This window comes from Arachis hypogaea, chromosome 17, assembly GCF_003086295.3.
Source record: "Arachis hypogaea cultivar Tifrunner chromosome 17, arahy.Tifrunner.gnm2.J5K5, whole genome shotgun sequence".
Lineage (NCBI taxonomy): Eukaryota > Viridiplantae > Streptophyta > Magnoliopsida > Fabales > Fabaceae > Arachis > Arachis hypogaea.
The window spans coordinates 25,112,286-25,182,214 of NC_092052.1; the positions used below are offsets into that span (position 1 = coordinate 25,112,286).

Consider the following 69,929-nt stretch of genomic DNA (forward strand, 5'->3'; position numbering starts at 1 on the left):
AAATATTCAAAATTTGATCACAATAAAAACTCCTTTAATCATAGTAAAAAAAGAATACATCACTTTCGATATTTTTGATACTTAAATTTCGTATGTTTAAATTTTAGAGGTTTCGAAAATTTTTCTAAAAATATATAATAAAAATAAATGAAAGTAAACAATACCTCTAGATTTTATATTTTAATTTTTTGAAGTTTCGAAAGTTGTTTTTCTATAATTTTAATTTTTTCTTTTAATTTTTGCATTTTTTTCCGTACAACGTTTTATTATAAAGTTGGCTAGTTTTGTTAAAATGTTAGTTGGAGAAGTGTTAGTTATCTAGACTTCTTCTTAATCATATTATATCGATAAATAAATTTCGATGAAGCAACTAAAAATTAATTAGCTGATTCAGTAGTTTGATTAATTTTTTTAATATTTAATTTTAGTTTTAACATTCTTTTGGGGTGGGAGGAAACTAAATATAAATTCAATTTACGTTGAGACTATGGTTGAAGATGGCCAAATGCCCAAATTTAAAATGCACCTTGGTTATTTTAAATTTAATTTGATAAAATTTTTATATTTTAAAATTAGTTTATAAAATTATAACTTTCTACATTTGTAACATCTATATTTGATAAACTAAATTAAAAATAACTTCCAATAGTAAACACAAACAATAATTGCGTTTGGTAAAATAGTTTTTAAAATTTTAAAATATTATAATAGACATAAATATAAGAATTAAATTTACAAATTAATTAATGTATATGATTATATTAGACGCTTTAATTTTGAGAAGTATAAGTCAACTTTAAAAATATTCACCTTAGATATTTTCGAATGAATAAATGGTCAAATTTGTCCTTGAATAATCACTCGTTCTCCTTATTAGTCGCCGAAAATTTTTTTAATCAAATTCGTCATTCAAAAATGTTAGGTTAATCACGTTTGTCCTTTTATCACTTTTTGTTGACAGTGTTAGTTTGTTGATGTGGCACGTTAAATGAAACCACAGTCTACACCTAAGATTCCTAATTAGCTGTTAATATGGTAAGTTTATGAAATTAGATCAAATCAAAACCTAATTGAGAAGGGACTTTGACGCATTGGAATCCATTAATTTGGAGTTGATTTGATCTAATTTCATAAACTTATCATGTTAGCCGTCAATTAGGACTACCAGGTGTGTGTTGTGGTGTCACTTAACGTGCCACATCAGCAAACTCTTATACCATTAGCAACGGAAATGACGGAAGAACTAACATGACTAACTTAAAATCTTTAAAGGACGAATTTGATTAAAAAAATCTTTCAGAAACCAATTTAAAAAATAGATGATCTTTCAGGGACTAAGAATCAATTTGAATTAACTTTTGAAAAAAATACATATTTATCTTTTTTTAATAGACAAAAACTGTTTTACATTTGAATAGACTTTTTAAAAAGAGTTTTCAAATATTAAAAACATCTTTTGCTTTTGTTTTTTTAAAGTAAGGTATTATTGGCTTTTAGAAATATCAAATAATTTATTTTTTAATGAAAATATTTTTTAAAAGATGTAATTAAACATATTTAAAATTTAATAAAAATATTTTACTTTTTATAAAAAGTAAATCTTTTGTTCAAATAAGCCAATCCAAACTAACACTAATTTGACTACTTACTCATTTTTATAAACATCTCTATTTTTTTAAAAATGCAAGCATAAGCACAAGCTCATATTTTTCTTGATTTATCAAATATAAAATAAAAAATTTTAAAAATATTATTTTAAAAAAATTTACCAAACCAAGTCTTAGTTTATCATTAAATCTCTTGTTCTTTTGAATAGACTTGGAACTACCCATGGTAAATTAATTTATGAATATTTTAAGGAAAAAAATACTCTCACTACAAGAAAATAAGCTTTTTGTCATGCTTTTAAAGTGTGCCGAAAATGCAAAAAAGCGTGCCGATAACTTTTCGCCACGCTTTTTGAGCTACCGGCACGCTTTTAAAAGGGTCACATCTACAAACGTGCCGGTTGATCTATCGCCACGCTTTTCTCGATCTATTGGCATGCTTTACTTTTTGTCATGCTTTTATCTATTGGCACGCTTAAAAACGTGGCTGTATGTATAACTCTGTAGCCACGCTTTTAAAGCGTGCCGAAAAATAGACATACTGCTACACTTTTAAAACGTGCCAAAAAATGGATATACAGCCACGCTTTTAAAGCGTGCCAAAAAGTGAAAACTTGTCGCTACACTTCCAAAGCGTTGCCTAATCCTTTTCAAATAAAAAAAAAAGAAAAAATAGAAAATAAAATAGAAATATTAATAAATTAATCTTTAAAATAAAATAAAATACTAAAAAATTAATCTTCCATTGATTTATATGGATTATGTAAATAATAAAATATGAATGGAATATTTAAAAAAAATCAAATTCCAAAATAAACATTTAAAAAAATTACAATTCTATATTAGAAATAAACTAATCTAATACACTTCTTCTAGCAACATTTCTAATTCACTTCTTTTTGTATATGTGGCCTTAATGGCTGCATCTCATTCCATAACTCCTCAATCAATAGCGCATATTGGCGTGTAGCAGCGAGTGGCATCAAGTTTGCCCGATACCATAGTTTTCGGCAACTAATCAGAGAATGCTTTCAACCTTGTACCAATGGAATACATCGTCTTCTCATCATATTCTGGTCCAGACCCTGTTGTGAACCATAAGCAAAATCTTTCAATACAAATGGCAAGCTAAATGTTAAATCTGCCTACCTTTTATTATCTTATACAGTAATCACTGTCCAAATAATAAGGGGGTTGTGTTGATTTTGGAAGAAATTATCAATCATGTAACACCTTAAACAAACATCTAAGCGTGCTGCTAACCATTTAGATTTTAGACTCACAAGTACAAGGTGCGCGGTTAATAGATAGTTGAACACTAGGCCATGTATTTTTTGGTGCGGAGCCAAACTTTGGTAGGAGAAGTGTATAGAAAGGATAAAAATATTATCATACTTGTGTTACCAGGAGTATAAAACTGCCCTTTCTTTAAACGCCCCAAGCATTCGTCCTCAAAATGCTCGCGACCCTCCAGAAGACATGAAAGACATTTTAAAGGGGGAAAAAGGGAAAACGTGAAACGACTCATTGCCAGAAGCCCAAAAATAGGATTTAAATAACTCGGCCACAGATCAAGGAAGAGGGTAAAAAAATCAAACGAGAAGAATGAGGAAAAAGGGAGGTACCAACCTTAAAATTTGAATAATGGATCTGAAATTTCGATAGCAGCTCCGCCACCATGAAGTTACCGCAGACGATTGCCACCATGACTCTAACATTTATTTTGAGTGTTTTTTAATTTGAACTTGTTTTAAAAAATATAAAAACTTTTATTGAAAATAAGTGAATATAAAATAATAAATTGGGGTAAATTTATAAATAATTTTGGCAATTCTATTGAATGGAGCTCTTCATGAGAGTTCCATCAAATATTTTTCCAAATACCTAATAATGAACAAGAAAACAAGCTTCCAGAACCAAGCACACACATCTGAACTGAAATGAAGCTCAAGAATCAAACAAACCAGGGAACAACGAAACAGATTTTTTACAATAAAAATCAGATCCTAACATTTTTCTAAATTTAATGTGTCAATATTTAAACTTCCATTTTCACATCACTACAACATAGGAACAGCAAAACAGCCAGGGAACTAAAATAATGGCCCTTATCATAGGAACAAAGAAACAGAGGGAAGAAATACTTATCTTGTAGTGTTTATGGTGAGGGTTGGGGCGCCGATTGAGGGAGAGGAAGTGCCAATTGAGGGAGAGGAACCGACGATTGAGGGATGAGCGAGAAAGAGGCAGCGTCTTTAGTGTTTAGGGTTTGGGAGAGAGAGACCGCTGAGGGAATCACGCCGATGCAGGGTGCGCCGACGGAGCAGCACCGATGGAGGGTTGCAAATTCGAGAAGGAAGCTTGCGTTGAGGGTGCAAAAGTTGCGACAGAGCAGGTGAGACAAAGGACTGCGAGAGAGGGCTGGGTGTGAGGTTCTCAGCGGTGATGAAGATGAAGGACTGGGGGAGAGGATGTGCGAATAATGTAGGTGTTTGTCTATAGTAGTCTTAAAAGTAAAATATTTTAGTATATAATATTTATTAGACTGCATTTGTTTTCTAGGACTAGAGACTGAAATTGAATATTATGTTCGATGACTAGAAATTGAAATTATAATTTCAGTTTTGGGACAAAATTTTAGTATTTTCAATACTTCTAAAAAATGTGAACACAGAGAACTGAAATTTTTGGAGACAGAGACCGAAACTTTAACATTTTTTTTCGAAAATATCCTCATTTATTTTTTTAAAATCCTATTTTATCCTTTCTACCATCTTCACCTCTCTAACTTCACTTCCATTTTCTCACATTTCACCATTGGACCCACCAAAATGTCCAAAAAATTAAAAAAGGAATGATCAAACGTAGACTTCAGCCAATTGATTTCAAAAATGAGCTTTCAAAAAATTGATTATGATTTACTTTGAGTAAAATGAAAAAAAAAAACAAATATGTACATTTATTTGATAACATGAACTTAAGATGCAAACAAGAGCATCAAAAGCTGAAGTAAGAAATTAGGGTGCCGAAGAAAATAGAAAGGGGTGAGATTGAAGGTTCGTACTTGCATATTGCTTCTTCAAAAATTAGGAGCTAGCCTCTGTGTGTGAAGAGTACAGAGAAAGAGAAAGAAATTGAATAGCACTTGCACTCAAAGCCTTGAACTAGAAAGTTTGGGAGAAATTAAAAATGGCGATATTTTATTTATATATTATTATAAAGAGAAAAATAAAATTTTTTTTATTAATTATATTATGAGCTGAGAAGTGAAGCTAATTTTTATTATTTTAATTAACAAAGATATTTAAATAATTTTACTTGTTTTAGTCTTTATATTTATCTTAAATCAAATAAGATATTGAGACATAACTCAGTCTTATATACTTTATACCAAATACAATTGAGAAATTTAATTTAGTCTCTACCTCTCAGTCTCTCTTCCAAACACAACCTTATATTTCAAATCTTCGTGCTATCATGTGTATTCTCAAACACATTTTTTATTTTAAACTTAATTATTCTATTGATCCCTATAATTTTACCAAATTTGTAATTAGGTTCCTGTACTTTTTTTTCAATTGAATTCCTACATTACTTTTAATTTTGTAATTAGATCATTGTCAATGAAAAATGTTAAGAATTAACAAAATATTTCTCCGCATATTGAAGATATCCACAATTAAAAACCAAATTCAATCTTTGACCATATATTTTTTTGGAGGAATATTCTATTAATTTAATATTTTTGACACAAAAAAATCTAATTACAAAATTAAAAGAAATATAGAGTCTCAATTGAAAGAAAAAAAGTATAGAGATCTAATAGAAACTTTAATAAAACTATAAAGACTAATAGAGTAATTAAACATTTATTTTGTTAAGAAACCATTTTTTGTTTTTGTCAAAAGGCGATAGTTCAATTAAACATAACAAAGTGATACATATGATAAAAACTCAACATATATCTCAAAAATCCTTTAATTTTGAATCATTTCTTCAGATGTGATAGGAATGGTGAGTGCAGACGCAGTAATGAATGATACATTCACTAAGGACACATCTCATCCATCAGATCTTTCAATAGACGAATCAACTGAAGAAGACCATATGGTAGATCTGTCTGCTATTGCAATGGTCAACTCCTTTCGTGAAGAAGAAGACAGAGGAGAGGTCTCTGAGCTAGAAGAGGAAGAAAACAATCCACCGCTATAACCTCATCAATCAGACCTAACCCAGATGAAAGCGGTCAATCATTATTTCACCTTTGACAACCTCCCCCCACACAAATATAGAGTAAGGCTAAATGATTTTGGTGCATGAATTGATACTAGAATGACGGCTCCAAACACAAGTATCTAGCAAGTTCTCTCTTAATTTGTCACCAGAATGACAGGCAATCTTAGAGAATGGATCAACACTCTTAGTGAGTATGAACGTCTGCAACTCATTAATGGAAGTGTAGCTCAGTTCTTAGGAACGTTACACAAATAATTTTTTGAAGATATTACTATCATCCAAAAAAGAAATTCTCAAGAATACTTTGAGATGAGATGCTGCTCTCTCAACAGAAATGATCTAAAAGCTCACTACAAGATGATGGCAGCTAAGTACTACTCTCTTAGAGGACAAAGTAATCCACTTCTCAAGCAAGTAGTTCTTGCCTCACTACCAGAAAAACTCAACCTAGAGATTCAGAGAATGATGGTTACACTCAGAAAGGAGATTCTTACAACAACTTTCGGGGAAATATACCAGCTGGCTTTAGCAGCTCTTGATAAGATTTGCGAACAGGAACACATGATCAAACAACGAACAAAAAATTCTCAAAAGCTAAAAGGAGCCTGTAACAAATCCTATCTGAAGATCAAGTGCAAAGATGCTAATTTTTGTGATTTCCAAACAAAAAGAAGACATCACTTTAAGAGAGCTCAACGGTCAACCCTTGGCCAAAATCACTGTGGAAACAAAAGAAATTTTAGAAGAAAAAAATCACATTATTTCAGAAGAAAGAACTTCAGAGATAAAAATTCCAACAAATGTTTCCTTTGTGGTCAGACCGGACATTTTTCAAAAACTTGTCCAAGAAAGAAAAACGAAAGAGAGATAAAAATGCTTCAATCTCTACAAGATGTCGTCTCTTTACAAGATGATGAAGATCTTGAGTCTATCCTTGAAGAGCAATCAGAAAAGGATGAAGACACTCAATGTGTCTTACATATTTTTTACTCTAAAGGAGAATGGTCTGAAGAAGATGATAATACCTACAAGCCAATCCAATTCATAACAACTCTGATGCCCCAACAATGGATAAAAGTCGAGAAGGAGTTAGGATAACTTGCAAACCTAGGGCTCAAGCAGATTGATGATACTCCTCGGCCTCACTAAGTAAAGGCATCAATATATGATGTGCCCATAAAGACTATTGCCTTACTAGACACAGGATCCTGCGCCACAGTTGTCAAACCTGATTTGCTTCCCCCCAGAAGCATGGATCCCCTTCAACAAAAAATTTACAGCTGCAAACCAAGAGATCTTCACAATTGATCTCATTTCCAGAGAAAATGTCAGATTACAGATATTCCTAGGAACAACAACATGGCTAAGAGTCTTAGGAAGCTTTCTTCTTGAACAAGACGTACTCTTCAGGTTTGATGCTTATTATCAGACACAAGGAATTTTCATATGGCCAAATGGATTAAATTACAAGAAAGACTTCTTGCCATTCGTTACATTCTCCTGTTCTCAAAAGATGGTCCAACTCATCAGTCTCTTTTGGCCCAATTTACTACCATTATTGAAAAATATGGAATTATCTTATCTACAAAAAAGTCACATTGGATAGGCCCAAATTGAATTTTTGGGAGTGATCTTTCACGACGGATTCTTTCAACCAGGAGATCACATTTTCAAAGAACTATCGAATTTTGCTGATGACAACCAGTCGGCAAAACAGGTCCAACAGTTCTTGGGTATTGTGAACTATATCCACGACTTTCTTCCAGATGTGACTAGGCACACGAGTCAGATATCAAGGGTGCTAAAGAAGTAACCCTCACCTTGGGGTCCTAAACAAACAGTAGCTGTTAAGAACTTAAAAGAAGTAGCTCGAAACCCTCCTCCATTAAAGATCCCTAGCAAAGGACAACGCATTCTGCAAACTGATGCTAGCGATAATTACTGGGGAGCTGTTCTACTTGAAGAGATTGACAGAACAAGACACTACTGTGCACATGCTAGTGGATAATTCAAAGAATCTAAAAGCACTACCATGCCACATACAAAGAGATTCTTGCAGTCAAAAGAGGGATAGAGGAGTTCAGTTGTCATCTGAGTCCTTACCACTTTATTATGGAAATGGACAATACATCATTTCCATCAATGTTGGATGCTAAAGGGAAGATACTTCCAGATTCACAGCTCTTGAGATGAAAAGATTGGCTCTCTTGCTATAAATTTATAGTTAAGCACATCAAGGGAAACCACAACATAATAGTTGATTATCTCTCTCGTCGTAATAAAGAACCCCACCAAAGATCATCTACCTCTTAATGATGAACACCATCTATCCACTAACGTTCCCTCTCCCGGACTGCCCTCAAGACAATCATTTTCATAAAAGACCGGCAGAGCCATTTTCCTTTTCAGCCAAGCCAACAAACTCCACTAAAGTCAAAACCCTAACCCAACAATGTCTGTTTTACTGACTACACAAACTCCTCCTTGTTACACAGATAATAGCCAACCCTCGATATTTTGATATCGACTTTTCCTACTATATCATTCCCATTATCAAGGGACCAATTCCCAAAAAAATTTATGGTTCATATGAGCACTTTCTGCTCAATATGACTGTGCCATAGTTATTCCCGCTCTCGCCATGTATCACCTGCTTTATGATAGACAATTATCGGGATCACTCCTTGAGCAATTTCTGACTATGTTTGCCTCTATCCCATCCTGGCAAGAAAAACTTTACAATGCACTAGATACTCATGGAATATGGAATATCCCTCATAAAAAGAGGCAGAAAGTCTATTACTCTTTTGTCCTGAGAAGACAGTTCCATTACAAGTAAAAAACCCTCTATACAAGAAGCAACATCAACATAGTAGGATATTCAAAGATGTGGCCCACTGATGAAAAGACTTATCTCAACAATCTCGCCAAACATCTTACTTTTTGTAATAACCTTGATATCTATACGCTATCAAAAATTATTGAAGGACTTTCTCTTTCCCAAGAAGAGGATGATTCGAGTTCCTCTAGAACATTACAAGAAGAGTGAAGGCAGTTCCAGACTAATTTATTTACTGGACCCATCTCTTTTCCAACACCATCATCACTTGCTCAAAACTCAAGCCCATTGGATAATCCACCACTTTCTCAGAACACCTACAATTATGAAGAAGAACCAGATGCAAGAGTTTATCCACTCTTATCTAGCCCAACACACGTGGATGCAAGAGTTGATGATGACATTGAAGAACCACCTGAAGAGCCGAGAGATGACACTGAAGAACCAGCTGAAGAGCCGTTAGCCGCTTACGAATGACTTGGTGATGACTATTTTCATCAAGAAGATAAGACCATGTTTGCTCTACATATGGAACACATAGACAACTTTACGGAGAATGAACCCATCACTAAGTTTTGATCCTTAGTCAATAAATAATTATGAGTGTGCAATAAATGTGTAATAATGGAGTTGATAGGATCCTTATCCTTATCCTCCACGTATCTGTATCTTAGTGGTTTGTCTAAAGTTTCTTGTCCTTATATAATGATGTAACTGAAGATAAGATTCCTTCTTATCTACCACATATCTTGTCTTTATTAGAAGAAAACCTCTATATATAGAGGCGTCCACCCTTGTAAATGATCAACTCAGTTTGAATAAAACCCACTATGAAATATTCATCATGAATACTTGTTAAATTTCTCTCCCTCTCTGAAAACTTGATTCTTTAATATGTCTATCATTGTTTCTTAGTTTCACGTATGTTGTATGCTTACCTCTTATCTGAGGATCCTGCCTATCAGAAATGAAACTGATCAGATCCATGGGATTTTCTAGTGTTGGAAAGGAAAAGAGTACCAGATTCTCAGGTTGTTTTGTTAAGAGTTCCACTGACGACCTCTGTGTTGAGATTATTATAGGTCTGTCAGGAAATAGTTACGAAACATCTATAACATCTATAGAATCTGATTTCTCTTTTATGAGTATGCTTGGATTTACCTCTGTGGTACCAGAGCCTTAAGATTTATGCAGAAAAAGCATATTAAAGATGATAGGAAGTAAGAGAGATTCTTAACGAATGTCTAGTTCTGAACCTAACCAGTCTGTTTTTCATAATACAGCCCTTGCCATCGAAAGATTACCCTCAACCCTTAAGAAGACCTTCTCTAATAAAATTAAGAATCTTGTAGAAATTACCCATGTTCCAGAAGTTTAAAAAATACCTGTGATGATGAGAATTATGCCGATTCAAAATTTCACAAAATAACTTAAGTTGCAAGTATCGTCCAAACCGACAAATAACTCTCACAATCAAAGTTTAGAATAAAGATGTCATAATCCAAAACAAATATAAACTGGGAGTTTTAAATTCCGGGTCGTCTCCCTCGGACTAGCAATTAGGTGCGCACACTTTTGGTTGTGAAATACGGGGGTTTTCAAGCATGAAAATGAAAATTAAAAAGAACTAAAGAATAAATGAACTAACAACGAATCAAAAGGTAATTAATGCCAATTAGAAGGAGAAAAGATCAAAACTAATGAAAATGTGATTAATGCATAAAAAACATTGACTTGGGAATGAGAGTTAAGGAATCCTATCCTTGTCATAACTACAACTATGGCAATTATAATGAGTTAATCTCACTTCGTCAATCCCTAACATCGAGCAGTAAGTCTAGTAAGCATAATTGACCTTAATCCACAAATCCTAACTAACTTACAAATTAACTTAGTAAAAAGCTAGCGTTAGTGGAGATAAGAGCAATTAACAACCCAAAAATTACTACTAAATTTTAGATATTATGACTCTAGTCCCCTAGGAACTCATTTCCCAAGCCAAGGGGTGAAAATATACTCAAAATTCATAATTGGCATTTTCACAAACACTTGGTGGGCATAAAAGCAGAACATAGCAAATTGCAAAAGATAATGAAAACTATAACCAAACTATGCACAAAATCAACAATAGAAACTCAATCAAGCATATATAAATCATAAAACATCAAAATTAGATATATTAACAAAGTAACTTAAACTATAAGAAAATGTAGCAAGAGTAGTGTAATTAAAGAGAAAAGTAAAGATTACTTACAATAGGAACAAGCTATAATCAAAGATCAAAATTGAGAATATAAAGTTCTACTATAAACCCTAAATAAATTCTAGGAGAGAATTTCTAAAACTAACCTAAACTAACTAAAACTCTCTAATATGGTGTGTAATTGCTCCCCTCCCCCCCCCCCCGCGTTCATATCATATGTTGCCCCTTTGATATACATTCTAAATTAGCTTCAGGACTTCTAAAATTGGGCCAAAAGGCCCCCAAAATCCCGAGTTACATGACTGATAAATTCATATTTCATGGTATTTATTTGTTTTAATTGGGTGGATTTTATCACCTTTTCCTGCATTTATTCACTAAAATAGCATGGTTTTGTAAATTCTTCCTAAAATGTGCTTAAGAGTAAAAATATACTTTTTATGTTCTAAATTTGCTAATTTTAATTCCATTCGATGCCTTGATGTATTTGATGAAGTGATTTCAGTTTTCCAAGGCAAGTATGAATTGAAGGAGTGAGAAGAAAGCATGCAAAAGTGAAGAATTCGTGAAGAAATAAAGTTTGGAGAATTTTACAGCCATGCATACGCACAAGCATTCATGCATATGCACAACTGCAGTTTTTTACATCCATGCGTACGCACAAGCTTGGATGTGTACGCACGCTTGCATTTTTCTACAACCATGCGTACGCATGGTCAGGCATGCGTACCAACAAAAGTGATCACGTGCCTCATTAAAGAAAACACGCTGGAGGCGATTTCTGGACCTGCCAAAGCCCAATCCAACTCATTTCTAAAGCTATTAGAGGCCAAATTCAAGAAAGATGAAGGGGGAGAAATTAGGTTTAGTTTAGAAACATGTTTTAGGTCATTTTCTAGAGAGAGAAGCTCTCTCTTCTCTCTAGAATTAGGGAATGATTAGTTTAATCTCTCTTAGATTTAGGCTTTAATTCTTGTATTGATTTAGTTTTTCTTGCAATTTCTTGTTGCTACATCCTTGCTTTCTTTTAGTTTACATGTTATTCCCTTTTATGTCACTTTTATGTTCATGCACTATTGTTGGATTTAGATCTTCTATTAATGCAATTTGATGTTTCTTTGTTTATTGATGTTTAATTGAGTTGCTATTATTATTGTCTTGCATTTGGTAGCTTTAGATTTTATTATTATTGCAATTTTACCATACTTTCCTTTTATGCCTTCCAAGTGTTTGATAAAATACTTGGTTGGATTTTAGAGTAGATTTTTATACTTTTGGCTTGGATTGATAACTGGAAACTCTTGAATTGTCAAATTCTATTATTGATTGGTAATTGAAGCTTTCTAGTTTGCTTGAACTTCAATAAATCTAGTCTTTCACTAGTTGAAAAGGACTTGTGAACTCAAGTTAATCGTACTCACTTGACTTTCCTTCATTTGTTAGAGGATAACTAAGTGAGAGCAAACTACACTTGCCATCACAATTGAGGATAGGAATTTTAATTCTCACCCCTTGCCAAGACCTTTCTTAGTTGTTAGTTTACTTTCTTGTTATTTACATTTCTTTCTCATCATTCCAAAAACCCCAAAAAATATCTCACAACCGATAAAATGTACACTTCCCTGCAATTCCCTGGAGAGACAACCCGAGGCTTAAATACTCTTGGTTTTTATTGGTTTGCACTTGTGACAAAAAAAATTAAACTTTGATTGAGGGTTGATTGTTGGTTTGGATCTATACTTCGACAAGATTATTTTTGTGAAAATTCCTAGCTGACGATTTCCCTCCGTCAGTGACTTTCTAATGAAGTCACACGTCTAGACTTGTGTGTACGCACAATAGCTGATTTCCATCTTGTGTGTACGCACAGAAAGGTGTGCATACGCACACTTGAGTGTGTTCTTCCCCTTTGTTTTCTTTATGAAGTCTCCTATTTTGCATGCTTCCTTCCACTTCTACCAAGCCATTCTTGCCTATTTGACCTGAAATCACTCAATAAAACATATCACGGCATCGAATGGAATAAAAGTAGAATTAAATTGATCAATTTAAGCACAAAAAAAGCATGTTTTCACATTGAGGTGCAATTTAGAGAGAAATCACAAAAGTATGCTATTCAAGTGAATAAATGTAAGTTTATGTGATGAAATCCACTCAATTCAAGTCAAAATTTACCATCAAATATGGACTCATCAACCTGTAACCCAGCAACCACTTATAAACCCATACACTTTTTACCAGTGAAAGAAACATTCAACCACAACCAATATTCGTCATCTCATAATTAGAAATCTTACACATCCTGTCAAAGAAATTATCCAGACCTCCTATTTACAACAATGTGGCCTTCAAGCTACAGCTGCTGAACAGTATATCACGATTGAGATCCCACAAGAACTTAATCGTGATACCTGCAACAAGGGTACATTCATTTACATCTAGGGATAATAAGGCTAATCCTGACCTCACAAGGCAGGAAAGGCTTACCTGTAACACCAAAGATTACACTCCTAGATACCACATTCAAGGAATACTCGCACGCTCTTATCGAAGCACTTGTCACCACCTTGACAAATGGAAGTGTGATCCTCATGATCTCTCCAAATTTTACCATAAGACTCACTGATCCAAAACTTGCTCAAAGAATCAAGATACAGGTCCAACTGATTGGAGTAACACAAGATGCTAGTGCTGAGTAGGCTACACACCAGCATCAAGTCTTGTATAGAGTCCAAGATCATGCTTTAGATCTGAACCTCCCAAATTCCACAGAAGATGATCTCTTAATGTTCACAGATAAGAATCATGGGCCTGCCATAGTTAGCATTCCAATAATGATTGCTACAGAGAAACTTTCCTCTATAGTACATGTATTACTAATTATGAAAGAGCTTTTTCACAACACGTTCCTTATGTGCATACAAAAATGCCTCCGGTCATCAGTTGAGCACCAGATGGAACTGTTAAAACAGTCTTCCAAAAGCCAGGAACAGAAAGACAATCATCCTTTTCCAGGTTATCATTCAGGAGAATTTCTACTATTTCTCCTCTTACTATCCAACATACAAGTGGCCAGGATGATCCCCCAATCCATTACTTCCAAGAAGGAAAACCTATTTATGTCTCGCACATTAATGGCCATTTTATATTGGATGTTGGTCCCAGTATGTGTGATTGTGATTGTGATTGTGACTTATGGGGTGACTCTGAAGAAAAAGACAGCTTAAGAAAGCAATCAAGAAAAAAAAAAAGAAGCAGACATATTGAGGCATCAGAGTTGTCATACAATGGATTGGCCTGTAGGTATTATCATCTTCTTCAGACTATTTTCCTTCAGTAAGAAATATGTAAGACATATTGAGTGTCTTCATCCTTATCTGATTGCCCTTGAAGGATAGACTCAAGATCTTCATCGTCTTGTAAAAAGACGACATCTTGTAGAGATTGAAACATTTTTATCTCTCTTTTGTTTTACTTTTTTGATAACTTTTTGCAAAATACCCAATCTGACCACAAAGGAAACAATTGTTGAATTTTTTTCTCTGAAGTTCTTTCTTATGAAATGACGTGGTTTTTTTCTTCTGAAATTGCTTTTGTTTCCAAAATGATTCTGGCTAAGGATTGACCGTTGAGCTCTCCTGAAGTGATGTCTTCTTTTTGTTTGACAATCACAAGAATCAAAATATTTGCACTTGATCTTCAGATAGGATTTGTTACAGGCTCCTTTTAGCTTTTGAGAATTTTTTGTCAGTTGTTTGATCATGTGCTGCTGTTCACAAAGCTTATCAAGAGCTACTAAAGCCAGCTAGTATATTTCCCCGAAAGTTGTTGTAGGAATCTGCTTTCGGATGGTAACCATCATTCTCTGAATCTCCAGTTGGAGTTCTTCTGGTAGTGAGGCAAGAAATAACTGCTTGAGAAGTGGATTACTTTGTCCTCCAAGAGGGTAGTACTTGTCTACCATCTTCTTGTAGTGAGCTTCCAGATCTTTTTTGTTGAGAGAGCAGCATCTCATCTCAAAGTATTCTTGAGAATTTCTATTTTGGATGATAGTAATATCTCCTAAAAATTCTTTGTGAAATGTTCCCAAGAATTGAGAAGCAGTTCCAATAATGAGTTACAGTCGTTCATACTCACTAAGAGTGTTGATTGATAAACCCCATTTTTAGGGTTTATCTTGTGTTGAATATAGAGGATTTTATCAACTTTTCCTACATTTATTCAATGAAATAGCATGGTTTTATGAATTTCTCCTAAATTGTGCTTAAGAGTGAAAACATGCTTTTTAGGCCTTAAAATAGCTAAATTTAATTCACTTTAATTCCATTCGATGCCTTGATATGTTTGTTGAGTGATTTCAGGCTTATAAAGCAATGATTGGATGGAAGTGAAGAGAAAAGCATGCAAAGTGGAGAATTCATAAAGAAATGAGGATTTGCTAAATTCATGGCGACATGTATACGTGGCCCATGCTTACGCGGGGAGGTAATTCCGCCAGCGACGCGTATGCGTCACCCACGCGTACGTGGGACAAGCGGCACATGACCAACTTAAAGGCAATACGCTGGGGGCGATTTCTGAGCCATCCAGGCCCAAATCCAACTCATTTCTGATGCTATTGAACCCAAGAATTGAAGGGGAATGAACCAAGTAGCCATAGTTAAGTTTTTACCATGTTTTAGGTTAGAATTCTAGAGAGAGAAGCTCTCTCTTCTCTCTAGAAATTAGGGTTTTAGATTACTTCTTTTCATAGATTTAGGTTTCAATTATTGTTTTGATTTACTTTTCTTTGCTATTTCTTGTTCTTACATCTTGGTTCTCTTAGTTTATATAGTTAATTTTCCTTTTATATCATTTTTATGTTTATGAGCACTTTGTTAACTTTCATTTCCATTAATGCAATTTGATGTTTTATGTTTCTTTGATGCTTGTTTGAGTTGTTATTATTATTTTCTTACTTTGGGTAGCCATAGATTTCATATTCTTGTTAATTTTCTATGCATTTATTTTATGTCTTCCAAGTGTTTGATAAAATGCTTGGTTGGGCTTTAGTGTAGAATTTTGCATTCTTGGTTTGGGATGAGTAATTGGAGACTCATGAGTTATCAAACTCTTTTGTTGATTGGTGATTGAGGATTGCTAGTTGGCTTGAAATCCACTAGAGTTAATCATTGATTAGGACTTGTGAATTAGAGTTGACTTTGCTCACTTGACTTTCCTTCAATTGTTAGAGGATGACTAAGTGAGAGCAAGAGACAATTACCATCACAATTGAGGATGATAATGAGGATAGAACTTCTGATTCTCACCCATTGCCAAGAGTTTTCTTAGTTGTTAGCTTATTTCTTTTGTTCTTTACATTTCTTGTCTCTCATTACAAAATCCCAAAAATACTTCCTTATAACCAATAATTGAGCACTTGATTGCAATTCTTAGGGAGAACGATCCGGGATTAATACTCCTGGTTATTTTGATTTGTATTGTGACAACCTTTTAAACTTTGATTGAGGATAATTTGTTGGTTTGAACTATGCTTGCAACGAAATTCCTTTGAGAAATTCTTAACCGACAGTTATCCTACATCAAGTTTTTGGCGCCGTTGTCGAAGAATTGCAAATATGTGCCTTGTTATTGGTTACTATACATATGTCAATATTGTGAATAGTTTTCTCTTTGTTTGTTTGCTTGTTTGGTTAGTAGTTAGGATTTTGTTTCTTTGTTTTTTATTAGATCTTGTTTTTATTTTCTTTTGCTATTATGAATTCTCATCCCTTTAACTATGAGTTTGGATACAATTATGTTGTAGGGAATGAAAGCTTCAATGAAAGATCACATTATGGGAATGAAAATCAAGTTAAGGAGGAGCCATATGCTTATGAGCAATTTTCATGGCAACAACCTCCTCTGGTCTCTTATGGTAACAATCTACCCCATAATGTGCACAATTATGAATCAGACCCTTAATATTGTTGTCAACCTTACTCACAAGCCCCATTCTACCATTCACCTCCATATGATCCTAACCCATACCCACCATACCAACAACCATATGAGCTATATCTAGAGCCACAACAATTCCAACCCAATTACTCCCAAAAACCAGCTCAATATACACCACCTCCGTGCCCTTAACAAGAAGAACCACCTTCCTATTTTGAACCCTTTCTCCCAAACAATGAGCCTTCCTCTCCACCTTAAACATTAATGAATGACTTTCTCATTTCATATCTCCAAGGGAAAAGGGAGATTTATACTATTCTTCAAGGAGTAATCCATGTAGTCTACCAAAGCTTAGACACTCAAAGTACTCCCATAGCCACATGTGGAGAATCAAATGAAGAATGGAGTATGAAAGAGAGATTGGAAACTTCGGTGAAAAATGAGGGGTTGGACATTGTATTGGAGCAATTGGAGGAAGCTCTGATTGTTAGACGAGATTCGTGCCGATTCGGAATTTCACTCTAGAAAAGAGAATGTCTTCGTCGATAGTATAGTCGAAACCGGCAATTTAAATTCCATCAATCAAAGTTTAAAATTTCTAATTCAAATTAACCGAGCGTACTTAAACCTCGGGTCGTCTTCCCTTGGAACTAGTGCCTAAGAGCGAACAATTTTGGTTGTGAGAAGCAAAGGGGGTTTTCAATAATTGAAGAAAACAAAATAAAGGAATTAAAGAATGATTCAAAATTGCAATTAATAAACTAATAAAGGAATAACTATGTATGTAATATAGACAAGTAAGACTCAAAATTGAAGGAATTGTGGTTCAAAACGTAAATGGAACCTTGAATTGGGATGAGTTATGGAATCTCTTCCTTACCATAACCATAACTATGATAATTATGATGGATTAATCTCACTTACTCTACCCTTAACATCGAAGAGTAAGTCAAGTGAGCATAATTGTTATTAATCCACAAATTCTAGCCAACTTACTAATTACCTTAGTAAGAAGCTAGCGTTAGTGGAAACAATAACAACTAACAACCTACGAATTATCACTAAATGTCGGACATTATGACTCTAGTAATCCATATACTCATTTCCCCAAGCCAAGGGGTGGAAATTTACCCCATAATCAAAATTGGCATTTCATCAAACACATAGAGGGAATAATCGTAAAACATGGCAAAATTAGAAAAATGATGAACATTATGAACCACAAAAGAACAAAATCAACAATGGCAATCCAATACACATATAAAAACCATCAAACATCAAATTCATTAACCAAAACTCAAAATTGCAAAACTATATATATTGACAAAGGAAGTTAAAATATATGAAAGTGTAGAACAAGTAATATGGTAAAAGAGAAAATTAAGAAATACTTACAATGAGATAGCTAGAATCCAAAATCAAAACTTGAACTATAAAATTCTACAAACCCTAATTAAACTCTAAGGAAAATTGAGAGAAAAACCTAAGCTAAACTACCCTAAACTACTCCTAAGTGTGTTGTCTAATGTATGGTAGTGTCCCTCCTCATTTGGTGTTGCTTGTCCCTTCATATATGCCTCAAAGCCATCAGAAATGGGCCAAAGAGCCCTCAAAATTGCGAGCCACATGACTTTTTAATGAAGTCACGCGCCGGTACCTGTGTGTACGCACAGATGTGTGCATACGCACACCTTCTGATTTTCCTCTTGTGCGTACGCACAGAGTATTGTGCGCACGCACACATGGCTGTGTGCTTCTCCTTTGTTTTCTTCATGTTTTCTCCCAATTTCATGCTTCTCCTCCACTCTTATCAAGCCATTCTAACCTATTGTACCTGAAATCACTCATCAAAACTATCAAGGCATCGAATGCAATGAAAGTGGAATAAAATTGATCAAATTAAGCACAAAATAGCATGTTTTCACAATTAAGCACAATTTAGAGAGAAAACACAAAAGCATGCTATTTAGATGAATAAATGTGGGTTTAAATGATGAAATCCACTCAAATCAATCTAAAATATATCGTCAAATATGGATTCATCAATGATAGTTGAAGAAGAGGAAGAAGTGGTTGAAGATTTAAGAGATGTTGAATGCCCTTGGGAATCTAAAGTTGTAGAGCCTTCTTCCGTTGAGCTTGAAAGTAATGTTAAGGACGATAGTGCACAACCTCCAAAGCATGTTATGCATGAAGAATTGGAAGAAATGGAGCAAGCAACAGGTCCACCTATTTATGATGATTCTGCATCAACATGTGATCCTTTTGAGATTAATGAATCTTCCCCCTTTGAATTTGAGGTTGATGTTGAGATAGATTTCACATTGCCTCTGGTTTATGACTTGAGCGATGGGAAAGAATTAGAAGAATTTGGTGAAGAGGAGGTGGAAGTTGAAGAAGCTTATCAAGTGGTTGAAGTTCCTCAACAAAGAAGGATGGGAGTGGGAATTTCTTTGTCAAGAAGGGTGGAACCATTTCCTTCTAGGCTACCATCCATTCTATCATTCAAGTGGGTAAAACTTTTATCCTTAAGCTTTCTTTTTCCACTTGAATATGGTTTGCTTGAGACGGATGGTCAACTTAGGCCTCTTTGTGACTTTAAGAGCAAAAGAGGGATGCTTAGTGGTTGGAATCTCAATTCAAAGTCCATTATGGTTGAAAGATCAAATTTGAAATGCAAAGGTTGGTGTAGAGCTCAAGTGTTTGGGTCAAGGAGGATGTTTGTGAGCTTAAGTGAAAATTCGAATTGTATGCCACCCAATTGGGATGATGATCAACTAGAAGACGGGTGTAAAAACAAGATTTGGGATCCCGGCATACATGAGGATCAATTTTGGGAGCCCTTAACTTGTGCGGAACTCCATCAAGGCTTGATGCACTTGATTTGGAATAGTGGAGCTTATTGGAAGTCCAAGCATTGGTGGGAGTTCAAGCATGAGTACAAGCACAAGCCACCATGACGAGGAGCTCACCAATTTGTTGAGGATAATTTGTTGGTTTGGACTATACTTGCAATGAAATTCCTTTGAGAAATTCTTAACCGACATTTATCCTACATCATTGATCCATTCTCTAATATTACATATCATTCTGGTGACAAATTCAGAGAGAACTTGCTGGATGCTTGTGTTTAGAGCCGTCATTCTAGTATCAATCCATGCACCAAAATCATTTAGCCTTCCTCTATATTTGTGTGGAGGGAGGTTGTCAAAGCTGAAATAATGATTGCCTGCCTTCATCTGGGTTAGGTCTGATTGATGAGGTTGTAACGGTGGATTGTTTTCTTCCTCTTCTACCTTAGAGACCTCTCCTCTGTCTTTTTCTTCTTCAGGAACGGAGTTGACCATTGCAATAGCAGACAGGTCTACCATATGATCTTCTTTAGATGATTCATCTTTTGAAAGATCTGATGGATCAGATGTGTCCTTAGTGAATGTATCATTCATTACTGCTTCTGCACTCACCATTCCTATGGTTCTTCCAGGAGTTGGCGATCCTTCTTTAATTTCCTTCTCTTTAGCAGATGTCGTGCCAGTTTTTGTCCAGAAACTTCCCATTTAAAGAAATTTCCTGTTTACCATGGTGGTCTTGGCCTTGGTTCATGAGATCCTTTTGGTTGAAGGCCTGTAGGATTAATAATGTGTTGTTCCTTTTTTTGGTGAAATCTTTGAGCAAGATTATAGTTTATCTTAAAGATACTATCATAATCAAGCATATCAAGAGGAGGTTGTTGTGGAGGAGTAAAGATGGAAGAGCATTAGGGATATGGTGGTGGATACATTGATAATGGGTCTATGGCCAAAGCTTGGGGTTTGGTTTGCCTCGCCCTATCTTCATCAATTTGGTTGAGCTGTGCCTTTATGCGTGTCAACTCTTGATCTTTTTTGTGAAATTTAGGGCCAAAATACTGAGTTTGGATATATGTTCTGAGGTCTTAATCAAGTTGTTGAGCTTTAAAGATTTTTTGGGATTGCTTCTTTGGATTGAATCTTGGTGTTTCATCAAGTTCATCTAGTAGATAAAGCCTTGGTGGAGCAGTACAACTCTGCTTCTTTTTCTTTTTTCTTGACTGCTTTCTTAAGCTGTCTTCTTCTTCAGAGTCACCCCATAAGTCAAAGTCACAATCACAATCAGAATCACACATACTGAGATCAACATCCCATATAAAATTGCCATTAATGTGCGAGACATAAATAGGTTTTCCTTCTTGGAAGTAATGGATCGGGGGATCATCCTGGTAACTTGTATGTTGGACGGTAAGAGGAGAAATAGTACAAATTCTCTTGAATGATAACCTGGAAAAGGATTATTGTCCTTCTGTTCTTGCCTTGTGGAAGACCATTCTAACAGTTCCATTTGGTGCTCGGCTGATGACCAGAGGCATTTTTGTATGCACATCAGGAACGTGTTGTGGAAAAGCTCTTTCATAATTAGTAATCCATGTACTATAGTGGAAAGTTCCTCCGTAGTAATCATTATTGGAATGTTAACTATGGCCAGCCCATGATTCTTATCTGTGAACATTAAGAGAGCATCTTCTGTGAAATTTGGGAGGTTCAGATCTAAGGCATGATCTTGGACTCTATACAGGACTTGATGTTGGAGTGTAGCCTGCTCAGCACTAGCATCTTGTGTTACTCCAATCAGTTGGACCTGTATCTTGATTCTCTGAGCAAGTTTTGGATCAGTGAGTCTTATGGTAAAATTTGGAGAGATCATGAGGATCACACTTCCATTTATCAAGATGGTGACAAGTACTTCGATAAGGTATTCCTTGAATGTGGTATCTAGGAGTGCAATCTTTGGTGTTACAGGTAAGCCTTTCCTACCATGTAAGGTCAGGATTAGCCTTATCGCCCCTAGATGTAAATGAGTGTACCCTTGTTGCAGTTAATCACGAATAAGTTCTTGTGGGATCTCAATTGTGACATACTCTTTCAGCAACTGTGGCTTGAAGGCCACATTATTGTAAATGGGAGGTCTGGATAATTTCTTTGACATGAGGTGTAAGATTTCTAGTTATGAGATGACGAATATTGGTTATGGCTGAACGTTTCTGTCTGTGGTAAAAAGTGTATGGGTTTATGCGTGGTTGCTGGGTTACAGGTATTTTTGAATCTTTTGGAACATGAGTAATTTCTACAAAATTCTTGATAGCTTTAAATCCTTTTCTATTTTTCAATTAACTGCCACTATTGATATAGCTAATTACCAAAATTCTATTGTTATACTATTATTTACCCCAATGACACCCTTTTGAACAGGGTTGCTAGCTTATCTTAATTTTTCGCCGACTAGAATACGGTTAGATGGCTAGCAGTTTCCATGAAGGATATGCCTAGTGCCTTCTTCACGAATATACACTATAACCATCTCCTTTCATCATTTCCTCATTTTTTCCCCTTCTCTTACTTTTAGGATTTTTTTAATAAATAAAATAAATATTTTAATTATCAAAATATACATTTTGAAACGTTTTTACTGAAAAACATCACATCTTTTATCTCGTTTACAATGTAAATGAAATAAGATAACACGTATCTCATTTACACTGTAAACGAGATAAAGCACGGGACGACATGGTCGTATCACGTTTATACATGTGTTATGTAATGCTCTTATCTCGTTTATAGTGTAAATACAATGTAAACGAGATATACGTTATCTTATTTCATTTACACTGTTAACGAGATAAGAAAAGCAGAAGTGTAAACGAAATAAGAGAAGCGGATGCCTATATATATGTATCTCGTCTACAACCTTCAGCAGACTCTTTGACTTCCCTTCTTTGGCCTCCTCTCCCACTTTTACCCTTTTCTAATCATATTTCTGAACTACTTGAAGAATATGGCGCGTGCTGATAATCACGATGGAGACATTAACAGACTGAATGTGACTTCACACATTGCAGGGGCAGCCAACTTTGAGGTTGGTGTTATTTTTTGTTTTATGGTTATATTAAAGCATAGATGTGTTGCCATAATTAGGGTACTTTTATAGAGGTAATATACAGTATATGTTAGGTGAATGAATATATGTTTAGAATTAGTTTTGTTTTTTCAAAGATAAATGTTATTTTATTATTATAAAATAAAGGTGTTTCCATAAGAAAGTATAAAAGAAAATGGGTATTCCCAATTATCACCAAACGTGATTGGAAGACAACTAGCTTAAGAAAGAGTAAAGTAAGAGTAAAAGGGAATTAACAGCAACCATCAGGTGTGGCTATTGAGTTCACGCACTAAATTGTTGGCTTATTGCACTATTTCTAGTGCTAGGATTAGTAGCTTCTCAAAGACACACCGATTTCTCGCCTTCTAAGGGCTCCAGCACAGAGCCGCGATGAGGAGGGTCTTTTGTCTACTGTCGATTTGAGCTGCTTCCCAAGATAAGGCTCGTTGCCACCAATTGAGAAAGGTCTCGTCTTCTCTCTGCCATAGGTCAGGGGTTATTAAGCTTAGTCTCCAGATTATTGAATATAGAGGGCATTAGAACAAGGCATGAGAAATTGATTCATTTTCAACATGCATCTTAGGCAAGTGGCGGGGTGGATGCAAACCAACTGTGGATTTGTTGCAACACCGGAAGCTTTTCATGAAGACTCTTCCAAAAAAACCTTAATCTTAGGTAATTTCAATTCCCAAATGCTATTCCATATTCTGTTATTTTGTGTGTTTTGAGGCCTCAGTAAAGTAGGGGAATGGAAGAACCCATAAGCAATCTTGTATCTTGACCCAACTTCATATATACCAGATTTTGTCCAGCACCAATTAACTTCATCCTCCTCCTCTATTGGTTTGATTGAAAAAATTTTATTGCATATATCAACTGGAAAAATTGACTCAATCAGGTTTCTGTTCCAACTTCTATTAGGATTTAGTAGCGCACTAACATAATACACTTGCAGATTCAGTGGGATTGTGGTTGCAGCTTGAGGGACATTAAAGGGCAATAGTGGTGGGAGCCAGGGATCTTGGAAGATGCGGACATTAGCACCAGACCATATTTTCCATAACAAGCCTTTCTCGATCACCTTGCGCCCTTCAAGAACACTTCTCCAGCCCCATGACAGTATGCTTCCTAACTCTGCATGTAAGAAACATGTATATCTAAAATATTTAGCTTTAAACATTCTTAATAGTGTAGAATTAGGGTATTTGATTAGACGCCAACATTGCTTGCCCAATAGAGCCAAATTTTGTGCCCTTAGGTCTTTGATCCCCAGCCCTCTGTCTTTCTTCGTCTCGTCATTGTGTCCCATTTAACCCATACCATTCTTCGCTCTGCGTCTTTTTGGCCCCACCAGAATTGCGAGGACATGCTATGAATCTCAGTCAACAGCGTGTCTGGGAGCTTGAAACAAGAGAATGTGTAAATAGGAATTGCTTCTCCCACCGCTCTTAATAGTGTGTGTCTGCCACCTGAGGACAATAAGCTTCTTTTCCAACCTAGAATCCTCTTTTGGACTTTATCCTTGATAGATCCAAAAGTTGCTTTCTTTGATTTTTGAACAATGGTGGGCATCCCCAAGTATTTGTCCTGGGCTCCGATATGTTCAACATTTAGTGTCTGCGCAACAGCTAGTCTTGTGTCCTGAGATGTATTGGGAGTAAAGAAGATGGCCGACTTGTTCAAATTGACTTTTTGCCAACTGAAGCCCTCATAGATCTCTAGCAATTTCAAAATGCTTTGGCTTGTGTTAGGTGAACCCTTGCAAAAAAAGATTGAATCATCAGTAAACAAAAGATGGTTAACTATTTGGTATCTCCGATCAACTTGAACACCTTAAATTAATCTGTTTTACTCTGCCTTGTGTAACAAGAAGGAAAGCCCTTCTGCATAAAAAAAGAAAGAGATACGAAGATAGGGGGTCACCCTGTCAGATGCCTCTATTTGGCCTAAAAAAGTGGTACGGAATTTGAAGTTCACAAACTAACCGAAAAGTGCACCGGGTCGTACCAAGTAATACCTTAGGTTAGTGAGGGTCGATCCCATGAGGATTGATGGATCAAGCAACAATGATTGAGTGATTTGCTTAGTCAGACAAACAGAAATTGGTGTTTTGAGGTTTCAATTGCATTAAACAGTAAATTCAGAGAATTAAAGGCAAACAGTAAAATTGATATGAAGAATATAAGAGAAAATAGTTAAGGCTTTGGAGTTATTTATCTTCCGGTTTAACTTTTCTTACCAACTATTTTAATCATACAAGATTCAATTCATGGCAAACTATATGAGACTAAACTCTAATTCCTTAGTAATTTAATCTCCTCTAACCTAGTTAACCGCCAATTCCTTAGTCACTTAAGTTCAATTAGAGGTTTAAGTCCAAGTCTAGTTTATATACCACAGAAACCCTAATTACCCAAATATAAGAGGATTATATGTCACGTATCCCGTTAAGTCCAAATAATTAGTGATTTAAGAGAAATTATTTTCAAGCTGTTGTTCAAGTAAATTACTTTTCCAAGATTTAACAAGAACACAATTAGAATGAGAGTTATTCTTCCGATCTACCCAAATCCTTAAGATGAAGAACAAAAACAAATTCTTAAAATTGAAATCAATACATGCATTAAAATAGAAGAGTGATAGTATTAATCCATACAATAAACAGAGCTCCTAACCTTAATAGTGGATGTGTAGTTGCTCATGGCTCAAAGAGAATACTAGGGTTCTAAAAATAGTAAAGTGCGAAATGAGGTGCGTAAAAAAAGAAGAAACCCCGAAGGGCTGAATCTTTTTCCTTTTATATCTAACCTAATAAATATAAAATATATTTTCTAAAACTAAATAATATCTTTTTTCTATTTGTAAATAAAATGAAGTTTTAATCAAAATAAATAAAGGATCTCGATGTTGGCTCGTGCATAGGTGTGGGGACAACCAAATTTCCTAAAACTGGCGCCAAACTTGGCCCAGACCAAGTTTGGTGCCATTCCACCTGCGTGTGTTTCTTGCTTTTTCTTTATTTTGGTGCCAAACTGGGAAGATCCCAAGTTTGGCGCCAACAAGCCAGTGCAACTCCCGGAGATTATAGTGATCACGGCGCCAAACTTGAAAAATCCCAAGTTTGGCTCCACCAAGGCAGTGATTCCCGATGAAAAGTATGAATTATTATATATTGTTGGAAAGCTCTGAAAGTTAACTTTTCAAAGCCGCTAAAACCGCATCAATTGGACCTCTATAGCTCAAGTTATGCCCGTTGGAGTGTGGGAGGTCAGGGATATCAGCATCATTCGCTTTTTTCATTTTCTTCTACACGAACTCTGTCAAATCCGTTCGAATGCTACCTGAAATAAACTAAATTGCACACAACTCAAAGTAGCATTCATAGTGACTAAAAAATACCTAAATCTTGATTAAACTTAGCAAATTCACTAGAAAAGGATAGAAAAGATGCTCACACATCACAACACCAAACTTGAATTGTTGCTTGTCCTCAAGCAACAAAAACTAATATAAACTTAGGATGTGAATTTGCACGAGAGGTGAGTTCTCAATTAAGCTCCCGTCTGTCTCAAAGTGAGGTTTTTAATACTGAAACTCTGAATAGTTTTAGCATCTCACTATCCCTTGAATCTGAGGAATGTCACTGTCATTCGAAACTAGAATCCGAATAATATTATGAATTCTCTGGCCTTTTTACATCGGATTAATCCTTGAGCACAACAACTCTTCTTTCTGGCTCTTTTCTTTGGTGCTTTGCACCTTGAGCCTAGCCGTGACTTTAAATGCTTCATCTCAAACTTTACTTGACACAAAAACACCGCAAGCATTTAACTGGCAAACTCTCTTTGAGTTCTAATTTTTCTTTTAATTACTGCCAGATAGTGGTGCTCAAAGCCTTTGGCATACTCTGTCAAATGCACTTGATCTCGACTCTTAGTGCTCTGTCTCAAGGGTTAATTGACACATTTGCACCACAAGCATATGGAGAACAACTCTTTGAGCTTTTAATCATACTTGACCTTCCTAACCATTGATACTCAGAGCCTTGGATCTTGCTTTTCTTTATTTATTTATTTTTTTTTTGTTTCTTTTGCTTCAAGGATTAAGCTCTTGTTTAATTCAGAGAATTTATAATAGTTCTCAAAATTCCTATTACTCATGCATCAACATCCTTTGATTCAAATTCAAATATACAATGTTCGTATCATGCATTCAGAATCACAGATAATACCACCACATTTAAGTAAATAAGACTACTCTTAAACATAACTCAATTTCTCATGCAATACATCACTTCTTTTTCTTCTTCTTTTAGATTCAACCTCAATGAGTGGTACATGAGACAACTTTTCAAAGAAAAACAAACTACTGAATGAAACTAAAACCTAAGAATAGAAAATACTAAAGATCATGCAAGCAATCAAAGCAACAGAAAAAAGGAATATAACATAATAGTAGCGGAAGGAAATAGGAAGTGGAAAAAGGGACTAAACCACCTCAGTCGTCATGGTGAGGGTCTCTCTCCTCAGGATGCGGTCCATATGGTCCTCTCAGGCACCCAAAGTCATGTCTCAGCTGAAAAAGCTCATGGCGCTGAGTCTCTTGCTCCGCTGCTAACTGATGGAGAAGAGTGTTCTGACTATCCTGTGCTGCCCTCATCTAGTCAATGGAGGTAGTCAGCTACTCCCACCGGCTATCTTATGTAATCCTCATCTGCTCAATAGAGAGAGTGAGCTACTGTCAGTACTCTTGAGGTGGAAAGTAGTGTCCCTGAGGCAAGGGAGGGTGGTCTTGTTGAGAATCTTCTTCAACTTGCTCTCCTCTAGGGATCCTCTGGTATTCCCTGACATATTCCAAAGTTTTCTTAGTGATAGGCCTCTCAACTAGAATAAGGAAGTCATTCTCCACCTTTACCCTAGCGGCCTCACAGAGGCGATAAATGAGATGCGAGAAGCCCAGCCTAGCATTCTTAGTGGAGTTGGAGGCAATGCTATAAATTAGCTGTGCAATGATGTCCTCTACCTCCACTATCTCTCCCTTCATAATGCAGTGAATCATAATGGCTCGGTCCACAGTGCATTCGGATCGGTTGCTAGCGGGCTGATAAACCACTATTTTATGATTTATCTTGTGCTCAATTGAGTGGATTTTATCAATCTTTCATATACTTGTTCATACAAAATGCATGTTTTACATTCTCCTTCCTGATTTTGTGCTATGATTGAAAACATGCTTCTTTGGACTTATATTTGCTAATATTAATCCTCTCTTATTACCATTCGATGTCTTGATATGTGTTTTAAATTATTTCAGAGATTACAGGGCAGGAATGATTCAGATGATGAAAAGGAAGCATGCAAAAGTGGAAGGAATACAAGAAGTTGAAGAAATTGCTAAGCTATCCAACCTGACCTCTTCGCACTCAAACGGTCATAACTTGAGCTACAGAGGTCCAAATGAGATGGTTCCAGTTGCGTTGGAAAGCTAACATCCGGGGCTTCGCAACGATATATAATTTGCCATAGCTGCCCCGAAGTCAGAAGACGCAAACGCGTGGATCACGCGGACGAGTGACCTGGCAGAAACGCAATCCACGCAAACGCGTGGACGACGCTTCCGCGTCACTTTCCCGCGACCTGTACGTACCAGAATACGCTGGGGGAAATTTCTGGGCTGTTTTTTACCCAGTTTTCAGCCCAGAAAACACATATTAGAGGCTATAAAGTGGGAGAATGCATCCATTCATTAACAGGGTCTTCCATTATTCACTTTTCATAATTTAGATGTAGTTTTTAGAGAGAGAGAGGTTCTCTCCTCTCTCTTAGGATTTAGTTTTAGGATTTAGGATTATTTCTTCTGCATCACAGGTTCAATGTTCCTTTTATTTATTTTTCCAATTTAACTTATGAACTTTTCCATGTTAGGTTTGAATATCCTAATTAATATTATTTGAGGTATTTCAGTTTATGATTGTTTTATTCTATTTATGAATGCTTTTAATTTAATTTAGATATTTTCTTCCTTTTGTCTTTGGTTAAGTAATTGGTAACACTTGAGTTGTCAAACTCAGCAGTGGTTGAAATTGACAGATTACTAATTGATCCAGATCGCTCTAACTCTAGTCCTTCCTTAGGAATTGGCTAGGACCTGAGGATCAAACTAATTAGTCCACTTGACTTTCTTTTGCTTTAGTAAAGGTTAACTAAGTGGGATTAAAACTCAATTCCCATCACATCTGATAAGGATAACTAGGATAGAAATTCCAAATCCTTATACCTTGCCAAAAGATTTTATTATTATTAATTTTTTTTTTGTCAATTAAATTACTTGTTCCTTATTTTAAAAACCCAAAATTCTACCTTTTCCATAGCTAATAATAAGTCATACTTCCCTGCAATTTCTTGAGAAGACGACCCGAGGTTTAAATACTCGATTATCAATTTTTATTGGGTTTGCTTAAGTGACAACCAAACGTTTGTACGAAAGGGATTCCTTGCCGGTTTAGAAGCTATACTTGCAACGAGGATTTATTTTTAGGAAATTCTAGATCACGCAGAAATTCAGTTCGTCAAAATGGCGCCGTTGCCGGGGAATTGCAAACGTATGCCTTATTATTGGTTATTGTAAATATTTGCTTTTTGCTTGTTTATTTGTTTTTATTTTTGTTTTTATTTTTGCTTTTTCATAAATTAAGAGCTTATTGGTTTTTATTTAGTTAATAAAAATTTTTCAAAAAGTTGTTCTTCGTGTTCATCTTGACCTTCAAGTTGTTCTTAGTTGTTCTCTTCGTTTTGATCTAAAAATTTTGAGTTTGGTGTCATTTTATTGTTTTTCTCTTTCCTCATTTAATTCAAAAATATCTTTTCTCTTTATTTTAATTGAATTTTCGAAATTTGCATTAAAAAATTTTCAGATTTCTATTTTAAAATTTTTATCTTATCTTATCTTAGTTTTAAATTTCAAAATTCAAATCTTTTTCAAAAATCATATCTTTTTCAAAAATTTATCTTATTTCAAAATTCAAAAATTCAAAATTCAAAATTTAAAAATTTAAAAATTTAAAATTCAAAATTTAATTTTCAAATTCAAAATTTAAATTTCAATAACCTTTTAATTTAAATTTGTTTTTATTTTTGTTTTTAACTTTTATTTGCTATTATGAGTTCTCACCCCATCGCTTTAAGTTTGGTTCCAATGTTGTTGTAAGGAATGGAAACTATAATGAAAATAGGCATCAAGGTTGGAAGAATCAAAGATGGGAGGAGGCACAAGGATTTGATCAACCCTCTTGGCAACAACCCCTTCAAATGCACTATAACCAACAATCATTCTGTGATGCATACCAAAATGATTACTATGGTGGACTCCCTTGTAGTTACCAACAAGTCCCGCCATAAGCTTATGAACCATCTCCTTAACACAACTCTGGACCACCATACTCACAAGCCCCTTATCACCAAACACCACCATATGACCCTAACCTATATCCACCACACCAACCACCATATGAACCACACCCAGAACCACTACCTCAATATTCACCATCTCCATATCCTTATCAAGAAGAACCACCTTCCTATTATGAACCCTTTCTCCAAAATAATGAACCCTCATATCCACCCCAATCTCCAATGGATGACTTCCTTCGTGGTATTCTTCAAGGGCAAGCGAAGATGCAAAGAGATGTACTGGAACTCACGACTGCCTTAACCGAGGTAATAAATAAATTAGCTTCTCAACATCTGAGCACTCAAAGTACTCCCATGGCTGCATATGGAGAATCAAAAGAAGAGCGTAGCATGAAGGAGACACTAGAAACTTCGGTGGACAATGAGGAACATGGCTTTGTATTGGAACAAGTGGAGGAAGCCATAATAGTTGCAGAGGAAGAAATGGTTGAAGATCTAGGAGATGCTGAACCTCCATGGGAATCGAGAACTGTACAGGATTCCGCTGAGAAGTTTGAATTTGATGTTGAAGAGGGTATACAACCTCCAAAGCATATCATAGTTGAAGACTTGGAAGAGGTTGGTCAAGAGATGGAGATTAAAGAAGAAGAAGCACAACCTCCTATGCCCTTGGTGAGCAATGAAGAAGAGATTAAATTGGAAGAAAGCTACCAAGAGGAAGAGATTGATATTAAAGAAACTTGCAAAGAGGTGGAAGTTGTCAGAGAAGAGCACAAGGGAGTGGAGCTTGCAAATTCGTTAGAAATACCTCCCCCTAAGTTGCCAACATCCTTCACAACATTCAAGTGGGTAAAATTCATATCCCTTAGCTTTCTAATTCCACTTGAATATGGGCTACTAGAGACGGATGGTCAACTTAGAGCTCTTTGTGGCATTAAGAGTAAAAGAAAGATGGTTAGTGGTTGGAGTTGTCAAGCAAGGTTCAACATGGTTGTGTGCTCAAAGTTTAAATGCAAGGGTTGGTGTAAAGCTCAACTGAATGGGTCTAAGAAGTTATTTGGCCGCTTTAGTGAGAATTCAGATTGTTTGCTACCCGGATGGAATCATAATGATCAACAAGAAGACGGGTGCAAAAGCAAGGTTTGGGACCTAGAATTCATTCTGGCAATCAACACTCTTGGGGCCTTGTCACTTGCTTTAACTTGCTTGGAGGCTTTCTGCGCCTAGTTTGGGATCCCGGAGGATACTGGAATTGCAAACATTGGTGGAGATTCAAGGATCAGTACAAGCACAAGCCACCATAACAAAGGACTCCCCAAATGTCCAACTTAAGGACTTTAACTAAAAGTGTTAGGTGGGAGACAACCCACCATGGTATGATCGTTCCTTTTTCAATTTTAATTTTATTTCGTTTTGTTTGTTTTTAAGTTTTATTTTATTTCATTGAACCTGAAATTATTCATAACATCCACATTAGCATTGCATTTTGTATTCTACACAAAAAAATAATAATAAAAAATAAAAAAATAGAAGAAAACTGGCACGCGACGCGTCCGCGTCATACGTGCGTTGGGAAGAAAACAAGATTGAACAGAGAGTCACGCGATAGCGTGGCTGGAGGCGTGCCTTTGGCACAAATTGATCCACGCGACCGCGTCGCTGACGCGTCCGCGTCATGTGGGAAAAATGCCTCCCACGCGTCCGCGTCACCCACGCGAACGCGTGGCCATGTAAAATCGACGTAAACAGGTGTTTGGCAGCAAGTTAGGCTGGAATGGTGCTGGAACGGTGCTAGAAGCACAAGCCTTACCACGCGAACGTGTGCACCACACGTCCGCGTCGTTTTGCAAATATGGTCATCCACGCGATCGCGTCACCCACGCGAACGCGTCACCCCAGATTTTTGGCAAAAATGCATTTAAACAGAGAGTTGTGCGTACGCGAGGCTGCTCTCGCGCCACTAGCACAACTCGAGTCATGCGTTCGCGTGCCCCACGCGTCCGCGTCACCTGAACTTATCGCACACCACGCGACCGCGTCACCCACGCGTCCGCTTCGCCCGCGTCGCACAACTTAGCCTGATCAGCGCCAATTATCTTATCTTTTCTTTTCAAATCCTAATTTTTTTTCTATTTTTTCTTCTTTCTTCTTTCTTTCTTACTTCATCTTTTTAACTTCTCATCCTTCTTCACTTCCATTCTATTTTATTTAATTTATTTTCATACTTTTATCCATTACATTTTAATTTTGGGTATATTTTTATTTTCTTTTCTAAAATTATTTTTTTTTCATTGGTGTTAAAATTTTTTCATTCAACTGTTACATCTTTTTGAATTATTCTGGTGCTTCATGACTTGTTTTATTCTAATTGGGTATTATTATTCATAAGTCAATGCTAATTTTTATAATACTGATATTCCTTTTGCATTGATATGCACTTACACTATTTTGCATTACCCACACCCTCTTTCCCATTGTTGCAATTCTTGCACTATTGATATGTCGTATACTTCTACTGTTTTCTCACTGCATGTTGTAGCCACCATGTAATTGAGACCTTTATTATTTGGCATTACCAACCCATATTTTATTTATTTTTCTTATTTTTATTTCTGGGTTACTTTTTTCCCTTTTCCTCTTCTTTCAGGATGGCCACCGAGGAAGGGAAAAGGAAGATCTTCTATATGGGAGAGAGGCAAGTCAATATGCACAATCTATAGAGAAAGGCATCAGTTGGAGCAGCCCGTCCACTTATACATCTTAGCATGCACCGAGGACGGTGCAACCTTTAAGTGTGGGGAGATCGATACCGATCTCCATTGGTTAATTATTCTCTTCTCAACACCAATGTCTTATTTTCTTCATTAGTTCATTGTTGCATTGCATAATAGATTGCATGTGTAGTTGATTGTTTGCATTTAAATACTACCTGGTTGAAAAATAATAAGTTTCTTTCTAGGACCCTATTTTTTTTTAAAAAAAAATTTCACTAATTTAAATTAAAAAAAATTAAAAATTAAAATTTTCTATGTGTTAAATTTGTTTGAAGATCGTAGATTGTAACATGGTTTTTGAGCTAAAGAACACACAACATGTGAGATTTTGAGCTTATTTATATGGTTACATTAGTTAACCATAAATATTTTATTCTTGTGTGTTTTCTTCTCTATAATTGCAATCTTTACTTTGTTCCACTCTATATGTCCATTATTTAGTGTATTTACATGCTTGCATATGATTGAGGCCATTACTTGTTTTCACTCACTTATCCCAAATAAGCCTACCATTTTATGTCACCCTTGTTAGCCACTTTGAGCTTTTTAACCCCCCTCTATTCCATAACTACATTACTAGCCTTAAGCAGAAAAACAAAATAAAAATTCCAAGTTGAATCCTTGATTAGCTTAAGATAGATATTGTGTATAATTTAAGTATGGGAAATTTTATAGGAACATGGGATGATAGAAAAAAAAGGAAAAATTAAATTGAATAAGTTATTTGAAAATTTGGGAAGCATGCTCATGTGAAATCAAAATAATTAAATTACCATGTGCATTGAAAGAAAAAATATTAAATAATTAAATAAGGGGATACAAAAAAAAGAGAAAGAAAAATAATATTACCCCAAATGCAAAATAAAAAGAATCAATGCACATGGGACAAAATTCAAAAATAAGTTTGATACATGAGCATGTAATACAAAAGTGGAAAAATTTGGGTAGCTAGGTAAAGCATTTTAAATTATATAAAGTATGTATATGTTAGGTGAGATCTTAGACTAATCAAGGATTCACTTTGTTAGCTCACTTAGCCTTATATATATATATATATATATATATATATATATACCTTTACCTCAACCCCATTACAACCCTGAAAAGACCGCATGATGTTTACATTGGTATACTAAATATTTGTTAATTGGTTAGATGAAGAACAAGGTTGAGAAAGCATGACTAGGAAAGAGTAGAGTGATTGACCCTAGACACTTGAGAGTTAGAGTGATATACACTACCAATAAGGGTTCAATGCTTGATTCTATATTCCCTGCTTTCATGAGCTATCTTCTTACAAGTTTACTTGTTTTTACTGTATGGTTTGAATTAGTGGAATTTGATTTATGTTTGTCTTGGAGAACTTATTTACTTTTTAACTAAGTAGGTAGAAGCATTTCACATTTAGTTTCATTCATATAGATAGGATTGCATTTCATACATTTTACCATTCCTCTTCACTCCTTTATAGCTTCTCTTGAGCTTAGCATGAGGACATGCTAATGTTTAAGTGTAGAGAGGTTGATAAACCACTATTTTATGGTTTATCTTGTGCTCAATTGAGTGGATTTTATCAATCTTTCATACACTTGTTCATACAAAATGCATGTTTTACATTCTCCTTTCTGATTTTGTGCTATGATTGAAAACATGCTTCTTTTGACTTATATTTGCTAATATTAATCCTCTCTTATTACCATTCGATACCTTGATATGTGTTCTAAGTGATTTTTGAGATTACAGGGCAGGAATGACTCAGAGGATGGAAAGGAAGCATGCAAAAGTGGAAGGAATACAAGAAGTTGAAGAAATTGCTAAGCTGTCCAACCTGACCTCTTCGCACTCAAACGGTCATAACTTGAGCTACAAAGGTCCAAATGATATTGTTCCAGTTGCGTTGGAAAGCTTACATCCGGGGCTTCGCAACGATATATAATTTGTCATAGCTGCCCCGAAGCCAGGCGACGCGAACGCGTGGATCACGCGGACGCGTGACCTGGCAGAAACGCAATCCACGCAAACGCGTGGACGACGCTTCCGCGTCACTTTCCCGCGACCTATACGTACCAGAATATGCTGGGGTGATTTCTGGGCTATTTTTGACCCACTTTTCGGCCCATAAAACACATATTAGAGGCTATAAAATGGGGGAATGCATCCATTCATTAACAGGGTCTTCCATTATTCACTTTTCATAATTTAGATGTAGTTTTTAGAGAGAGAGGTTCTCTCCTCTCTCTTAGGATTTAGTTTTAGGATTTAGGATTATTTCTTCTTCATCACAGGTTCAATGTTCCTTTTATTTATTTTTCCAATTTAACTTACGAACTTTTCCCTGTTAGATTTGAATATCCTAATTAATATTATTTGAGGTATTTCAGTTTATGATTGTTTTATTCTATTTATGAATGCTTTTAACTTAATTTAGATATTTTCTTCCTTTTGTCTTTGGTTAAGTAATTGGTAACACTTGAGTTGTCAAACTCAGTAGTGGTTGAAATTGGCAGATTACTAATTGATCCAGATCGCTCTAACTCTAGTCCTTCCTTAGAAATTGGCTAGGACCTGAGGATTAAACTAATTAGTCCACTTGACTTTCCTTTGCTTTAGTAAAGCTTAACTAAGTGGGATTAAAACTCAATTCTCATCACATCTGATAAGGATAACTAGGATAGAAATTCCAAATCCTTATACCTTACCAAAAGATTTTATTATCAATAATTTATTTTTCTTGTCAATTAAATTACTTGTTCCTTATTTTAAAAACCCAAAATTCTACCTTTTCCATAGCTAATAATAAGTCATACTTTCCTGCAATTCCTTGAGAAGACGACCCGAGGTTTAAATACTCGGTTATCAATTTTATTGGGTTTGCTTAAGTGACAACCAAACGTTTGTACGAAAGGGATTCCTTGCCAGTTTAAAAGCTATACTTGCAACGAGGATTTATTTTTAGGAAATTCTAGATCGTGCAGGAATTCAGTTCGTCATGGGCATGAGAGACCTCTGGATGAAATCTAGCCATCCGCTAGCCAACGGAAGGTCACTACTCTTGAGTTGGTACAGTCTCCTTTCCGAACCTAATTTCCACTGGAACCCTGGAATGCATATGTCAGCGAGCACTTGATCTATTTGTTGATCTTTGTTCACCCTCTCGCTGTAGCATTCTTCTTCCATGTGATCAATGTGTGGCAATCCGAGGGTCTGTCGAATATTCTGTGGACTAACAGCAATGATTTTTCCTCTCACAAAGCTTTGGTGATTCTTTTCATCAGCTCCAGTGATCTCCTTGTAGGTGACCCAAAGGTTGCCATAAAATTTTTGAACCATCAATTGTCCGACCTCAGTATGTGGGTTACAGAGAAATTGTCACCCTCGCCACTAAATTTGGAACTGGATTTTTTGATACTCATTCGATTGAAGTGCAAATTTCACTTCCCGTATCACAGGTCTCTTGTAAGTGACATCATAAAAATGCTCCTCATGTATTTTGGAGAGGAATCTCCATGAATTATAGGAACCGATGGCTGGTTCCTTTTCTTTCCTCTTTCTTGAGGGCTCAACGATCTTTGGTTCCTATAATTCACAGAGATTCCGCTCCAAATTACATGAGGAGCATTTTTATGATGTCACTTACAAGAGACCTGTGATTCCAGAAGTAAAATTTGCACTTCAACCGAATGAGTATCCAGAAATCCAGTTCCAAATCCAGAGGCGAGGGTGGCAATTTCTGTGTAATCCATATACTGAGGTAAGATAATTGATGTTTCAGAAATTTTATGGCAACCTTTGGGTCACCTACAAGGAGGTCACTGGAGTTAATAAAAAGAATCACCAAAGCTTTGTGAGAGAAAAAATCATTGATTTCTATTCACAGAATATTCGACAGACCCTCCAATTGCCACTCATTGATCACACGGAAGAAGAATGCTACAGCGAGAGAGTGAATAGAGATCAGCAATTAGATCAAGTGCTCACTGACATATGCATTCCAGGGGCCCTAGTGGAGATTAGCACAGCAAATTTATAGCATTGCCTCCAACTCCATTAAGAATGCTAGGCTGGGCTTCCCGCATCTCATTTACCACCTCTGTCAGGCCGCTAGGGTAAAGGTGGAGAATGACTTCCATATTCTAGTTGAGAGGCCAATCACTAAGAAAACTATGGAATATGTTAGGAAATACCAGAGGATCCCAAGAGGAGAGCAAGTTGAAGAAGATGCTCAACAGAACCACCCTCCCTTACCTCAGAGACACTACTTTCCACCTCAGGAGTACTAGCAGCAGCTCATTTCCTCTCTTGACCAGATGAGGGCAGCACAGGATAGTCAGAACACTCTTCTACATCAGTTAGTAATGGAGCAAGAGACTCAGCGCCATGAGCATTTTCAACTGAGACATGACTTTGGGTGCCTGAGAGGACCATATGGACCGCATCCTGATGAGAGAGACCCTCACCATGACGACCGAGGTGGTTTAGTCCCTTTTTCCACTTCCTATTTCCTTCCGCTACTATTATGTCATATTCCTATTTTCTGTTGCTTTGATTGCTTTCATGATCTTTAGTATTTTCAGTTCTTAGGTTTTAATTTCATTTAGTAGTTTGTTTTTCTGTGAAAAGATGTCTCATGTACCACTCACTGAGCTTGAATCTAAAAGAAAAAAAAGAAGTGATGTATTGCATGAGAAATTGAGTTATGTTTAAGAGTAGTCTTATTTACTTAAATTTGGTGGTATTATCTGTGATTCTGAATGCATAATATAAATAGTGCATATTTGAATTTGAATCAAATGATATTGATGCACGAAGAACAGGAATTTATAGAACTATTATGAATTCTCTGAATTAAACAAGAGCTTAATCCTTGAAACAAAAAACAGTAAAAAAATAAAGAAAAGCAAGATCCAAGACTCTTGAACATCAATGGCTAGGAAGGTCAAGTATGATTAAAAGCTCAAAAAGTTGTTCTCCTAGCTATATGCTTGTGGTGCAAATGTGTCAAGTAACATTGAAACAGAGCATTAAGAGTCGAGATCAAGTGCATTTGACAGAGTATGTCAAAGGCTTTGAGCACCATTGTCTGGGAGTAATTAAAAGAAAAATCAGAATTCAAAGAGAGTTTCTCAGTTAAGTGCTTATGGTATTTTTATGTCAAGTAAAGCTTGAGACAAAACATTTAAAGTCACAACTAGACTCAAGGTGCAAAACACCAAAGAAAAGAGCTAAAAAGAAGAGTTGTTGTGCTCAAGGATTAATCCAAAGTAAAAAGGTCAGAGAATTCATAATATTATCCGGATTCTAGTTCCGAATGACAGTGACATTCCTCATATTCAAGGGATGGTGAGATGCCAAAACTATTCAAAGTTTCAGTATTATAAACCCCACTTTGAGACAAACGGGAGCTTAATTGAGAACTCACCTCTCATGCAAATTCACATCCTAAGTTTATATTAGTTTTGGTTGCTTGAGGACAAGCAACAATTCAAGTTTGGTGTTGTGATGTGTGAGCATCTTTTCTATTTTTTTCTAGTGAATTTGCAATTGAATTTGCTAAGTTTAATCAAGATTTAGGTATTTTTTAGTCACTATCAATGCTACTTTGAGTTGTGTGCAATTTAGTTTATTTCAGGTAGCATTCGAATAGAAAAAAAAGGAAGAAAGCCAATGATGATGTCAACCCTGACCTCCTCACACTCCAACGGGCATAACTTGAGCTACAAATGTCAAATTGACACGGTTTAACGGTGTTGGAAAGCTAACTTTCAGAACTTTCAACAATATATAATAGTACATACTTTTCTTAAGAAATCACTGTCTTGGCAGCCCCAAACTCGGGATTTTCCAACTTTTGCACCATGATCACTATAATCTCCTGGAATTGCACTGCCTTGGTGGCGCCAAACTTGGGATCTTCCAAGTTTGGCGCTAAGATGAAGAAAAAACAAGAAACACACGGGTGGAGTGGCGCCAAACTTGCCCTAGTCCAAGGTTGGCACCAGCTTTAGGAAATTTGGTGGTCCCCACGCCTATGCATGAGCCAACATCGAGATCCTTTATTTATTTTGATTAAAACTTCATTTTATTTACACATAGAAAAAAATATTATTTAATTTTAGAAAATATATTTTATATTTATTAGGTTAGATATAAAAGAAAAACATTCAGCCCTTCGGGGTTTCTTCTTTTTTTTTACGCACCTCATTCCGCACTTTACAGTTTTTATAACCCTAATTTTCTCTCTGAACCATGAGCAACTAAACCTTCACTGTTTAAAGTTAGGAGCTCTATTTATTATATGGATTAATACTATTACTTTTCTATTTTAATTCATGTATTGATTTCAATTTCAAGAATTTGTTTTCGTTCTTCATCTTAAGAATTTGGGTAGATCGAAAGAATAACCCTTATTCTAATTGTGTTCTTATTAAATCTTGGAAAAATAATTTACTTGAACAACAGCTTGAAAACAATTTCTCCTAAATCACTAATTATCTGAACTTAACGGGATACGTGACATATAATCCTCCTATATTTGGGTAATTAGAGTTTCTATAGTATAATAACTAAAATTGGACTTAAACCTCTAATTGAACTTAAGTGACCAAGTAATTGGCAGTTAACTAGGTTATAGGAGACTAAATTACTAAGGAATTAGGATCTAGTCACATATAGTTTGCCATGAGTTTAATCTTGCATGAATAAAATAGTTGGTAAAAAAAGTTAATCCGGAAGATTAACTCCGAAGCCTTAACTATTTTCTCTTATATTCTTCATGTGATCTAACCATGGTTTGGGTGTGCTGTCCATGGGGATTAAGGGAAGAAAAGAGTGGGTTTTTTATTGTTAATCATGGTTGAATTATGATTGGTTTGAGTGAGCTAATGGTTCAGTTAACTTAAGGTTTTATGCAAGGGTTTTTATGCAAAGGTGGTTAAAGCTTTAATTTGGCTTGACGCATAGCAAAGGCATTTTGGTTCAAGAATAAAAATTGTGATAGTGTACTCATTGATTGATGATGCATCTAGGGTTGCTCCTCTACTAATTCATCATTTAATGAATTAACGAGATATGGCTAATTTGAGAAAAAATTTAACTATAGCGATAATTATCTAATTACCAAAACTCGTTATTGGAAAAACTAAAGTTTTAACGCCACGAGTTATAATTCTAATCTATTATATACGCTATACATATCTAAACTTATGTGTATCGATGGACGCTACCAAAAATAAGAAGTCACAGATCTCGTGAGGTAGGGTGATTACATTCTACCCCCTAAAAAAAATTTTGTCCTCAAAATTGTTACCTCGAGTGAGGGAATCGGTTTCAGTGAGATTCCTAGCGTCCATAGCAAACACCCTTCCTGGCTGTTGTTGCCCAGGGGAAGCAAGTTCAGTCCTTCGTCGTGCACATTCTTTGGCCATGTGTCTGGGATTATCACAATTATAGCAAACCCCTGACTTCAACAGCCAATGTCTGCCTCCATGATTCTTACCACACACAGTGCATATTAGTCTTAGTTTGGTCAATTGTGATTGTTTACCCAAATCTAGGTGCCAATTAATGTTATTCATGCTGAGATGTGGAGGAAAATTATCATTCTGTGAATTCTCGAGAAATAGGCTGCCTTGTTACTTTAAGTTTCCTCCTTGGGGGTGAGGTTACGATTGGACTCTCTTGATAGAAAGTTCCTTTGGCTAATTTGTGCTGCTACTAGCTTCTTTACGCATTCCTCTATCAGTTGGCTTTTGTTAACTAATTCCGTGAAATTCCGGATCTCCATTAGACCCACGTGAGCTAGTAGTTCTTCTCTAAGTCCTCCCTCAAACTTAACGCACTTCCATTCCTCGAATGCAACCGATGCTCCTTGACAAACTTTCGAGAATCAGCATAACTCCTCAAACTTGCAAGTATACTCAGTTACTACCATGTTTTCCTATCTCAACTGAAGCAACTCTAATTCCTTAGTGGTACGAAAACACTGAGGAAAATACTTCTTGTAAAATTCAGTTGAAAATTCTTCCCAAGTGATGTCAACAGCTTCTCTTCCTAGTAATTGAAGTACTCCCTATTACCAATGTTGCGCGTCATTCCTCAACATGTAGGCAACAAATTCTACTCGCTATCCTTCAGGGACTTATCGTGCTCGCATTTACCGTCCTATCTCTTTAAACCAGTCATCAGCTAGCATAGCGCTTGTGTTTTCATGGAACTGCAGCAGATTTATCTTCAAGAAGGAAGCTAGCGTCATTGGTCGGTTATCGTTGCGTAATTCATCTTCACCCTCGTCGCCGTTCCCATTTCCATGTATAGTTCCATGCCTACCTCCAGCTCTGTTGTGACGATCGAGACGTTCAGCTACTCGATTGGTAGCAGCTACTGAATCGCGTACAGCAGCGGCCATGGCGTTTACGGATTCGAAGATAGCCGTTGCATCGAGAAAAGTCTCCTTACTCGTTTCCTCCCACCGAGGGCGTCTTCGCCTGTTCGCAACCATTTGAGTCCTATTAATACCTAACAATCAATATTAAGGTGATCAGTCTTAATATATCAATTTTGAGGACAATTTTTTTAGGAGGTAGAATGTAACCACCCTACCGCACGAGATCTGTGACTTCTTATTCTTGACAACATCCATCGATACGCATAAGTTTAGATATGTATAGTGTAAATAATATATTAGATATATAACCCATGGCGTTAAAACTTTTTAGTTTTCCGATCACAAGTTTTGGTAATTAGATAACTACTGCTATAGCTATTTTTTTTTTTCTCGAATTAGCCACATCTCGTTAATTCATTAAATAATGAATTAGTAAAGGAACAACCCTAGTTGCATTATCAATCAATTAGTGCATGATCACAATTTTTATTCTTGAACCAAAATGCCCTTGCTATGCGTCAGGCCAAATTAAAGCTTTAACCACTCTTGCATAAAACCTTAAGTAAACTGAACCATTACCTCACTCAAACCAATCATAATTCAACCATGATTAAGAACAAAAACCCACTCTTTTCTTCCCTTTATTCTCACGGACAACACACTCAAACCATGGTTACACCACAGAGTTAATTAGCCTAGTAAATACTTAGTCATTAATGCTAAGTACATGTGTTGCTCTATCCTCACACATGAGCCACGAAACATACATGCTTACACCTATCCCTCACTTCACTTACTCAATTGCTTACATATATAATCTATTCAAATAAGAGAGAAATGGAGAAGGCTGAGAGCAACCCTAAGGGAGAGCACAATTAGCATGCAATCTTCTTCTATCATTCGACTTCCATTGGAGCTTGAAGAATGTAGTTCTCATCTTTCCCCATCAACCCTTGCTGTCCTGAAATTCCTCACTAGATAAGCTAGCTTCGGTTCCTTCTTTCTTCAATTCGGTTCCTAACATCACCATGCAAGCCAACCTTTGTTCTTCCTTCTAGTTTGTGAAACTCAAGGCCATTTCCTCTAATTCCTCTGAATCCCCGAACCATCCAGGTAGAGAAGGTGAGTATTTCAACTTCCTCCTTCTTGTTATCATTGGTTCGGCCTTAAGGCCATGTTGATGATGATGAACGAAATTGAATTATGATGCATTAGGTGTTGTAGCCAAGAAGGTGAGCTGGGGAGCAATGCACTCAATTTTTAACACAACCAAGTAAGGGTTAGGAAAAATTAGATTAGTGTTGTATGCAATTAGTTGTTATAGTAATTGATGATAATGATTGTGTGTATTTTGAAGTTATACTTGCTTCTAGTATTTATTGATGATGATTTTGCATATTGAATGTTGTAATGGTTGTTGGAAATCTTGCTGATGAACAATAACTTGAGATATGTTATTGTTGATGAGATGATGCTGAAAATTTATGTTGTGACATTATGGTTACCTTGTACCTATTGTACGAATTTTTGACATATTGAATTAAAAATTCTTGGGCTATGATAAGAGTTGAGACCAGTATATATGCCTGTATAACAGAATTTGAGTCACAAGGCTAAAAACTTAAGAAAAACAAAGTTAGTGATTAGAACAGCAAGCATTTATGCTGCAGAATTTCTGCATAATTTTAGACAGCAGCTTGCAATGAAAAATAGGAGCAACTAGACGTGATTTTTGGTCCAAATTATTTTCCTAGTAAACTTCGAGAAAACAATATTACTCCATAAAAATTTCAAGGAATTTGGCCAATGGTTTGGGAGATTTGAATTTTTGAAATTTGATAGTTGCTACAGAATTTTCTGGTTTTTTAGTTATGCAGTATCATTTTCTAGCCACTAGAACTTTCGATTTATTTAACATTTTGCGTTGCTACCAAAGGAATTTTGAAGGTCTATAAGCCTATTTTAATTGAGTACAAGTTTAATATTCATAGCTATTTTGTAGAGTTAATTAAGCCATTTAAAAGTTGGGTTGCTTGCTAGAAACTTCTGAACTGATTTATTAAAACAGGACATCACTTTCAATTGACAATTTTTTAATCAAATGAAGTTATATGAACCTGAAATTTGTTTGTTCTTAAACTTAAGGGTGTTGAATATAACCTCACCAAAATTTAGAAGCAACAGATTAGAATTGAAATTATTATAGATTTTACAAAAACACTGCTGCCTGCTATTTTCTAAATCTTTATGAGTGCAGTAGTAGATTTTCAAAACTTTGTATAAAATTCAATTCTAATTTAAATGCAGTAAAACTTAATTCAAATTAAAGATTATGTCCAAATTTTGTAAAAGTATATGAACTTAGTTAAATGAAAATGTGTAAATTGTCCCTAGAAAGATTTAAAGTTAAACAGTGATGCGGGGGTATGCTTAGTTATTTGGTGATGCGGAGCATATTTATATAGTGCTGCGGAGGCATGATGAAAAGAAAGGAAATGAGAAACAATGAATAAAAGATAAATTGAGAATTGTTTGTTTAACTGGGCCTTTGTGCCAAACCGCTAATGCGGAAGCGCCTGCTTGACTGATAGCCTATGATTGCTAATGCGAGAATGTCTGCCTAACTGATAGTCAGTTTCTTACTGTGATGCATATAAAAATGCTAGCGACATCATTGTAATTTGGCCTAACTGACACGGATAACCCGTGATGCCAAGGTATCCTGACTGACATGGTTTCGCCCACGATGATACCAATGTGTCTGACTGACACAATAGAGAAACCATATTCGAGATTTGCTCCGAGTAACGTCGGGTTGCAGGTAGACAACCAACGCATGAGCTCATGGCCTGCACTACGAATAGACATACATCATCTTGTTTGCGCATGTGAATTTCTTGTGATTGTTTACTGCAATTTCCTAATTGTCAATGACTGGTTCTGTTTGTCCACTATATATTTGTACTCTGCTATTCCTATACTGTGATTTTACATTTAACGAAAACTTAAAGACAAAGACCATAGGCCCTTTTTTCACTCTACTAGGAACCTCAGGTTCTCACCCTTCTTCTCTTTCTTTTTTCCCTACCCAGATAGGATCGGTAGAGGTATTCTTTGAGTTTTGGTTTATCTTGAGCTATAAGGAGCGGAGTTTTCATATGGAGCACACTTTGGACCCGCATCTACGTTTCGTGCAAACACAAGTTTCGAGTTTCTGTATATCGCCCACACTTCGATCCCGGCATGTCATACGTATTTACCCTATCTGAGTTACATCTAGCTAGAGACCAGTCTTCCTTTTCTCGCCCTCTCTTTTTTGTAGGACCGCACTACGATGTACCTTATCCGGATTCTCCGTACGCATACAAAGCAGACCTAGAACTTGCTCAGCACCTTCCTATTCCCGCACTTCAGATTGAGCCTATGCCCAACGACTCTTAGGAACACCAAGCAGCAGTTGTTCAGGCCAAACTTTCTAATCTCGCCAAGGCTGACTCTTCTGATGATTCACCCACCTAGGTTGATCAGTTAGAGGAGGACTTGGAGTCGGATGAGGAGCCTTTTCCCGAGGAGTTTGGACCACTTATCAGGGAGTTATTCGGAGACCATCCCAGAGTTTGACATAGCTGATCCTCTACTCCTTTTTGTGATCTGTAGTGTTACTTTCCCTCGCTTTTGCAGTATTTTAGAGAAATAGGACCTTTCAGTAGACCAGTTCCAGCTTAGGAGACCCGTGTGAAGGTGGGGACTGTCTTTCTTATTTTATCTATGTATATATACCTTGATGTAGTACTCAGTATTTTGATGTTTGGCATGTATCTCCAAACCTCATCTTATATATATATATATATATATATATACCGGTCTAGAGGAAGTGTGCTTGAAAGACTCAGCTTGCCTACTGGCCGTGAGAGCTCACTTCCTTTAGTCTAACTGGCTAGCGGAAAGGGACTTCACCTCTTTCTCTTTCAAAAAGCTGGCTGGCCCAGAGAAAATAGCCTTGAAGAATGATAGAAAAAATAGCTATTTAAGGAAATAGGAAAAGATAATAGCAGGCTGGACGCTAACTTTAGGCCGTCTTCAAAAAAACTTCAAAAAAAAAATATATATATATATATATATATATATATATATATATATATGATGTCGCTTTAAGTATTAATTTGCGAAAAAATTAAATAAATTTTACGAAAAATAGTTTAATCACGCTAATCCGACAAAGGCTTATATTAACACCTGATAATGAAATTCTGAGTCTAGAGCCAATTAGGTCCATACGACAAGTAACACCTAAACGTTTGGCATTAATCATGACGTATCAAAATTTGGGTTGTTACAACCACCTGGTCCTCCACCACATCCGCCATCTGGGTCAGGCTCAGGGGTTGGTCGAGATGATTGGGACGTTGTCCCTTCTGGTTGGCATGACTTCGGTCCATCCAGCAGTCTCCTTGAGACATCGATGGTCGATAAGATAGACTTCGAGGAGGCTTTTAATATTCACACCACCAACCAGCCCGCCATGCAGCACGTTCGGAACAATTTTGGACAAGTCGAGAGCAAAGCATGGGTCAACTATACCAGCATTCTTCTGCGCCTGTGTCTCCCACTTTCTGGGTCCCCCACATTTCCCCGGCCTCTGGCACATACTCCGAGTCACACCTTGGACCCGGTGCTCAGTATGCGACACCGCCGTTGGTGGATTACGGCCGATTGATGACGGCATCCCAGCCGACACCTGCACCACTTCTTCCTCCACCTTAGCACCCTCCGTATCTGCCGATGCCCTACTCTGGTGGTTATGTTGCCCCATACCATCCAGTCCCGTCACAACTGCATACAACCACAGGCACCCGAGTATCTCCCACAGCCTCAGGCGAACCCACATCCGAGCAGACCTCAAAGACAAGCGCAGCCTCCGCCGTGTGGCACTGGTCATCTACGTCATTTCCATCTCCGCCGATGACATCATAGTTTTTGTTGTATGCTGATACTTTTCTCTTTACCATTGATATATTTTGATGTACTTTGATGTATTTATATCAGAGTAGTTACATTTGATTACTTTGATAAAGTAACATTTGATGTAATTTGACCTAAAAATTTATGTTGCATACTGCTCCTTTTGTGCATGTTTCATGTCAGCGTTATGATTTGTACTGCAATATTTAAAATTGAATGTAAAACGCTACGGGCGGGATACAATTTTGGGATACAAAATATGGAATACAAAATATTTAGAATTCAGTATATTTAATCTTGCAAATTTGGAATATAAAATATGATGAGTGAAAATAAGACAAACTTAAGCATAACTTGTTCCACATAAACACATGAACTACGCAAATATAAACCATAAACCAAACACATACAAAGTAACAACCGTAAACTAGGCCTAATCCATCTGCTGGTTTGGACAACCTCTTCGGGTATGACCGGTTTGCCTGCATAGACCGCACCTTTTTTCTTGGTGCTCACTCTCATCCATCTCATTACGAAACCTAGTGAAAATCGGTCTGCCAGTGGACTTCCTGCGCATGGCAGGGTTAGGTCGGAGGCGTGTCCCAAACCACTCCGGCTAAAGTTTCTCATCTGGTATTGGCGAAAACTCCGACTAGTATACCTTGAACACAGCCTGCTATGTGTACACCGGATGGACGTATGGACCCCATTCGAAACTCGCAGCGACACAGGCGGCCAGCGCATGACATGGAAAACGGAGTAACTAGGAAAGGCCACAGTCACACGTGCCTCCCGCCAGGCTAACACGGAATGACCCATGCGACCAACCCTCGAATGGCTCCAACTCATCAACCACAAACACAGAAGCTAATCTGTCATAGTGAGTGGCTCGCATCTTCGAGATTCCCTCTCTGGTCTTCTCAATAGCCGCCATGAGTCATTGTGAAAACTGATTACCCACCACCAGTTGTACGTGTGCCTCCCATCCCTTCCTCACGAACAACTGCTTCAGCCTCTTGTAAGTGCATCGCACGATCGCCGATATAGGTAGATAGCGTGTACCCTAAGAACGACATCTATGCACTTGAAGAGGTTTGTTGTCATGTGACCGAACCGGCGATCGCCATCGCAGTGTTGTAAACAGATCTCTTTATTGAATCTACCAGCCCAATCCGCCATCTCCCGCGACAACAATGTCAATGCATCCATGTACCACTCATACCCAGCCTTGCTTGGACTATAAGCAGCATTTATGAGATACCTCTTTCCCTCAACAGACTTGAAACGAGACATGAAGTTTGCTACCATGTGTCGAACACAATAAGCATGAAATGCTCTCGGAGGTTGCCAGTCACTGTCTTCAGCTCTTAATGCAGCCTTGATCGCTTGAGATCTATCAGAAATAATCAACAGACTTTCGTGTGTGGTGACGTGTCGTCTCAAATTGGTAAGAAAAAAAGACCATGATTTCGTCATCTCAGACTCAACAATTGCAAAGGCTATAGGAAGGATATTATTGTTACCGTCTTGTACCACTGCAATAAGCAGGACACCACCATATTTTTCATACAGATGCACACCATCGACGAAGACAAACGGCTTGCAATGCTTGAAAGCTTCGACACAGGGAGACAACGCCCAAAATACGTTGTCAAACATGTTGCAATCATGCACCATGAGGTTCCCATCATACTACGGTGCAACGCTGATCTCACACATCGGTCTTGGACAATAACTCTATACGAGGATTTAAAGTGATAGCTTTACCTAACTGGACCTTGTAGGACTGAGATGCTGACGAACAGGTTTGATTGTATCAACGGGAGGATAACACAACAGATGAAACTGCTGTCCAACTAACGGTGGTCCTGCAACACACTCCTCCCACTCTACGCACCTCCCAAGCGAAATAGAACAGTAGTAAACAGGTTTAACAAGCATAACAATGACATCTGAGAATATAGAACATAGTGAATCTTTAACTTACCAGTATTCGAGATTCTGTCGAAGAGCAACACGGAAATTCCAAGGGCAGCCTGTTGCATGTTGTCGACAACGGACATGGTACTTTAATCGATCCGACTCCACTATTCGGTATTTAACACTTCTTCGAATGCTGTAATTCTTTACACCCTGCATTGCTACATCTCTACTTTTGAATTGTGAACAACCTAAACTCCACACCACCGTCCAAGTTGTAATCTTCTTCACCCGTGTTGGAAAATAGGTTCTTCTCTTGCATAGCGTCCAAATCCAATGTACCATAGTGACTGGGTACAAATGACAAGGCCAGAATTGAGTGAGGGGGAGGCCGAAGATACTTACGTGATGCCTCAATTGGAGTCTCTAGTAGAAACTCTTCCTCATCATCATTCTCGGAGGAACCGCTCTCGTTGCTATCCACAACATACTCCTCGTCGGAGTCTTCCCCGTCAACCTCCATGTGTTCCACTGGACTGGCAACATGAATGGTGGTGGTACGAAATGTGGGTCATCCTAGATGAAGTCTGACGACCCAGACCCAGATCCATTGCCACTAACGTCGCCAACTTTCGCAGAAAGCTCCATCACTTGCTCCGACATGATTCTCCCATGGATGTCAAACAAGCGCACATGCTCATCGCCATGGAGCTAAAACAGACGAAACCGAAAAATTCTGTTTTCCATCGGTGCTAGCAACCTATACCTCATCCTTCCGATCTCTTTTCTCCCGCTACCACCTACGCTACCTAATATCACTCTTTAATTCTGCTAATGAACTTACTGGCCGAGTACGTAACAGAATGAGATTCTCACACTCAAATGTCACCCTATTATCACTATTTCTCATACGGCAATTCGAATACACACTTACAGCTAACTATCCACTACTACTAGACATTTTGTCTTATTTTTTGAAGGAATAGATAGAAAAATAGTGAAATGTTTGTGAAATATGCAAAGGGTTGCACATCCTTTTATAACTGCTGGAAATTTGTCTTAACGTATGTTGTTTACAGTATAAACGTCATAATTACTCTCTTAAGTCATTTACACTGTAAAAGATATATACGCTTCATTTCTTCTTGGCCTGTAAACGAGATAAGAAATAAGATGCATTTCAATAAAAACGCTCCAAATTGTATATTTAGGTAATTAAAATATTTATTTTTTATTTAAAAAAAATCCCATACTTCTACCGACCTTCTCTCTTAAAATTTTCTCTACCTATCTCTAACATTAGTGTGTATTATGTCATAGTAAATTTTAGGATGTTACATTTAACGGTATTTGTATAGCATTCTACAGTGTTTGAGAATACTCTGGAAAGTCATAGAACATTCTAGAAGAGTGTGTATATATATAGAAATATGAAGAGTAATATATGATAATAAAAAAATATTAGAGAAATATGGTAGGTTAGATATTTGTTATGAATGTTTTGGACACTTGATCTGGACCGTTGATTAGATTTAATTCTAACTATCCATTGAGGAGGTGAATGGCTATAAATGGAGGAATAAGTTTGTGTTGTGATGTGAGTCATTTGTAATAAACACTTTGGTAATAAAGTATTCTTTCTACCAGAACTTCTTTTCTTTTGTATTTTCTTGTGTTCTTAACTTTCTTGCTAAGTATTGAGGGTTAAGTTGACTTAGTCTTAACTTAAGAGTTTGAGTAAATCCAAATTCCGACAAGATTGCATTAGAGTGCATTCAAAACCGTGAGAATTGGCTGGGAATAGTGGCACTGAAGCAAGCTCCATAAAGTTTGGGGTATCTTTAAATCGACCATAAAATCTTTCTCCGTTTTGTTTGCAGCTCTAGTGTTTTTAAATTTTTCAAAAAGAGTAAACTACCATTTGTACCCATAAAAGTTGAAAACGCTGACATATCTACCTATAGAAAAAGAAAATTACTATTTGTACCCATGAAATATGGATTTCGCATAACAAAATTATCCAAACACTAAAAAATTACCTAAAATTCCTAAATTACCCTTATCTTCACCATCACACCACCTCCTTCACCCAATCACCTTTCTAACCCTAACCCTCTTTACCCAGCCACCACCCTTCTTTCCCTTTCTAATCTCAAATTCCACCACCACCCTCTTCACTCAACCACCACCCCTCTTTCCCTTTCTAACACACTCTCATCATTACTTCCCACTCAGTCCCCACCGCTGCTCCAATGGCTCCTTGCCACACCCTCCTCTCTTTCATCCTCACAGTCACAGGAACACTTGCTGTCGCTTCCCCAGCGAAGAAGAACACCTTCATAGTGCAAGTCCACCATGAAGCCAAGCCCTCCATCTTCCCAACCCACAAGCACTGGTACGAATCCTCTCTCACTTCTATTATCAACCATGCCATTGCAGCTGAACCCACCGCCGCCGCCGCCTCCGCCGCCGTCCTTCACACTTACGACACTGTCTTTCACGACTTCTCAGCAAAGCTCTCACCTTTAGAGGCCCAGAAGCTAGAATCCCTGTCCCACATCGTCGCAGTGATCCCGGAGCAGGTCCGCCAACTCCACACTACCCGCTCGCCGCAGTTCTTGGGCCTCAAAACTGCCGACAGGGCCGGCCTCCTCAAGGAGACAAATTTCGGTTCAGATCTCGTCATTGGAGTCATTGACATCGGTATCTGTCCTGAGTCCTAACAGAGAGAGTTTCAATGACCGCGACCTCGGCCCTGTTCCTCCCAACTGGAAGGACAGCTGCGTTGCTAGAAGGGACTTCCTGCAACCGAAAGATTATTAGGGCTCGCTACTTCTCCGCCGGCTACAAGGCCACCAACGGCAAGATGAATGACATCCTTAAGTACCGTTCTCCCAGGGACTCCGATGGCCATGGCACCCACACCGCCTCCATCGAGATTGAGAGAGAGATTGAGAGAGAGAGAGAGATAGAGAGAGAAAAGAGGGAGGAGGAGATGATAGTGGTAGTGGTGGAGAGAGGGGTAGTTTAGAAATTTTATTTAATTTTTTAGGGTTTGGATAATTTTGCTTGTAAAAATCATATTTCATGGGTACAAATGGTAATTTCCTTTTCCTATGGATAGATATATCAGCGTTTTTTTTTATAGGTACAAATGGTAGTTTACTCTTTCAAAAACAACAATCCGTCCCTCCCTCATCACCTATCTTTTTCAACAGCAACTGCCTCTCCTTCGCCCTCATCGGACTCCACCACCTCTAACTAGCCTTGTTGTCAGCTTTGTTGCCATTGATTCTACTTTTATCCTCACTGCATTTGTTGTTTCGTTATCATGTGTTTAGATTGTCGTTGATGGTTATAGTGGTAATACTAGTGTTTGCAGTAACATATTTTAAATGACAAAAATAATTTAGAAAACAAGAAAGAAGATGAAATAGGGGCACTATAAGAAACATTTCAAATTTGGATGAAAGAGCATCATTGCAAAAAAATAAAATGTTTAAGGGCATACATTGAATGGAAAAAGAAAGTCAAAAACAATTTTGAAAGCACCCTAAAGTATGGGGACAAAAATGATATTTGGCTAAAAAGGGACAAAGGTGCTCAAATAAAATAGACCCAACAAAACCCTATGTTGTTTTCAAATTTAGATTGGCATCTAAAACTATTAGGTAGCGTTTGGAAGAAAAATAGAGACTGAGAGACTGAGACTAAAATAAGTTTTAGTATTGTGTTTGGTGTAAAGTGAAAGACAAATACAGAAATAAGAATGAAATTTTAATTTAATTTGCACAAAGAATAAAATTGGAATTAATTTTTCAATCTCCGTCTCTAAAAATTTCAGTCTTTTGTGTCCCCACTTTTTAGAGGTACTAAAATACTGAAATTTTAATACCAGTCTCTAGATCAACAAACATGATACTAAATCCCAGTCTCTATCTTAATATCTCGAAACAAACGCTACCTTAAGGTTCTCAACCAAGTTTGGACCCCCCATAAAAAGCTCCACGTTATATCTTATATGTACATACCAAAGGAGTATGTCCATAGGCACTAAAACACAGGCTAAAAAAGTAAAAATAAATTACAATAAAAAAAGGAAAATGGAAAAAAGTAAGAAAGTGGAGCGATATAGAAAGAGGACGGATACAAAAATAAATAACATAGAGGAGTGGATTGCTCACCTTTCTTCAGTGGGTAATTATCAGTCTAAATCTCTAAGCATAGCTAAAATGGGCAGGTTTTGCTTCTTGAACTGTCAAGGTTAATGTTAAGGGCATTTCTAATGTGCCTAAATACGAGTGTTCAGAGATGGGACTCTCTTTTGTGAAGGTAAAACATGCGAATTTTAGGGACCGTAGAACACACCTTATGTTAATGGCCATGCTTTGGGTAATCTTGCTCCAATAGTTGTGGTGCATTATTAGATATAGTTAATGTACTTTGTCGGGTGGCTTTTCTTGTTTCATTCAAGCTTCAATCATTTTGCTGAACTGATAGCCTGTTTTGCGTGGTTTGAGACTTGTCAGAGACACATGCAGTGTGCCAATCTTGTCTGACAACTGACAATGACTCTCTTGAAGGCTGAAGCCATCAGGGTTATTAAAAAGGGTAGAGGGCTACGTTAATGAAGCCATGAAATCTTTTCCCTTCACACTGAGACTACTGGTAGTTAGGATACGACAGCAACAGAAGAATGGATATAAGGAAATACAAAGATCGTGATTGGAGCTGGAGACAAGTATAGAAGATAAGTGTATTCTAATAGACAAATTTCCTGTATTTTCTATCCTAAAGAGTAGAAATAGAAGATATATAAAATTTTCTGTCTTTTTACCTATGTGTTTTCTAACTACCAAACACAACCTGAGGAACATGTGTTGCCTATTTAAAAAAGAAGGGTTCTTCTAAGGATTGCTTGATGGATACTATGATCCTTCAGTGGAAATGGCGCATCTGATTGTTACTTCTTTGATTTTCTTCCGAAATTCTACATTTTGTCTTTTCCTTCAAAATGAACCCCAACCCCCCCCCCCTCCTCCCCAAAAAAGAAGGCCTGAAGAATAATGGTAGACATTAAATACATTTTGTCTTCAATTGTAAACTATTAAGATGTTGGATTGTAAGATTTTTTTTAAGAACCAACAACAACACATATATACAAGCTTAGGAACTAATGACTATCTTAAGATATCAGAAAAATAGATTTGTTATTTAGTTAGTTTCTTTCAGAAAACAAGGTGGCATCACCTGTTTGAAGTTTTCCTTTACATTGTTTCCATTCTCTTCTTTCAAGAATGAAACATTGTTGGTTGCTATCTAGGCACATGTGTATGCTGCATGTCATATGGATGATGTAGTGTTCCAGATGCATATTGATGATGACCATCAACCCCCTGTTGAATCTGAAATGTCAAGCAAATTTAGTTATTTATCTTCCATAAATAGTTTCACACACATATACTAGCAAAAACAATAGTGTCCTTGTATATTACCAAAGTCCAAATTCAAGAATAATTAGAATAGTTGCCTTTTCTCCCTAAATGAATCAGTACATCAAGGAATGAGGATGGTCGAATGTCAGCAGTTATCTTGATGCAATTTGATGGTGTAATTACTTGAAGACTGATACATAATGAGTAAATAAAACAGTGTGTAACATGGAGCCATATATACCTGATGCATGCTATATGAATCAGGAGGAAATGACATTCCTCCATGTCCCAACTCTGGATTGTGAGTTGCAACATATCCAGGACCTACATATTAACAACTCCACGGATTTCAAAACAGCATTCAAGCTATTATTCTATTGTATTCAGTGAGCACTTCAAGATGAATGACCAAGAAAGTCGAATTACTTGGGTTTCTAGCTTCAGTAATTTCAGCCCTCGCCCTCTTTTCTGCATTAGCCAGCTCAGTACGCAACTTCTCAATTTCACGGGCCATAATAATCATGTTGTTGTCTATTGTTCGTCTTTGCTCAAGATTGGCAGCATATGTCTTCTTCTCGAGTTCAACAGCATTCCTATATGCATAAAAAAATGTTAGTTAAAAAAATGCGTGATATACAAAACTATGTGACCCTTTCCCCAACATCCGAGTAGATGCAGGATAGATCACTCTTCAAACAGGAAAACACAGGATGGTGGAATTAGAAAACTAGGTTCAGTAGTCAACACACATTTAGAACACCTAGATGGTCAGCAGTATTTTGGTCCATGAAGACAAGTAATGGAACTGATCAGTGTTTAATATAAGAAATCAGAGCATACAACTAATATCTTGGATAAAATCGACATATTATTCTACACACTGCACAGTAATCCAAAAGCCTTATTTTTTAAATTGCCTTCATTACAACTCTATCAGGTTTTCAGGAAGTCATATTATTAATAAGAATTCTAACATCAACTACCATATTATGCAGCTTCAATAAGGAAAGGAAATTTCAATTTGTGACTCAAACCATGAAATAACTAAGGATAAAGAACAATAAGCTCCAGTCTGTGCTCTATAACATTAAACTCCAACAGGTCATAATTGAAAGATTCAGAAGCAAACACTTGCTTAGAGATAAGGCAAACCCAAATGGCTGCTACTGCATATCAAGCTAACACAAGCATTATCAATGACACATGATAGCCAGCTCAAATTTTTTCTTACAGGATCCACAAGCTCTAACATTGCCAACAAGCTCAACTTTTTCTTGGCCTTGAAACTAATTATTTCCACATGCTAAAAATGAAAATCTTAAGGAAAATCTAATTTACAGTTATATATATAAAAAAACACTGGTTGATACATTGTCGTATCTAGGGTTTACAGTAAAGTTAAGTCTCTAGTTTCATCTTTCAAACCTTGATAAGTACAAAAACGAAATCACAATACTTGTTATCGCATGGCAAAAATAGCTAAGCATGCTTTTCAATTTCAATTTCACTGACACAAACACCAACCTCATTACCAAATTATAGAGAAAGAAAAACCCTAACTTACACATCCGTTTGACCATAGCATCAATATAAATAGAAAATGCCGTTAACGCAAATAAACAACAAGAACAGCAGCAACAAAACCCACTAATCATCTTTTTTAAATAAATAAATAAGTGCAAACAAATAACAAAGAACAGCACGGAAAAAAATTGTTATACCTTCCTCGCTGAATTTCGCGGCGAACGATCTCTATGTCAGCCTTGATCGCTGGCACGACCTGAGCATCCGCACGCGCCCTGGCGAGGTCACTCTCGACGGAGCTGAGCTTCGCGGCGAGTTCCTCACCGGCGGAGGCGAGCTCACGAGCTTCGGCGCGGACCCGGTCGAGCTCGGCGGACATGGCGGCGACAGCGCGAGCATCGGTGTCGAGTTTAAGAGACTTCTCGTAGATCCGGCGTACCTCGGCGTCGCGTTCAGCCTTGAGTTCCGCGGAGACGGAGGAGATACGGCGGAGGTCGAGCTGTGTAGCGGCGAGGTCCTGCTTGAGGGCGACGTGGGTAGCGGCGAGGCGCTGGTTGTCAACGAGGAGGGACTGGATCTGACGGTGGCGAGCTTCGACGCGTTCCTCGAGGACGGCGATAGGGAGGGCGCGTGCGGCGGCGGAGGAGGAAGGGTGGGGGAGACGGTGGTTGACGTCGAGGCGAGGGTGGGAAGACCCTATGGGCTTGCGCCCCGCCATGTTCTGGATAGGTTATGTATTTTCAGTGGAACTCACTCTACTTCTCAGGGAGAAAATTCTAAGAAATTTTTCAAATATTTGAAGGATTTTTTATCTCCTAGTATAATAAAAATTTAATTTCCATATCTAGAGGAGTTTAATGTTTTGCACTTGAATAGTGGCGCTTTTTATTTTTGTTATGGAGGAGGGATTGGGGTAGGACGGGAATATGGGGTGCAGGTGAGCTTTACCAGTTTGTGGGATTAGTTATAGACAAATCGGACGATCCGAAATCTCGAAGCCAAATTGAAGGGTCCGCATTGTTGCAACAAATCGGAGGGTTCGATCTGTCTCTCTCCCACCACGTGTTGCGTTGATGTTGCTCCCCGCAACTGTGCCCCATAACCCAGCATAAGGCTTTGCTGCATGTAGTCACACCCTCCGATTTAGTATTTGAGAGTTATAATAGTAGTTGTTGCTGTTAGTACTACTAGCTCAACGTGAAAACTGAGAATGTTTATAAATGTTATTATTATTATTGTTATTATTATTATTATTATTATTAATTGAAAATTATAATAATTATTATTAAAAATTTAATTATAGGTTGTTAGTAGTTTAAATTTAGGGTCAGTGGCGGTATTATTATTATTATTATTATTATTATTATTATTATTATTATTATTATTATTATTATTTCAGAATTGTAATTATTATTATTAAAAATTTAATTATAGGTTGTTAGTAGTTTAAATTTAAGGTCAGTGACGATATTATTATTATTATTATTGATAGAAAGTTAAGAAACGATAATAAGTAACTAATAGTTAGAAATATATATATATAGTTAGAGAAAATTTAATTCCATGGTAATGTTTGAGTTAGACTACCTACTCCCTTGTTATTGTGTTGCCCAATTTTATATAAATGCATCTGCACAATTCGGACCTATTGAGTAGTTCCAGATAATTCAAAAAAAATTAAACTATACAATTCGGACGGTTCGAATTGATTAACAATTTATATATATATAAAAAAACAGAACGGACGGTCCGATTTGCTACATCCAAAATTCGAATTTTTCTCCTTGCAAATCGGACCGTCCGATTTGTAAATTCTATTTTCTCTTTCATACAAGTCGCATGGTCCGACTTATTACCTTAGCATGTCAGAAATTTCTGTCCCACATTAATGTTAAGCACCCCTTTATCCCATAACTCAGCACAACACATTCTTCTCTCCAATAACCAAAAAAATGAGCCGAATAGTGGTTATGTGTAGTTGTGTTAGGAATTATTTTTAATATGGACAATATTTATATGTTTTGTAGTTATATTCTATCATGGTATATTATAACGCGGAGTTGTAACATTATCTTAGCTAATACACAGTTATCTTAGCTAATACACAGATTACATGTTGCTTTAACTCAAATAATTTTTGCAAAAAAGAAAGATATGTGACGAATCCTCATCAACACGCAGGTCGCGTGTTGTTTTTAGTAAAAATAATTTTCGCAGCAAAATCGTGGCGAGCCACGATCAACACGAAGACTGCATGTTGCTGCAGGTGAAAAGAGATTCTTTTGCTTTTTCAAAAAATTTGCACAATTTTTCAGATATTCTCTTCGTTTTTTGACCAACATAGTGCAGGCGTGTTGTTAACATGTTTGCATGCAGGAGATATGTCTTGTTCCAGGAACATGAAGCACAGCATAAGTTGGTTTTAAATATCTCCACCTGAAAAGAGAGTTTAAAGAGTGAAGAGAACTCTCATTGTTTTATTGAGAGTATTTAGTATGAGATTTATACATAAAAAATTATAAATATGTATTTAATAAAAATAGTATGTGATTATACGTCCGTAATAGAATATATTGTCAACTATTTGAGATAACAGAGTACGTAAATTTATTATTTTTGTTAATCTAAACCTAATTATTTGGTTAATATGATTTTTAGTAAAATTATGTTGGTTAATATTTTTTTAAGTAATATTACTGTAATTAATTATTTCATTGTTTTTATGGATTTTATGTGATAATATTATTATATATTTTTATTTTTTTTATTTTTTATTTTTTGTTATAATATTATTATTTTATTTTAATTTGTAATTATTTAAATTAATAAGTGATATAATTATTAATAAATATATTTTTCGGATTTCTATAATTAGTTTTTATTTTTTGTTATAATATTTTTATTTTATATTTATTTTACTTATTAAGATTAATAAATAATATAAATATTAATAAAAAAATTTTGAATTTTTTGTAGTTATTTTTTATTTTTTGTTATAATATTATTATTTTATTTTAATTGATAATTATTAAAATAATACATAATATAAATATAAAAAATAACTTTTTTTTATTTTTGTATAATTATTTTTATCGTTTGTTACAATATTATTATTTTATTTTATTTATAATTATTGAATTAATAAATAATATAATATCAAAAAAATAATGTTTCCTATTTTTATATAATTATTTTTATTTTTTGTTAATATTATTATTTTATTCTAATTTGTAATTATTAAAAATTAATAAATAATATAAATATAAAAAAATAATTTTTTCGACATTTATATAATTATTCTTATTTTATGTTTTAATATTATTATTTTATTTTATTTTTTATTAAAATTAATAAATAATATAAATATAAAAAATAACTTTTTTCGATTTTTGTATAATTATTTTTATCGTTTGTTATAATATTATTATTTTATTTTATTTTTATTGAATTCAAAATTTTTGTAATTTTTTATTTTATTTTTTTATAATATTATTATTTTATCCTAATTTGTATTAGGTTACTAGGAATCTTATGTTCCGTAAACTTGATCCACCAAAGATGTGGCATTTCAGTAGTTGATCAGGCCTTACGAACAATGGCACTCTACCAGATCTCAAGAATATGGAAGATCAGAGGACAATTCGTGTTGCTAGCTTCTCTTGTAGAAAGGTGCAGGCCGGAGACTCACACTTTCGTATTGCCTGTTGGTGAGATTACAGTGATACTTAAAGATGTGGCACATATATATGGCTTACCGATCGATAGAGAGGTTGTGACTGGATGGACATATAGTTGTCATGATTTCTTGGTCAACCAGAGCTTGGCAATTTTCGGCAACGAACCCACTGTAAGTAGTTCCTCTAAAAATTACATAAAGTTGTCCTGGGTTCAACATATCAGAGACAGACGACCTTTAGACACTTAGAAGTCTGTTTAGTGATACATTAGGTGCAACATCTACTATCTGTTGGGTATCACCCTCTTCGAGGATAAGTCGACGGCATATGCCTACGCGACGTATCTACCACAACTCCAAAATTTTGAGCAGATTTGCACTAAGAGTTGGGGGCAGCTACTCTCGCATATCTTTACAAGTCATTATGCCGTGCATCACGATATGATTGTAAAGAGATGGATAGCCCACTTAATCTGTTATTTGTTTGGGCATGGGAGTAGTGAATGAGGTGGTTTGCGCCCATTCCAAGACAACAGCTTGCACTAGCTGAAATACTGGTCGCACAAGGGTAATAGTATATAATTTAACCAAATTTGACTTGTATTTTATTTATATTTTACTGGTAATACATAATGTAAACTGTGTTTTAATGTTATATATTACAGGTGGAGTCATCATCCACGAAACAGAGCGTCAATGTTGAAGAGCATGACATCTTTTAGGCAAGAAATAGACTACATGGATGAGGTTAGTAAGGGTATTAATTTACGATAGTAATTAATAATCTAATTTTCTAATAATATATTGCATTTGTTTGGCGATCGTACTAAAGGATCATCATACCTGTCCACCTACTTGCACACCTTGAGGTCAGTGGGGCCGTTGCTGTCATTTGAGTGTGTCGAATGATGCCCTGCAAACTGAGTCATGCGCCAGTACGGGTATGACATAATCCCCCTTGAGCCTACACAAGTCATCGTAGTGGATCAGCATTACGTCAATCTTCGCCCCACTAGACATATGCCTTGTGCCGCTTTTGCAATCTCTTGTAGTTGATGTTGTACTCCTCCACTGTCCTTGAATACCCCATGTTGACAACAAGCTTTTGTAAGTACAAGACTTTGAATGTCCTTAATAAGTTTCTACCGATGTGCCGAATACAAAACATCCACCATGCTCTTGAAGGTTGTCAGTCACCTCCGCTGCGGTTTATTGTTGTTTGGATTGACTCATGACGATTAGAGATTATATTCACGCCGTCTCTTTTAACAACATGTCTTCATAAATTACTGAGAAAAAAGTACTATGCATCAGCGGTCTCTCCTTCCATGATGGCAAAATCAATTGGTACAATATTTTGGTTCCCATCTTGTGCAACTGCAACCAAAATGCAACCTTTGTATTTTTCGTAAAAGCATGTGCCGTCAACCTGAACCAGTGATTCGCAATGCCAAAAAGCTCTAATGCATGGATTAAAACTCCAGAATACCCGGTAAAGTATTTAACTGACACCATCTATTTGGACTTGTAAATCAAGCATCTTCTGAACCATTACCAAGAACCACAATGGCAAAGCTTGGTAAGATTTTTCCATCTACCAAAAACTTTGCTATCGACTTCTACTTTGCTAACCAAACTTTTCGGTAACTAATGGTGTAGTTGAACTTTGGCTGGACTTCCGCAATTATAGATTTTACCTTTATGGATAGGTCGGATTCAACTAATGGCCGCATAGCCTTAGCAACCGTGTCTGAGTCCAACTTGGAGTGATCTTGTGAAATCATTCCCATAGAACACGTGTGCCTCCCATAAATCAACTAAACTACCAACAACTTTTGTTCCATATCAAGCTGGCTCGAATAAGCCAATTGCACCTACGGTCATATGATGTCTTGCATTTTGCATAGAACGTGTGTGGCTCGGACTCATAAACAACATAATCAACTCCTCTAGAGATAGTGTAACTCCGAATTACCGTGATAACTGATTTTCTAAAATTGTATTCTATTCTAACCATGAACTCTCTGTCCTTAGAATCAGCAACACCTATAGCAAAAACAAATTGTCGCTCATTGATCCATCCAAAAAATAAAGGTTTAATTTATTTTGTTGGTCTTATAGTTTCGCAAAATTTTCAATTAGGTACCTATAATTTTTTTCTTTTTAATTTGGTCCCTGCACCAAATTTTTTTTTCAATTAGGTCTCTCTTGACAGTAATTGGTTTAATTGTATAGGGACCCAACTAAAAAAAATAGTGCAGAGACCCAAATAAAAGGAAAAAAAAGTATAGGGACCCAATTAAAAAAATTTGTGCAAGAATTCAATTAAAAGGAAAAAAAGTATAGGGACCTAATTAAAAATTTTGCAAAACTATAGGGACTAACAGAGTAATTAAACCAAAAATAAATTAAGAAAAATGCATTATTCACTCCTCACGTACCTATGTTCGCATATTTGGGGAACTCCGGTGCATGCATGGCGTCAAGATCCAAGCTACGCATAAAAGGTAGAACGTCTATGGGTTGACTGACTACGGGTAGAACCACTACAGTTTTCACGACTGTCTCACCTCCCACATCGCCATCCTCGTCCTCGTCACCGGCTTCGTAGGTAGTTTTGAATTCCTCTTCGCTATCACTGTTTATTCCTTCGTGAACTTTAGTTCTATCATCTTGTACATTTGGGTAATGTTGAATTCCATCTGTAGTTATATGTTCAAACTCAATATACAACTCAATATTTGGGATTGCACCTGAGTTTGCTGGTGGATATAAAACATACGTTGAATACTTGTTTCGTCAACGATCGACATAATCTCAAACTGTATTAGGTTGCCAAATACGATAACCAGACTCTTGTAGAGAATATTTCACATAAAATATCGCACTATATGCTTTGATAGAGACCATAGTGTAGTTTTGTGAACGTCATAGTGCATGAAACCACAAATGAAAACGAATTCTCACACGCAAAACTCACCCTCTCATATGTATTTTGTATAATCTCACCGTTGTGGTAAACCACTATATTTGGAGTGCCTTCTATCACACCAACGATGCACTAAAACACCTCTCTTGCAATGGAGGAAAATGGTAATGAGCTTCGATTTTTATAGGCAGAAGACCCATCTCACAGGTTACGTGTTGGTATTACATCAAATTAGTAGCTGACACGTGCCCAACATGCACCATGCGTGTTGCTTCGATGCTCGCCATGTGTCCAACACACAGAATGCATGTTACCCCTAATCTTGACACATGTCTGCTATGCATCCTAAGTGCTGACTCAGCACTTTATGTGCGTGTTGGGCCTTTCCTACGTGCAACGTTCACCCACCTCTATATACACCAAAAATATCTATTTCCAACAAAAATATACACATTTTTTCGATATAAAAAATTGAGCCTAGTTATGTACCTTAAAAAACCAATTATATATATATATATACAAATATATATATATATATATATATATATATATATATATATTAAAATATAAAATATGCATTCAAAATAAATCAAATAATATATATTTGTATAAAAATATATAGATTTGCCAAAAAAATATAAAAATATAATGATCAATTTTTTATATATATAGTATTTTTATATACATAGCATTTTTGAACAAATAATAAATTCATTATTTGTTTACTGTGATATCTATATTTATGCTTTGTACTTGAAATTGATTTCTGCATGTTAAATTTCACACTAGAGATGCTATGTAAGAAACTTTAGTTGTTGTAGTACAGCAGTTATATTGATAGTAATCATAGTATTCACAAAATTGAAAAAGAACAAATGGAATTTTATTATAGACACTGGAATATAGAAGATAAACAATATAAAATTTTCTATTCGAGTTAGGAAACTCCTAAAAAAACTCTTCTCATGTTCTTTTCTATTGTGAAAATTAAATGATGATCCCCTTGCACTATTGACAAGCGCTAAATACTGTAACACCATTTTACTCTAAGCCTTACCTCGCGCCGTAAAGCGAAGGATAACAAAGTGTCACGATAGTTCTAAGGATCATATAATATTATATATAGAAAGAAGTAGTAATACTAGAAGCCCGATGAACGAATAAAAGATAACTAAATGCGAAGCGTTCACACACGATAACTAAACGCGTAGGAACAAATAGAACAAGACATAACATATGTAAAACCTTGTAGATAGCTCCAAGATATACAAGGTAATAATTAAAATAAACAATATATATATATATATATATATATATATATATATATATATATATATATATATATATATATATATATATATATATATATAAGTATGATATACAAAAGAGGACTAGTTATAGCCTGCGGAGTTTAGGCTAGCTAGTCAAACTGAATACATCAGAGTTTTGAAATTTAAAACAGCAACAACCTATCTCTCAAAGTTTCAGAAATAAAGCCTCTAAGACAACAACGTTAAATACATAAAAGGTGAGAGAATACTACAACAAAGTAAAGTGAAATAAAACATGAGAAAGGTCATCCTCCGCTCTGTCCCCATATCCACAAACTCACCGTGGTGGGTTGTGACCTGCATCTGAAAAATAACAACAATATATGGTATGAGAACTGGAGGTTCTCAGTACGGTAACAGTGCCCAATATGTAAGATATAAAGTTCTGGAACGCCAAAGGCAATCCTAGAACTTAACATCGAATACAGGTATTCAAGCTTAACGAAATAAATAACTTAAACCATGAACCATAAACAGGGTTATCTAAACTTAGGAGATTTCTAACTAATACCAAATTACACCGCTGTCCCACAGCATTCACTAATCTACCCTTCACGCGATCCCATCGCCATCGCCAACCTAACTTCCTCAGCACCAGACAATCACAGATAATGGAAGCAAGTAAAACACAAATAGTATAGCAGGTAAATCAACTAGCATTTAGGCATGTTATTCACATAGGCATAACTCAAGTAATCAAAGCAAGCAAGCATCTAGAATATGCATATGATGAATGCATGTCCTATTGGCTCGTAATATTACTTGTCGGTCCATAGATGCCAACCCGACACATCCTTTCGAATGTTGCCTTTTTTGCCACCACTACTAGAAAACAAGTTATTACAGATGGATATTTCCGGCAGATTTTATCCCACGGAAATACAAACGGAATTTTAGAGGGATTTTTTTGTCGGAAAATAAAAAAATGAATTAGCATAAATTACAGACAGAAAATAGAATCTGTCGATAATTCTGTCGGTAAAATTATTTTTTTTGTGAAAAATGATTACAGACAGAAAATCCGTCTGTAATTAAATAAGCAAAATGCTGCATTTTATTAAATTATTATAGATAGAAAATCTGTCTGTAATTTAAAATTTTCCGTCGAAAATATATTAGAATAAGGAGATGGGTCACTTTACTCCCGAATACTTCAGTTCACTTTTTTTCACGTTTCCTTGAATTACTCCCATGCCTTCTCTCTCTCTCCATTGAAGATGTGACGTCCTCCGCTGTCGCCGCGGCGGCGGCTCGCGTCGCACGAGCTCCTTCCACCGCCGCTCTCAATGCGTTTGCTCCTTTCATCGTCACACGAGCTTTCTCAGCCGTGCTCTTGTCTTACGAGCTCCCTCCGCCGCCGCTCTCGTGCTGCTTTTTCTCTCCTCGCCGGAGGTTTGTCATTGTCTCTTCTCGTCACTGTTAGTTTAGGAAGGCCTCCGCCTCCTTCTCGTCCCTAGCCCTAACCCGTTCCGATTTCATTATCCTTAGCCTTAACCCTGTCCCTTCCCTGTTTTTCTTAACCCTAATTCTCGTCCCTTAACCCTAATTTTCCATTTGTTCTCTCTGGTTTAGAATTATGTTATGTGGATCGATTTTAATCCTAATTTGTTTTTTTCAGGTCCGCTGAAGGTTACACCATTTATGGTCGAGTGAAGATCCCCAGCAGTATGCTTTGTTTTTCTTTTTTGTCACTCTGATTTTTATTTTCTTACTTTTTAGTTAATTCAAAATCTAATTGTTGGATGGTGACTGATGCGAATAACCATTGCATTTGAATTGGCAGATTTTTTATATTTTGTTCAATAAAATTTAGATGAACTAAAGCTTTCAACTTTAATATGTAGATGCACTAAAGCACTTTAATATGTGAGATTGACTTTGAATTGTTGATGGGACTGGTAATGGTGCTTGGGGTCATATGTCAGTTCAAGTTGTTCATATTGTTTTGGAGTTCACACCAAAATCAAGTTTGATTTAGTCATTCAGAATTCATCTAATTTGAAGCTTCGGTTGGTTTATAGTATCAATTGTAATTTGAAATATTTAGAAAGATGGCTGTCAGAGCCTATTAGCATCTCCGGTGTCATTTTATTTACTTAGGTGTATCTAATAATGTTAATTGAGTGGAATTCAGCAAGGTTTTGCTAGAGTTCATTGTGGTGTGCATCCATTTCTTGTTAATGGTGTGCATAAATTTGTTTGCAGATTTAGGAACAAAAGACTATATAATTTCCAAAAAAGTGTCGAATGTCAAAAGTCATACTCAATGGTGGTCAGAGAGTTACTTTTTTGAGGCCTGATGGATATTTCTCATTGTATCCTTTAATTTACATCTTCATTTTAAACTCATTTCAATTTGCATGATAACTGCTATTACAATAATACTTCAGGTCATGTTTAATTTGATCTCTCTTTGCTGTCCTGATATTGCTTTTGCAAAGTTATAGTTAATGATAGTATTTTGTTGTTGAGCAACAAACTAGTTCCTTAACATGTTTGCTTTAAGCCACAACGTCCCAAATATTTCTTGATGGATGCTTCATGAGGTCTGAAAATTATAGCTTCTTTGATGAGTATGCAGGGCCAGGGGACAAGGCTGTTTGTGGCAACAAAACTAGGACGAATTCGAGTTTTCAAGCGGCCGCAAAGCAGGCTCTTTTGGAAGTAGTTCAAGCTGCACCAAACAGCATAGGATACTATGCAAGAAGGAAGGTTGATGTTTCTGGAAGTAGTTCAAGCTGCACCAAACACCAAAATTTGATTTGTGAAATAGGCCTACAGGAAAAAATTGACACCATTTGAGTAAGTGTATCCTCCTTTATTTTACCCCTGAATTTTTGCTTAGAAAAGCTAGCAATGCAAGAAGCTAAGTTTCGGATATATTTAGATGTAGATGATGACCTTAATATTATCCTATTTAATTTACAGTTTGCCATCCCATCACCTATCAGCTAGGCGTATTTCAATAAAATTGTAGCAAAATTAGAATATGCCGATGACCCACACAACTTAAGTGTCAAATAATTACGAATAAAAATAATAAAAAATAATATTTACATCATTTTTTCTCATTTCTTATAAATCATTTTTAATACTAAACATAACTATATAAAAAAATTATACAAAATTAGTTTATATGATATTACTCTAAAATAATTATATATATGTAGGGTGCTACTTTTTATTTGCTCCTCTTAATTTTTCAGGCTTACTGTTCAGTGGAAGACCAAGATTTTCATAAGCAACTATATACCACAGAGGAATGTTGAACATACAAAGAGGTGATTTTAAATTTTAATGGCAAAATATTGCTCATTGTGATGATAAACATTTTTCTTTAGTTTGTTTATTAATGTATATCCTTGTATGATATGGAAAAAATGTTACTCACGTACTGCACAATGTGCCTCCTAACTCACACATACATGACAATATATTAATTGAACCTTTTTTAAATAATCAATTAACAATTTTGGGTTAAATAAATTAAACCCGATATGTATTTAGCATTATTCTTTATAGGGATTTCTTATATTATATATTCGCATGCATTTGAAAAGCAGAGTATTGAAATTGAAGCCAGATTCTGTGTTCTTCCATGTATCCGAGTACAACAATCTTGACTTATATAGTCTTCTAATTGGCAGAAAAGTGGTGAGTTGCACACATAAATTAAAATTAACTCATTAGTTTCTCTTCAATATTTTTTATTTTTTTAATTCTTATATATATTCGTTTGCAGAATTTAGGTTGAATTAAAAGTGGTAGAATTTTGAAGGAGGAGTGGTAGCAAATATGGTAAGAAGGGGACAATTGAAGTGATGATCAAATCAATTAAGGATAAACGTTCATACTTTGTTTAGTTTAGTAGTTTAATTAAACAATTGAAGTGCTGCCTCCCTTGCTCAGGTACCTAACGAGACCAAGAAAAATCTCTTAATTGTTTAGTTTAGTAGTTCTTCAATATGGATAAACATTCATACTTTGTAATTTTGTAAAACATTAGGCATTAAGAGGAAAAAAGAAAGCAAAAAGAAAATGAAGGAAGCCAATTGAAAAATATTCTGATATTTGTGTACCCTTTTCTGAATCCTCTACAAGTTCATCTTTCTAGTAATTCTCATTAAGTGTACATTTTTTATGCCAAATGTTATGGTTATTGCTAAGTTACTTAGGGAATCAGCACTTATGATTACATCATAGCTCTGACGGAGCAAGAGCAGGAGCAGCAAGGAGTTGGTGGTCAACAAAGTCCTCAAATGTCAACTGTTAGCTCACTAACTGGATTCAGCAGTGCGAGATCCTTCACTACGTTCCAGCGTGGTTCGTGGTGCACACCACCACGCCTCGATGAAGATCAGGTAACATTTTTTTAAAAAAATTCAACTTGCTTTTGGTATTAATGTGCTTTCTTTGTCAGACATGACATCCCTGGTGCTTTTGTGTGTTCCATTTTCTTACATGGCACCATATGTTGCTTTCATTGGCTGCAGTTTGATGTAATCCCACCAGAAAGCGGTTCCATAAGCTTACTTGGAAAGAAGAGTATTAGAGAAGAACCATCTAAGAGAAAGAATCCTGGAGCAGTCAAATTAGTCCTTGGACATTGGCGCGATTAAATGCAGAAGAGGTTTCCAAGGCTGCTGCTGAAGCAAGAAAAAGGTCCAAAATTCTGAAGCCTGTGGTGAGACACAATGATGCTTTCAGACTAGAGCCAGAGAGCAGTTTTGGTAGCTGGGGTCAACAAGTCCCCAGAATCGACAACAAACGGCATGCTGCCAGCAAGCAGGGTTTCCTTCCTGCTGACATAGCTATGGCTTCCATGACAAATGTTTCTGCAAATAATATTGGTAAAGGTTTCAGTGGAGTGTCTAGCTTAGCCCCTCTTCAACTTGAACCACGCAGCGCATTTCATATGAGTCAAGCAATGTCAAGCTCAGCTGCGAATGTTGTGACTTCTTCTGATTTGTTATTGGAGGGACGAGACTTGCCTTAGAACAGAAACGTATGCAAGCAAATCCTTGCTAGGTAAATCCTTCTATTATTGCGGCTGAATATAAGCAATATTATGATCTATTAGGAAACATTACTAAATAACCTTTACATATAGATGTATATAAGCAAACATTTCTACTGGAATATTATGATCTATTAGGTAAATCCTCCAAAGGACATGTATATAAGCAAACAAAAAGATCAGTAGTTTTTCAACATTACTAAATAACCTTTTCATATAGATGCTGAATATTATGATCTATTAGGAAATAATCACTAATGTTTTATACATGCTATACAGAACCTTGTTGCTACACCTGGAAGACTTACAGATCATGTGAAGAATATTGCTGGCTTTGCAACTCGGCTGATGGGTGTGAAAGTGTTGGTGCTCGATGAAGTTGATCATTTACTGGACATGGGATTTCAGAAAGATGTTTTGAATACAGAGTTTATATTTTGAATTATAGTTTATGTATCAATGGACTTTGTTGATGTATGGTTATTACTTATTATTATAATTGATGTATCAATACACTTTGTTTATGTTTTGAATTATATTGACTTGCTTGTTTATAGTACTTTTCTTTTAGTTTGATAATACGATGAATTTGTTTATGTTTTGAAATATTATAAATATTTGAATATAAATTAGATAAAAATTTGTATTAAATTTATATTTATTTTGTATGAAAATAAGTTTATTTTGTAATTGGAAAAATAAAAAAAAATTCTATTTTACCTTACTGAAGGATTTACAGACAAATTTTCTGTCTGTAATCAGAATGTAAGATGATTTTTCAAAGTTCAAATTACAGACGGAAAATCTGTCAAAAAATTCCTCTGTAATTACAGACAGAAAATTCGTCTAAAAATCCGTCTGTAATTACAGACGAAAAATCTGTCTGAAAATCCGTCTGTAATTACAGACGGAAAATCCATCAAAAAGTTCGTCGCATTCGAAAAATGGATGCAGAATTTACAGAGGAAAAATCTGTCGGTAACTGGTAAAAATCCGTCAGTAATTTTCCGACAAAAAAAAATCCGTCGGTAAATAATTTCCGACGGGGCTTTTACAGAGGGACAAAATCCGTCGGTAATTTCGTCGGTAACCAAAAATCTGTCTGTAATAAAGACTAAATCTGTCTGTAAATCTGTTTGTATTAATCCATTTTCTAATTGTGCATGTACAAGGATATAGAGCCTGGAACACTACTGTTCCGAGGATATAGGGCCTAGCACACTTGCATGCATAATTTCAAGGATATAATGTCTGGCACACTCTTGCGGCAGAGAAGAAAAACAACAACAACATCTATTTCATCATAAATCATTCCAGGGATATAGTGCCCGACACACTATCATTCTAAGGATATAGTGCCTGGCACGCTTTCAAATCATTATCAGTCATCACCATTTTCTCATCTCATTCCATTCTCAACTCTCAAGTTTCAACATTCTAGGGATATAGTACCCGGCATACTATCGTTCCGAGGATATAGTCCCTGGCACATTGTCTTTCGATATCCATCAAGCTCATCATTCCTTTTCAAGTTCTCAACTCATCATAACTATCATCAATTTTAATTCCACAAGTTATCATCCACTCACAAGTTCTCAAAACCATCGCCAATAAAGCACTTCACTAGTTCACCCACACTTCAAAAACCTAAGTCTCCATCTTCTAAACTCATATATAAATTACCAATTTAATTTACTAGCCCATCTCTATTAGCCTTAAGGCCTAATTACTAGTTAGCAATCTTAAACAATAGATAAAGAAGTTTGAAAGGTTAGAGAACCCTTAAAAACAG

General features: G+C 36.1%; 2 protein-coding genes across 5 annotated transcripts; one reads left to right on the forward strand and one right to left on the reverse strand.

Moving 5' to 3' along the window:
• Window positions 1-18,116: 18,116 nt before the first annotated feature.
• On the reverse strand, window positions 18,117-56,050 carry LOC112765420 (protein FLX-like 1). Of its 4 annotated transcripts, none has more exons than XR_011875068.1 (5): window positions 55,382-56,050; window positions 54,087-54,253; window positions 53,902-53,984; window positions 53,476-53,630; window positions 18,117-18,659 (listed from the first exon to the last, which is right to left on the reverse strand). XR_011875068.1 is itself a non-coding variant. In XM_025811317.3 (4 exons), exons 1-4 carry the CDS (start codon window positions 55,900-55,902, stop codon window positions 53,541-53,543), a joined length of 861 nt encoding a protein of 286 aa, XP_025667102.1. In that variant the 5' UTR covers window positions 55,903-56,050; the 3' UTR covers window positions 53,296-53,540. The 4 variants fall into 4 exon arrangements, 1 of the variants encoding a protein (XP_025667102.1); XR_011875067.1 differs by lacking the exon at window positions 18,117-18,659 and adding an exon at window positions 49,217-49,375; XR_011875069.1 differs by lacking the exon at window positions 18,117-18,659 and adding an exon at window positions 51,252-51,534.
• On the forward strand, window positions 50,478-50,948 carry LOC140180537 (subtilisin-like protease SBT1.5). The gene has a single exon (XM_072221760.1). It carries the CDS (start codon window positions 50,478-50,480, stop codon window positions 50,946-50,948), a length of 471 nt encoding a protein of 156 aa, XP_072077861.1.
• Window positions 56,051-69,929: the final 13,879 nt, after the last annotated feature.

What these genes read in the sequence shown, in the direction of transcription:
- LOC140180537 (XM_072221760.1), top strand. Translation starts at nt 50,478, where the DNA reads ATGGCTCCTTGCCACACCCTCCTCTCTTTCATCCTCACAGTCACAGGA.
- LOC112765420 (XM_025811317.3), bottom strand. Translation starts at nt 55,902, where the DNA reads ATGGCGGGGCGCAAGCCCATAGGGTCTTCCCACCCTCGCCTCGACGTC. An exon ending in CGCGAAATTCAGCGAGGAAG is followed by an intron (nt 54,254 to 55,381) that starts GTATAACAATTT and finishes TTATGCATATAG; the next exon opens with GAATGCTGTTGAACTCGAGA. An exon ending in TACTGAAGCTAGAAACCCAA is followed by an intron (nt 53,985 to 54,086) that starts GTAATTCGACTT and finishes GTTAATATGTAG; the next exon opens with GTCCTGGATATGTTGCAACT.